This window comes from Anolis carolinensis, chromosome 6 (genome assembly GCF_035594765.1).
Source record: "Anolis carolinensis isolate JA03-04 chromosome 6, rAnoCar3.1.pri, whole genome shotgun sequence".
NCBI classification, from domain to species: domain Eukaryota; kingdom Metazoa; phylum Chordata; class Lepidosauria; order Squamata; family Dactyloidae; genus Anolis; species Anolis carolinensis.
The window spans coordinates 114,582,067-114,638,944 of NC_085846.1; the positions used below are offsets into that span (position 1 = coordinate 114,582,067).

Consider the following 56,878-nt stretch of genomic DNA (forward strand, 5'->3'; position numbering starts at 1 on the left):
ACCGCTCTGGCGGGAAGGTAACGCTGCTCCATGCAGTCATGCCAGTGGCCACATGACCTTGGAGGTGTCTACAGACAACGCCGGCTCTTCGGCTTAGAAATGGAGATGAGCACCAACCCCCAGAGTCAGATATGACTGGACTTAACGTCAGGGGAAACATTTACCTTTACCTAAAAGTTTATTCAGAAAAGAGTATATGAAAAAAATGAACCTAAAAAGGAGAATCAAAGTTCAAAAAGTTATTTCCAAGATAGACAAGATTCCAATTTTTTTTTTCAAATGCCATCTTAAGAGTCAATTCACAGATATATCCATTCACATGATAGCATGAATCCAAGGCAGGCAACCTATACCACACATGAATCTAGAAACGGGAACAAACTTAAAACCTGAATACATGAATCCCAAAATGTAGGATCAAGAACTGAGAGAAGTTCACCTGAATACAATGTTGCGCTCACAAAGGATTGTACCAGTAGAAAAGCCACTTAAAAGGCCTTAATCACTCCCATGACATCATTCCTCATACACCTGCTTTTCCTCTCCTTATCTCTAAGCCACTGGGAAAAGTGAGTCTGTCTCTGTTATATGCTCTGCCTCTGAAGTTCCAGTTGCCTTGATACAGACAAACATTCATCTCCCACATTTCTCTCAGCCGGCACTTCTGGTAGATTCTCATGAGAACTGATATCATACTTATGGGAACTGATAGATTTCCAAACAGTTCTCTCCAGACCACTTCTATCCTCCTCTGGGCTCTCCGAATATATCCCAGCATCCCCTTCCTCTTCTTCTGAGCACTCAGAGTATGACCAGGCTACAACATGAGCCCCCTGGGAAGGACACGATTCAGCCTCTCCTTTCCACTCTCTATATATTGAGTGCAATTTTGCATTTTATACTCAGTTTGCAGCATTTGAAGCAAGCAGAAGACAGCAGGTAATTGTGAGAAGGGAGAAAACTGAGACATTTGAAAGGCAGCTTAAAAAGTGAGATGGTCATGAGCGAGTCACACGCTCTCAACCCCAGAAATGATCCTGTTTTCTTAGGGTTGTCACAAGTCAGGAATGACTTGAAAGCACATAACTACTTAGTATGAGACAGACCAGAGAATACAGACACAATCATGGTGAACAGAACTGCAAATACAACACAAATGAGAGGCAAAAAGAAAGACAAAGAATTCTTTACAGCAGGCATGGACAAATTTCAAGAAAGATATTCTACTTCAAGCTACAAGCAGGAATGGACCAACTTGGGCCCTCCAGGTGTTTTGGACTTCAACTCCCACAATTCCTAACAGCCTACCGGCTGTTAGGAATTGTGAGAGTTGAAATCCAAAACACCTGGAGGGCCCAAGTTGGCCCAATCATGCTGTAAAGAATTATTTGTCTTTCTTTTTGTGTTGTATTTGCAAAATAACAGAAAAAGTCCCACCATAAATCTTATTGTCTGCACTACATCAATTGGCTCTCTCTTCAACTCTGATATTCAGTGACTAACATAGCTATCATATAGTAAGCAGTGCACTATGGAGTTTGTTAAGGCTTACTCTGAAATAAGTGGATAGACTAGGATGACACCAAAGTCTCCTTTCCTCCTTAACACAGCTTTGCTCCTTTTCTTCCCATTTCCATTGCCTTTCTTGCTAAGATCCTACAACCGTGTTGTCTCTGGACATGGAGCAGATTGCATCCATTGGCTGGCAGCCCAAATCTTAACATCAGTATTCTAGACCATGGCACAGAGGAAGAAGACATCTGGGTTTGTTTTGACACCCATCCTTCAGAAATACGCATGCATTTCTTAACTAGATTCGTTACTGAATGGGCAAATTGGCTGATCAGGCAATTTATAATTTGGGAGTTTTGTTATGATAGATGTCAAACCGATCATCCCTTGAATGTTTGCACGAAGGCGGGGGAGAAGAATTCTCAAAGGAAAACATTTGGCCAAATTGGGAAGATGACTGAAGAAGTCTAGGACGCATCTACACCAGGGGTCCTCAAAACTTTTTAAGCCAAGAGCCTGAATTTGGGGACCTCTCATCTACACTGCTGATACAATGAATGCGGTTTGATGCAGATTTAGAAAAGGCAGAGGAATGAGAGACCAAACTGCCAAACTGGATAATGGAGGAGGCTAGGGAGTTTCAGAAAAACATCTATTTCTGTTTCATTGACTATTCTAAAGCCTTGGACTGTGTGGATCATAATAAATTGTGGCAAGTTCTTGGTGGTATGGAGATACCAAGTCACCTTGTCTGTCTCCTGAGAAATCTGTATAAAGACCAAGTAGCAACAGTCAGAACAGACCACGGAACAGGAGACTGGTTCAAGATTGGGAAAGGAGTGCAGCAGGGCTGCATACTCTCGCCCTACCTATTCAACTTGTACGCAGAACACATCATGCAACGTGCGGGGCTTGATGAATCCAAGGCCAGAGTTTAAATTTCTGGAAGAAACATTAACAACCTTAGGTATGCAGATGATACCACTCTGATGGCTGAAAGTGAGGAAGAGCCGAGGAGCCTTATCACCAAAGTGAAAGAAGAAAGTGCAAAAGCTGGGTTGCAGTTAAACATCAAGAAAATGAAGATCATGGCAACCAGACGGATTGATGACTGGCAAATGGAGGGAGAAAACGTGGAGTCAGTGACAGACTTTATATTTCTAGGCGCAAAGATCACTGCAGATGCAGACTGCAACCAGGAAATCAGAAGACATTTACTTCTTGGGAGGAGAGCAATGGCCAACCTGGACAAAATACTGAAAAGCAGAGACATCACACTGGCAACAAAGGTCCGCATAGTCAAAGCAATGGTATTCCCCATAGTAACCTATAGACGCAAGAGCTGGACCATAAGGAAGGCTGAGCAAAGGAAGAGAGACGCTTTTGAACTTTGGTGCTGGAGGAAAATCCTGAGAGTGCCTTGGACCGCAAGAAGATCCAACCATAGAATCATAGTCCATCCTCCAGGAAATAATGCCCGGCTGCTCACTGGAGGGAAGGATATTGGAGGCAAAGATGAAGGACTTTGGCCATATAATGAGAAAACAAGAAAGCTTAGAAAAGATCATGATGCAGGGGGAAATGGAAGGAAAAAGGAAGAGAGGCCGACCAAGGGCAAGATGGATAGACGGTATCCTTGAAAGGACTGGCTTGACCTTGAAGGAACCGGGGGTGGTGACAGCCCACAGGGAGCTCTGGTGTGGGCTGGTCCAGGAGGTCACGAAGAGTCAGAAGCGACTGAACGAAAAACAACAACACAAGTTTGATACCACTATAAATGCCATGGTCATTACTATGGAATCAGGAGAGTTGTACTTTGGTTAGGTGCCAACACTGTGGAAAGGCAAAAAACTTTGGACCACTTAGTACAGTCGTTCCTCCATAGCATGTTGTGGTTTCCATGATTCCAAACATATCAACCAATAATTCAGAGCAAGAATTTGCCCCCTTCCTCTTGGTTTCCAATTATCACAGCAGGGACAAAGACATGGCCACATATGAGACCGAGAAGGTCAGAACAGTTCTGTTTGAATCAATAGCTTGACATTTTATCAGTCTGGCAGAGAACCAAATGGACCTTCTCTGGCAGGCAAGTAAATACCATATTTCTTCTATTCTAAGATGCCATTGATTGCAAGATGCACAGTAATTTCAGTACTTTTAAAGCACCTGCAGTTCTAAAACCCACCCATTTTAAAGTATGTTTTTACTGGAATTGAAGAAATACTGTCTCTCCCTTCTCAGTGCGCTGGGCAATCAGAGTTTGAATCAGAAGACGGTGCAAGGCATAATCACAAAATGGCATTCATGAAATGAGATGCTTGATTTCATTTTTTCAAACCCACATTAATACATGGGAGCAACTCCTGGGGAATGTCAATGTCTTCGGATGTCTTCAAATGTCTTTGTGCCTTAGATGAGAACAGGGCCAGAATAAATACTTGTAAATTGAATCCAGAATTTGGTATTCCAGACAATATTCCTGACAGGTGGCATCTCAAGCAAAGGAAGGGTCACTATCTTCTATTTCTCTATCAAATAGCTCTTTTGCGAATGATACTTGATATACAAGTTTGCTTTTTGACAACATTGGTAACTTACTTAAGTAATTACTTTCTTACAGTTATTGTTCTGAAGCCCAAACAAGAAGTTTATTATTGTTGTAGCATAGTAGATTCTCACTTATCCAACATAAACAGGCTGGCAGAACGCTGGATAAGTGAAAATGTTGGATAATAAGGACGGATTAAGGAAAAGCCTATTAAATGTCAAATCATGTTATGATTTTACAAATTAAACACCAAAACATGATGTTTTAAAACAAATCAACAGAAAAAGTAGTTCAATACACGGTAACATTATATAGTAATTACTGTATTTACAAATTTAACACCAAAACATCATAATGTACTAAAAAAATGACTAAAAAATTGGCTACTAACAAATTGACTAAAAATAAAGATAAAATTGCATAAAATGAACTTACAGTAACAACATTGTCAGATATTAAATCCATAAAATGTTCAATCCTTGCTGCCTAGAGAAACAGCTGTGGATCTGGGTGGGAGGCAGACTGTGTTGGATAATCCAGAACGTTGGATAAGCGAATGTTGGATAACTGAGACTCTACTGTAGTTGCATTGCTTAAAAATCCTGTTTTCCCATGACATAAAAATAAAAGTACAGTATGATCCCAATATTCAGAGATACATTCTTGAATTCACAGCAGGAAACAAAAAAACAAAAAACCATGGATAATAATGATGCTTTCCAGCAGAAGTTGCCATAGAATCGCCATGGAGGTCAAAGACAATTCTATGAAGTCTTGAGGAAAAATAGTGTGATTGTATGATTAAAAGGCAGTGTGATTCTAAAGTAACTTCCAACAGAAGCATACCATGGAATTACCATAGACTCTTGCTAGGAAGCTCTTAAATCCAGGGAAGATTTTGCTACTTCACTGAGATGGCACCCACCGTTTGCCACTGGATATTGAGAAAAAGCAAAGCAGGAATTGTATGAGTAAAATGTGACAGCCAAATGGGCAGAATGGGAGGGAAGATTGATGGTACCATCTGTCTAAACCAAATCTTGCCTATTGCTTACAGTTAAGCAGACGGAGTCTTCCATCGGGCCGTAATGCCAGCAGTGAGCAAAAGATCCATCCATCCCAAATTGGAAAGGTTGCCGGTCTATTTGTCACTTTTCTAGACACGCATATTTCCCCAGCAGGCACTTTTTCTTAATATAAGAAAGAACCTCCTTAGGAAGATCGGGTTTATTTCTTTCAGGCAGAAGCCCAGAGGATGCTCTTTCCCCAAATTGCATTGACTCCAAGTCACGTTTCTTCTTCCAAGCAACCTTTGTTATGGGCCAGATTTCATATCGCAAAAGCAGCTACTGTAACGGCTCCATAGTCTGGCCTCAACCATATTTCTTCGCTATTGATTTCTAATCACTGAAAATAACTGTCATGAGAGGCAAAACTCCAGCTCAGCTATTCTAGCAGCACTTTTCTAGGATTAGGAGGCTTCGCTGATTTCTTGCTGCAACTTGCAAAACTCTACAAAGAGGAACAATGTCTTTACAGGCATTCCTCACTTTTCAGCAACCCACTCTTTGGACTCTTTCCAATTGCAATCAGATCCCATAATTTGAAATGTAATCCACTCTTTTGAACTGTTTGTCACATTTCTATGACTTTCCACACACTTTTGCATCAATGTGCTATTTCGTCTTTCAACTTGCTGTGCTATTTAGTTTGTGCACGCATTTGAGAGTTATATATATATAGTGCCTTAATGTTTTTCAGCAGCTAAACTGCATCTCAACATTGGAAAAACTTTGCATTGGGCCAAGTTCTACTTGTCAACAGTACTAGTCCTTCATTGTGTATCAAATAAGCCTGTGTTTAAGCTTTTTCATTCCCTTCCAGGTGCCAGGACTCTCCCTCCACTCTGCTTTGCAACTGTTTTCTGCTTAGAAGCAAGCAGGCTAGATTGAATGTTCCTTATTCCAACTCCCTACATTCCTAATAATCCCCTCATTTTAACTTTAAGATTTCTCTTGTATTTTCTGACTAGGAAAATATATATCCACTCTTCTTGCATTGACGAATAGCAATTCTCCATTTGCAGCCCTGAATTCTCTCCCTTTGAGATTGACTCTGTCTCTATCTATCAAACCATAGCCTCCATTGCCAACAGATTTCCTTGATCTTCCCAAGATGAATGATAGAATGAGTTCCTTTTTCTTTCTCTCTCTGTACTTTTGTGCGCATGTGGTTTTATTTTATGCCATCTTATGTATACCAGCGCCGCCTGCTGCTTAAATGGAAAATACACACATTATGTTATATTATGTTGCACATTATTGTCAGGAAGTTCTTCCTAAGGTTCTGGAGGAGATTTGGGGAGGATTGGGTGTTTAAAAATATTTTAAATGACAATTATATTTTAACCTAACCTAACGGTATTATTTAACTGTTTTTCAATTCTCGTATTAGCATGGTTTTAAATGGTGACCTAAGTGTGTGCTCCTTGTGTCCCCACAAAAAGAAAGGTAGGGTATAAATAAAGTACATGAATATGTTTTGGTGGAATCTCTTTTCTCGCAGTCTGAATCCATTGCTCTGCCTTTGAATCTCTGGAACAGAAGAAATCAAGATTATGGCTTATACCTCACAACCTCTGCGGATGCCTGCCATAGATGTGGGCGAAACGTCAGGAGAGAATACTTCTGGAACATGGCCATACAACCCAGAAAACACACAACAACCCCAAGATTGTGGTCACTTCCAATGTTAAGATTACATGATTCTTCAAATTTCAGGAACTTGTAGGCCTTCTGAAGGCCAAATGCATTTGAGCTTTTCTAATAAACTAACCATTTTATTGTCTCATAGAAACATTTTCTCTCACTTGTAGCATCCAGTGATAACAGTTTTTGCTCCTCATTCAAAACCATGGGTTTTGCTCATGGTTAGAAAACGTCCACATATGAAATGAAGTTGATGTTGAACCCACAGACCTATGAGATTTCGGGTCCATCTACACTGTAGAATTAATGCAGTTCGACACCATTTAAACTGTCAATGCTGTGAAATTCTGGGAGTTGTAGTTTAGTGAGGGACCAGCATCTTTGGTAGAGAAGGCTATAAAAACTCTGTAAAACTACAACTCTAAGTATTATTTAGCATTGAGCCATGGCAGTTAAAGTCATGCCAAACTGCATTATATCTTCAGTGTAGATGAACCCTAAATAATTTTGGACCATGGTGTAAAGGTCTAGTTCAGGCATGGGCAAACTTTGGCCCTCCGGGTGTTTTGGAATTCAACTCCCACAATTCCTAACAGCCGGTAGGCTGTTAGGAATTGTGGGAGTTGAAGTCCAAAACACTCGGAGGGCCAAAGTTTGCCCGTTCTTTGTCTAACTGGAAATCTAACCATAAACCTATCATATTCCCATCTACAAATGCCATACTCTCTCATATACAAATTACAACGCACTAGTAAATACAAAAAAGTAATTTACTCATTTTACTCCAATCACCTGTTGAGTATATACATATTTACACTCATGCAAAAAATTATTTTTCCGGAAATCCAGACCTCCATTACAGTGCAAAAAAAAAAAAACTTTCCCCAAAATCAGCAGCTCTTTTCCTACTAAGCATTATTTTAAAAATCAAATGTCTTTGGTTTAAAAATAAAGGTTGGGAGTTTAGGATCTTAAGTCTCTGATCATCTCTTTTTAAAAAGATCCCACTTAGAATCTCAACATATTTTGTTTTTAAGCCAATTGCTAGATTTCACGGCTCTTTCCTTTCATCAAAACTGTATTGGTTTTGTGGGAAACAAAATAATCAAGTATTTAAAAATATATCTGTATCCAAACACGATAAATATTAGGGAAAGGTGTGAACAAAAAAAGGGGAATTGTCATTTTTTGGAAGATATAAAACATGATTATTCCAACCACAAATATTTTTAAGTATCAAAACCCCATTTATGGGGCTAGATGAAAAAGCAACCCTGAAAAATTCAAGCACAGTCCTTAGCAAACATAAAACACAGGTTTCAATATGTCAGAATGAATCTTTCCCCCCAACTTGAGTTAACCAGCTCCATAATATCAAGGTTTAAAAAGGGAACTTCTGTGAGACTTCTGAGTATATCAGATCAAAGCAAATGGTGAGTAATCCATGTAGACCACTTACACAAATGGGCATTTGTTCCATTTTGTTCTAATAAACATGGACTGAATAATTTCTTTTCTTTTATTAAGCAAACAGTTCTGCATTGCTGTGGACGAGAAGAGTGGAACAATGACAATAAACCAAAACAGAGATGAGTGTGTTAGTCCTCAAATTATATCATTTCCAATTTGTAGACCGACCTATCACAGGAGTTTCTTGGCAGGATTGGTTCAAATAGGATTAGCCATTGCTTTTGAGGCTGAGAGAATGTGACTTGACCATCATCCAATCGGTTTCTATTGCCAGGTGGGGACTCAAACTCTGGTCTCCAGAGTTATAATCTAATGGTCAAACCACTAGATCATACTAGGAGGCAGTCCCACAACATTAAACTCTTATTATCCTTGGTGTAAGAATAGGGGTGATACAGTGAGATCCCTAGAACCCAGTGAAGTCCAGCCTTTGGCCCGCTAGCTGTTTTGGACTCCAGCTCCCAGAATTCCTGACCACTGAGCAAGCTGCCAAAGGCTTCAGAGTCTCAATCACCTGCCATAACTAAACCCATATCCAAGGCACAGATGTTTACATCTTATATACAGGGATCCCTCCTGGGGAAATCATACTTTGCATTCAGTTTGCAGTGTTCCTTCTTTACTCATCAAACTCTGTATGTGTGATATATTAGCACAGAGTCAGCACAATAGACACCAAACACATTACTGGAGGCTCACTGCCAACACAGACACTGTTAAAACTTTCAGGGCCTTAGACAAGAGGAAAAAGGTTGAATTGTACAAGGAATTCCTGCCTGGTATGCTCTCCAAAACACTTATTGTGTTGTCTTTCCCACCAATCTTTTCAGATACGTACATGGGAATGTGTACATGGGGCCTCCAGTGGCACAGTGAGTTAAAGCACTGAGCTGCTGAACTTGTGAACCAAAAGGTCGCAGGTTCGAATCCGGGGAGCGGAATGAGCGCCCGCTGTTAGCTCCAGCTTCTGCTAACCTAGCAGTTTAAAAACATGCAAATGTGAGATCAATAGGTACTGCTCCAGCGGGAAGGTAACAGCACTCCATGCAGTCATGCCATTGGCCACATGACCTTGGAGGTGTCTACGGACAACACCGGCTCTTCGGCTTAGAATTGGAGATGGGCACCAACCCCCAGAGTCAGACATGACTGGACTTGATGTCAAGGGAAACTTTTAGCTTTACCTTACATGGGAATGGTCCTCAATTCACTTGTCTAATGCATGCAAACCTTGTTACTGTTGCTGTTGTGTACCTTCAAGTTGTTTCCGAGTCACAGCAACCCCTTGTGGTTTTACTCAGCAAGATCTGTTCCAGGGTTTGCCACAACTTTCCTGAGATTGATACTCCAGTGGTCTTCTGAATCATAGCCCAATGCTCAAACCACTACAGCACACTGAGTCTCTGATTTGAAACAGACAAATCATTCAAGAACCTATGCAATGCCCCTAACACAGACATAGGCAAACTTCTGCCCTCTATATAGTTTGGACTCCAACTCCCACAATTCCTAACAGCCGGCAGGCTGTTAGGAATTGTGAGAGTTGGAGTCCAAAACACCTGGAGAGTCAAAGTTTGCCCATGCCTGACCTAATGCTAACTGCTAATTTAAATGAATGATTATTTGAAGAAAAGTTGTGCTTCGTAGATGGCATCTGGCCCATACTATAATCTCCTACAGTCCTCAGCTTCATTTTAAAAACCTTGTGCAAGTCAGTGCTGAAACCTTTATAAGAGTGATTTCTCTTTTTTCCCACCTGAGAGGAAGGGGATTAAAGGAAAAGTGGAGAATGAGAAAAGCCACTTCCCTGTTCAACGCAGGCTTCAGCCTGTTGGCATGTGGATTCCAACCCACCCTTAAAATTATCCAAAAGAAAAGAGGAAAAAGGCTGCTGTCCCCTGCTTTTAAAGTCCTCCTCTGCCAGTGGGACAGGTCTTCACTTTTTGGCTTGTCCAGAGCTGATTGTATTTTACAATCTGGTCCATGTCTGCCAAACAGGACAGGCAAACTGATTGTTCCTGCTGCAGCTTTCCTACTATCTTCTCCAAAGTCCAGACCAGTATGGTGCTCATATTCATGAAATCTCCAGACTGATTTCCCTGCTTGAGCAGATATTCAGCTCCTTGTGTACGTTTTGTGCATTAAAACTGTAAAGGGCTGGTGTGTAGAACCTCTTGCCTTAAACTGAATACCATAGTCATTCTGGTCCATTCTGTTGATATGAGTGCTAAAACCCACTATCTAAACAGGAATGGGACTTCCATATAATGGAAGCTAACCGTGACCAACCTTAAATACCCCTCCCAAACCCAAAGTTCTGACTAAACACATTTCCAGATGCCTAATTTTCTTTTGTTCATACTCCGAAATCTGGCTGTTTCTCTGAAACCTGCCGTGTTAGTATCTGATGGGAGGAAAACGAAGCCACCCCGATGTGGAAGAGTATCTGCCAGATGTTCCTCAGTCCGTACAAATAAATGTTGCATATACAGATCGTGACAAAAAGTATGAAGACCTTTATCTTCCTGGCTGAGCTGTAGAACAGGTAGAGATAGCACTGCAGAAAAGAGAAAACCAAAAAGTAGTTTGCTATGTGGGATGGCAAAACAAAGTACCAACACTGTTTACCTCAAATGGAATTAAGAGCACATCAATTTCACATCATGGTCTAAAGGCTGCTAAAATTAAATAATATCCTAAGGATTAGCAAGGTATTGTTTTTATCGAGTGAGGCATTCTAAAAACAAAGTAGAGTTGTTGTGCACCTTCACATTGTTTCCAGCTTGTGGCAACCTTAAAGTGGATCTATCATGTGACTTTCTTAGCAATATTTACTCAGAGATGGGTTGCCTTTTGCCTTACTCTGTAGTCAAATGAGTGTGGCTTCTCCATGGTCACCAGCGGGCTTCTATGGCAAAGTGGGGATTCAAACCACCTTCTTTAGAGTCATTATGAAATGGTTAAACCATTATGGCATGCTGCCTTTAGTAACAATGACATGTTCTGTATTTACGACTATCTTCAAAACTAGCTGAAGAGAATTCAAGGTTAAATGTGTTGTCGAAGGCTTTCATGGTCGGGATCACAGGGTTGTTGTATGTTTTCCGGGCTGTATGGCCATGTTCTAGAAGTATTCTCATCCTCAGAGGATACCTGCCATAGATGTGGGCAAAACGTCAGAAGAGAATACCTCTAGAACATGGCCATACAGCCCGGAAAACATACAACAACCCCAATTCAAGGTTATCTGAGGATGTATCCTAGGCATGGCAAACTTCAGCCCTCAAGCTGTTGTGGGAGTTGCCCACAATTCCTAACAGCCTATTGGCTACAAAGAGGCCAGGAAAAGAGATTTAAGCACCACGCAAAATACAGAAAATATAAGTTACCTACCAACAGGAAACAGGATACAAAAGGCAGAAGGAATGCTATGACTTTCCCAATTCCTGTGCGATCTTCCTGTTGAAAAATGATATTTTTGTAGGTCAAATGAAGTTTAAAACACCACACAAAGTATATTTTAAAAATCAGAATTGCTTTGTTCCCATTTGGAACAATTACCTGAAAAGAATACTCTGCAAGATGAACTCCTCGAATGAGATTCAAGGCACCACACATGATGTTGAGAACCAGAGATAAAATTCCCAATGGAGACACTGGTTGCATTCGGTAAGTGGGGGCTTCAGGCCAATTCAAGAAGAGAAAAACAAACTATCAAGAAACAGACCACTGAGCATTGCTAAAACATTTATAGCACTTTGCTGTGCTTGTTGCATATTCTTTTCAGCAATCATTTTCCAGCTCAAGCAGTTCGCACATATTCTTTGTGTACCATTTATTTGTATACTCCCACCTGAAGAACAAGCGAGTGTATGGAAATAATTAGAATAATAATACTGATGACAACACACAATAACCCTCTCTGAAATATTGGTCACAGTGAATGTAAAGCACTTGATTTGTTCAAAGTGCTTTGCCTTACTACAGCAAAAAGAGCATTCGTTATCTAAAATGTTTGTCACTAGAAGGATTTGGGATTTTGGAATAATGAGATATAGTTGAATATCTTTTAAGTGAAATACCTAGAACCAGAAGCATTTCAGATTTTTTTTCAAATTTTGTAATATCAGTAGTTGCATATATGCACATAATAAGATCTCATGGAAATAGGATCCAAGTCTAAATATGAAAGTCTTTTATGTTTCTTATACACAAACATGACATTAATTTCTACAGTATTTTAAGTAATTTCTTCATGAAACACATTAAACCATCAGAAGGCAAAGGACAATTTGAAATTTTGGAGTATTTTGGATTTAGGATTCTGAGTACGGGACACTCAGCCTACAAAAACTAGCCAGCCATAACTCTCTTTGTTCTGATATCGTAAGAAATACTACGCAGGAAGAATCCACAATTATACTGGGTCCATGTTAACATTGTTATGTTTTACACATGCCATTCAGCTATTGGTTAAAGCTATTAGTAAATTATACAAAGATTGACTACCAGTTAGAATATCCAGCCAGGCCCTGGATTTTAGCAACAAGGAATCTGCCTTTGGACCTTGCATCTTACCAGATTCGGCATGGAGCTCCGTGTGGCCGTTCACCATCCCGTTCATCAATGCTGTGTCTTCCAACCTGATAAGCGCAGGAGGCTGCAAGCGAAGCTCTTCCTGGATTTTTTCCATGTTGAATGCTGTCTGCGCACAGTTTGTGTAATTGAAACGGCTTTTGACTTTCTGAATGACATTGTCTGCAGCAGAGAAACAAGAAAAGTTCTCACTGAAAATAAAAACATATGTTTAAATATGCTTCATTGAAAACTAAGGCAGTGGAATCAGGATTTCCTCAACACAGTATTTGTGCAGGGTTTTTATTTAGCACATAACAGGCAGGTACACATCTGTTTCTAGAGAACTAAAACATGTAAGGAAAGTTTTCTGGTCTAGAAAAAAAATATCTATTTTTGTCATTTCCCAGTGTCCATTAAAATATCTTATACAGGCAGCATATCAGGGCAATAGTTTTCTCCAGCAAATAGAAATTAAAGACCTAATCGCCCCTGAACTTTGGGGCAGTAAATGTATGTAGATATGTTTTAGAAAGCAAGAAAATGCCCTGAAATAGCGAGAAACAATGAATTCAGGAGATGGCAAACTCTCTTCTTTGGGAGCTTTTTAACCAAAGAAGTGCTTTAGTTGTATATTCCTGCATGGCAGGGGACAGGATTAGATGACCCTTGCAGTTCCAAATGCTGTTATTCTGTGGTTTTAGGTAAGCTACCTGAGCTAATAAGCATATTTATTAGAAGTTACTAAGGAACTTGTTTGCAGGAAAAAGGAATACACAGAGCATTAATGTAGAGCTAAGAATTACTGCATTCAAAAACTGTCATTTAGAATGTAAAATAACACCTCCACCTCTTCGTTTGGAGAGAAGATTAAGTAATATGACTAAGTTAAGCCATCTAATACCTCAACATCCAGGATAAAAACTCAACTAAAAATCCTTCTTATCACTAATAAACCACAATTTCAACAGATTATTTATCTAATTCCTTTTCTTCCAGCAGCTAAAGTCATCAAGACATGCCAGGAAACCTAAGGAGCAATATTATCTGTGCTGCTGAATTTATTTGAAACATGCTATTTGCTAAAGATTACAGAAGGGAAACAAAACAGAGCACTACCCACCAAATTCAAGAAAAGCATATGGCCTGGATGCCAGGCCCACACTTGAACCATCATAAGTAGTGGCAAATTCCCACTGGAGCTCTTCCAAGAAGCAGAAGGCCATGACTGTGGGATAGCTGTTTCTGCAGATGCCCATGCAGGCAATGTCTCCAGAGGAATGGAAGCTGAAAACAAAAAGATCCAGGATTTGTATCGAGCTAGACACGCAAAGAACAAATAGGGAAACACCCACAAACACTACTGGGGCGGCGGAGGGGGGTGGAAATGCTGCTTTTTGGATAACAAGTGATATAAAAGACATGGATAAGGGGAGTTATACTGCATTGGTCCACAGGAAAATATACACATTACTGAGTTACAGAAAGCAAAAATAAATAAATGATGGTACTTTGGCCCCATATACACTATTTAATGCAGTTTCAAAACTGTATTGCAGAAAATGGTTTCTCTGTGCAGATGATTACATAGTAAATCTTGGAACCGGTTTGAGGCCTGGATGGTGATGGCACAAGCACTGATGCACATTAAAGCCTGTTGTTGTGCACTTCTGTAGACATTTGTTACCTGGCTGTCAGTTTGAAGCTCACTTCGAGCTGCATTAAATGGCCAATGTACCCTTTAGCATCTGTAAAACCTTATAAAGGTCTGATCACATTTTCCTTAGACTTTCACTGACTTTTCTTTCAGGTCTTTTTCTTATTAAAAGGCAGAGTGCATTGCCCTCAAAGACATTCTCAAGAAATTGTGCATAAAAGCAACACCAAGCAGAAGCAAAAACCCATCTTACTGTATGCTGAGGTCACGTTCGGTGGCTGTACCCCGCTCTGGATACTGTGTCAGGATGGACGACAAGGCCTTGAGTTTCTTCCTGCATTCCAAGAAATCCTGGTCAAGGTGAAAGTCTGTGGAGGCCGAGAGTGGGAGTCCGTCCCTCACCCGCACCACGCAGGCAAAGAGGATCATGGACATCCTCCACCGGGGAACTCATGGGGACAGGCTGGGAAGAGATAGTTCGTTTAATGTATCTCCATGCTGTTCTCCAAGACCACAATACAGGAAAACAAGACGAATTGTAGAGCCATTCAGTTGGAAGAGACCACAAGGACCTTCCAGTTCAACCCTCTGCCATGCAGCAACACACAATTAAAGCTCTCCTCACAGATGGCCATCCAAGCCCCTGATTAAAAACCTCCAGGGAAGAAAATTCCTTTCGACTCCCAAACAGCAGCATATTCCACTGCCGAACAGGTCTTTCCATCAGGAAGTTCTTCCTAAATGTTTAGGTGGAATCTTTCTTCCTGCAGTTTGAATCCACTACTCCATGTACTAGTCTCCAAAGTAGCAGGAAACAAAACTGGAAAGTTAGATGAAAGCCCAAGAAAGTAGCAAGCTTACAAGTGGAGATCAAGCATTGACTGTGCACACCAAGAGCTCTCTTCTCTTCACTTCACAAAGGGTGCACCTACACTGTACTATTAATGCTGTTTGACACCACTTTAATTGCCATGGCTCGATGCTATGGAATCATGGGAGATGGTTATACAGGGTCTTAGTTTGGGCTTCACCAAACTAAAAATCCTAAGATTACATAGCAATGAGTCATGGTAATGAATATTCTTTTACGATCAACATATCAGACAATAAAATGAAAAGTGGTGTCAAACTCCATTACTTCTACAGTACAGATATATCCTAAGTCAAAGATATCCCTCTCGCAACCAAAGACACACACAAGACTTTTCCAGATCTGATTATTCGCTGATTTCATTAATCAGAAATCCCTAGGGATCCAATGGAGGTTGACAACTAATGATTTTAGTCAGGGAACCATAACTAGAAAGACTTTATCATTCAGACATCCTTTGTACAATAATTAAGATTCCAGAGATGGATTTGTAATAACTATGAAATTGAGAAAGCATGCCTTCTCCTAAAGTACAGACAGAATGAAGCACTTATTTTAAAATTCTAGTAGGCTCTGCAAATGACAATTAATTATTCTAACCTAAAATTTTAAGAACACAAGCAGTGTTTCTCATCTCTTAGAAAGAGAAAAACATCAGTATTTAAAAGCAAATTACGAACAAAGAGAACAGAAAAGAACATAAATGTCATTTTATAATACCTACAAAGCATGTGCATAATGACAACCCAATCTCAAGATAAAAAGTGAACCACGTCACGCAAGACTTCAGCCACATTCCAAAGTATCATTCCAGCTCTGAACTTTCCTCGGTGAACCTTATATCAGACTTATGTCAAATATGAATGAGTTTTTCATGCCCTCTAGCGCTGCTAGATCTAGAAATGCTCCTCAATCTTAAAGCTTCTTAAACATGTACTGCTCTATGAGGATACAAAAAACACTATTAGGAACACCTGAGCATACACTAGAACCCTTGCCGATGTTTTCGCCTCAGCAGGTTTTTGTAGGTCTGCTTCTGAAACCTCTCTACAGCACAGGGGTTTAAAGCCAAAGGACTTAAAGATCTTTTTCACATATACTGCTGTCGAGCCAGGCATTGTCCCCTATTCCGTATCTTTGCATTTCATTTTTCTGCCTAAGTGGAGTATCTTGTTGAACTTCATTTTATTAGTTTCAGTCAATCATCTCTCTAATCTGTTAAGATCATTTTGAATTCTGTTCCTGTCTTCTGGAGTATTGGCTGTCCCTCCCAATTTGTTGTCATCTACAAACCTGATGAGCATTCCTTCTAATCCTTCTATAAATCAGGGGTCCTCAAACTTTTAAAACAGAGGGCCGGTCAGTCTTTCAGACTGTTGAGGGGCTGAATTATCTTTAAAAAAAAAAAAAAAAAAAAAAAAAACAAACAAATTCCTATGCACACTGCACATGTTTTATTTATAGTGCAAAAACAACAACAATAATGAGAGAACAATAAAATATTTAAAAATACAGTAGAGTCTCACTTATCCAAGCTAAACAGGCCGGCAGAAGATTGGATAAGCGAATATCTTAGTTAATAAGGAGGGATTAAGGAAAAGCCTATTAAACATCAAATTAGGTTATGATTTTACAAATTAAGCACCAAAACATCATGTAATAGAACAAATTTGATGGAAAAAGTAGTTCAATACGCAGTAATGTTATGTTGTCATTATTGTATTTACGAATTTAGCACCAAAATATTGTGATATATTGAAAAAATTGACTACAACAATGCCTTGGATAATCCAGAAGCTTGAATAAGTGAGACTCTTCTGCTGCCCTGCAGACGAGGACGCGGAACAATGGCTTCAAACTACAGGAAAGGAGATTCCACCACAACATCAGGAAGAGCTTCCTCACTGTGAGAGCTGTTCGACAGTGGAACTCTCTCCCCCGGGCTGTGGTGGAAGCTCCTTCTTTGGAGGCTTTTAAGCAGAGGCTGGATGGCCATATGTCGGGGGTACTTTGAATGCAATTTCCTTCTTCTTAGCAGGGGGTTGGACTGGATGGCCCATGAGGTCTCTTCCAACTCTACTATTCTATGATTCTAAGACTCTACTGTAGGAACAATTTTTACCAACTATCAGGATTTCAATGGGAAGTGGGGCCTGCTTCTGGCCACTGAGATAGTCAAGTTAATTAGGATTGTTATTGTTGTGTGCCTTCAAGTCTCTCTCCCCCGGACTGTGGTGGAGGCACCTTCTTTGGAGGTTTTTAAGCAGAGGCTGGATGGCCATCTGTCGGGGGTGCTTTGAATGTCATCTTCCTGCTTCTTGGCAGGGGTTTTGACTGGATGGCCCATGAGGTCTCTTCCAAGTCTATTATTCAATGATTCTAAGTCATTTCAGACTTTGGGTAAGCCTAAGTCTAAAACTTGGTGGGGGGGGGGGGGGGGGGCTGGGCTGTGGTGCAGGCTGTTGAGCAACCAGCTGCAACAAATCACTCTGACCAAGAGGTCATGAGTTCGAGGCCACCTCGGAGCCTGCGTTTGTCTCTGTCTTTGTTCTATGTTAAGGCATTGAATGTTTGCCTCATATGTGTAATGTGATCCGCCCTGAGTCCCCTTCGGGGTGAGAAGGGCGGAATATAAATACTGTAAATAAATAAATAATAAATAAATGACTTTGTTGGGCCACATGGGGGCCCCTGATCTAAGTCATTAAGAACTATGTTGAAAAGAACCGGGCCCAGGACAAAACCCTGCTTATGGCACTCTACTCGTCACTTCTTCCCAGGATAAAGCATTGGTAATCCATGGGCCAACATGGTTCTCTAGTAGTCTCTAGGCCAGGCCTGGGCCAACTTAGGCCCTCCAGGTGTTTTGGGCTTCGACTCCCACAGTTCCTAACAGCCTCAGGCCCCTTTCTTTTCCCCCTCAGCCGCTTAAGCGGCTGAGGGGGAAAAGAAAAGGGCCTGAGGCTGTTAGGAACTGTGGGAGTCGAAGCCCAAAACACCTGGAGAGAGGGCCCAAGTTGGCCCAGGCCTGCTATCAACGCTTTACGGCTAAGAAACGACCAACTCCCGGCAACCGCGGCTTTCGCTTTGCCTCACCTGGCCTCCCGGAGCCTCAGGCCTGCGCCGGAAATGGCCTCAAGCACAACAAACGCGTCGGCCCCGCCCACTTCCGGCGACAGCTTTGAGACGCGTCCCGCAGCGACCAATCGGAGCAGAGGATGGAGGAGGAGCGTCGCGCGCAGAAAGCCGCCCACTCCCTAGAGTTTAGGACTCGCACGCTTACTATCTCCACTTCCGGCTCTGTATCGATAGAAATTTGGGTTGCTGTGTAAATCATCTGTCCTTTACAGCCATGTTCCAGAAGCATTCTCTCCTGACGTTTCGCCCACATTTGTGGCAGTCATCCTCAGAGGTTGTGAGGTCTGTGGGAAACTTGTGGTTTATATACCTATGGAATGATGTCCAGGGTGGGAGAAAGAACTCTTGTCTGTTTGAGGCATGTGTGAATGTTGCAATTGGCCATCTTGATTATTAGCATTGAATGGCCTTGCCGCTTCAAAGTCTGTCTGCTTCCTTACTGGGGGAATCCTTTATTGGAAGATGTTAACTAGCCCTGATTGTTTCATGTCTGGAATTTCCCTTTTCTGAGAGTTGTTCTTTATTTACTGTCCTGATTTTAGATGTTTTTTTTAAAAAAAAAAACCTCAAAAAAAACAAACATTCACACTTGCCTCCAGCAGACAAGGGTTCGTTCTCCCCACCTGGACATTATTCCACAGATATATAAACCCCACTTGCCTAGTTTCCAACAGGCCTCACAACCTCTGAGGATGCCTGCCATAGATGTGAGCAAAAGGTCAGGAGGGAATGCTTCTGGAACATGGCCAGACAGCCCAGAAAACTCACAGCAACCCAGTGGTTCATGCCATGAAAGCCTTTGACAACACAAATGATATAGTCTCCAAAAAAGAACATTTCAAGGTTTTAGATTAAATCACCTACTTCCTTATAATAATTATAATAATTTATTTTTATATCCCGCCTCCATCTCCCCGAAGGGACTCGGGGCAGCTTACATGGGGACGAGCCCAATATCAACATAGATTGAAACACAATCCATGAATTAAAACTAAACATCCCAGAAAACTCACAGCAACTCAATGATTCCAGCCATGAAATACAACACAAAAGTAAGATTTTTTTAAAAGCCCAAACTGTTTGTTTTTTTGGTCCTCTGCTTCAAACCTATGACAAGAAAATAGGTCCTGTGCTCCTAACTACAGCAAATGTAAGGGGATAACTCTATCTGCCCCTCTCTTCTTGAGCAACTGCAAAGTGGGAATGCCAGAGTCACAGAAATGCCACATCTCCTTGCACACTTCCCCGTTTGCTTGGAACAATAGCATCATTCAAAGTGGCTACCTCGGTTCCTAAAGGTCATTTGAAGCCCTGTTAGATAACATATAGGAAAGCAAAGCATTCATGGGGAACAGCTCCCAATTATCTCTTTTCTTGGCAGTCTGGGACATTCCTCTTGGTATCTCTGATGTGGCGTTAACCCTTCTCCATCTGTATTTTGGATAGCCATCAACCAACAATAATAATGTTGGCTAATGATCTGATCAACACAAAACATTTACGTGGTTGATCTCACTACTCACCCACTGTCTCTAAAATTCTAGCTGCAAAGCACAAGGCTTTGTTTGGCAAACTGGAGTCTTCCCTTGCAATGGGATTGTAGCAAGTCATCATTTTCATATATGTGTGTGTGTTTATAGAAAGGTGTTTCAGAGCTGGGGGGCAATCACCGAGAAGGCCCTCTCCCTCGTCCCCACCAACCGTACTTGCCTTAAAAAGGCAAGAGTTCTTTCTCACACCCTGGACATTATTCCAGAGATATATAATCACCACTTGCCTGGTTTCCAACAGACCTCCCAACCGCTGAGGATGCCTGCTATAGATGTGGATGAAACGTCAGGAGAGAATGGTTCTGGAATATGGACATAATGTTGGGAATCATCCTGGACTACTCAAGTCTAGATGTTGTTAAATAGATGATAGAGTTAGATTGAGGGAATCCTTTCCCTGTTTCCAAAGCATGCCTAGACAGGCTTTATTGTGTTTCACTCTACCCTGTTCACGTCACATCCCTTACTTTGAAGTTAGTAGAAATGTGAATCTCTAGGGACACTAACTTCTCATTGGTCAGAATGTCTTTTATGGCCCCAATAAACTGGACCATGAGGTTGGAACCATTTTGGTTCTCTCTTCTCCCTTTGTTCTTCAAGCTAACAACACGTCCTGCCATCTCTCCTGGCAAGATGTAACTATTTAGATGTTTGTTATTTTTCCTTTGTTATTTTTCCTTAGAAACCAATCTAGAGTAGACTAGACAGCTCCCAAGCCTTTCTATCTACAATGGAGTTCTTTTTACTTGAATAAATACCTTTTTGAACTTTTATTGAGACTTTGCAATCCATTGCAATCCTAAATGGTCAAAGGCTTCTCTTTGCTCGCCCCATGTAAGTAACTGTTGCATTTGAAAGCTTTTGCTTTTGCTACTCTGCTGATTTTTGGTGGAATCTCCCCCAGAGAGGGTTAAATTGAGTCTAACCACTCAGAGATTACCACAACACATACAGCCCAGAAAACTCACAACAAGCCAGTGATTCCAGCCATTTTTTTTTTTTCGTGTAAGGAGCAACCGGGGTTGCTCCTGGAGTGAGAGAATTGGCCGTCTGCAAGGACGTTGCCCAGGGGACGCCCGGATATTTTGATGTTTTTACCATCCTTGTGATGACGGTCGCCCCCGCTTTCAAATTGATTAAAAAAAACGCAGCAGAGAGTTCCATAGATTACTCTCCAAAAGAACGGAGCGGGACCGCAACAGACTATTATTAAAAGACCTTTTTTCCTTCATTTTCCTCTTCCCTGAACTATGTAACAAATCACCCCAATAAAAGTAGCATTTATTTTAACAGTAACCCTCTCTATCTGGTTATTTTGTATCTTTTCTCTGACTCCTTTCCTTTGCATGCAATCTCTCTCTCCCTCCCGTCCCTTTAAACTCCGGTTGAGGTTTCCCTGCCATAGATTAACATGGCGGTCGATATAAATTGGCTCATATCTCTATCAAAATTACCCCTAGAACGCTCCTCTTTTAGTCCTAACCCTTTCTAAGGCTCCTGACTCGAAGACAACCAGCAGAACCAGAATCGGTCCAGTTTTCGGCACCTCATCAGCTGACTGTCAAAACGGGATCGACAGCTCCTTTCAAGCCAAGCTGCTGCCTTATCCCGGGTTTTCCTCTCCCCGCGACTCGCGGAATGGCTTTCCCTAGCCCCTTTCTGTGAATTGGGGATGGGGGGGATCGCTCTCTCGCGGGGGAGACATAGTTCTCCAAGGACCCTCACCCTCTACAGCTGCCAGGGGGTGACGGACGGGTGCACTCCACGTTCCATGCATACTTTTGTGATTTTATGAAGAAGAAGAACACTCTTCCCCAGACCTACCCTTGGACTTATGAAATCTTATACCTCCAAAGACTTACTAACCCATATGTGCCCCTTCCCCATGCCATCTCTATGAATTCCCTATGAACTCTTTCTCCTCATGCATTTGTGAATATTCATATTCTATGTACTTGGACACACTCATGACTCGCTGTGTATGAATTTCAAATCGTTGGGCTAACTTCATGAATTGTGAAATCATGCTGCTTGAACCCCACTTCTATATTGGATTCCCCAGATGTTGTGAACTTCGTCCTTATCAAATGTTTTCTATTGCTTATTTCTATTGTTTATATCATTCATGATTCCCCTTTATGCAATGTCACCCATCTTTATGGATTCTCCTTTATCTCCTTTATCTACCTATCTGCCTATATGTATTTATACTCTTTGGGATCCCCGGAAAATATGTGTTTTTCCCAGCTGGGTTTATATTCCAACTTTATTTTTAATTTTCATTTTATCCCATATAATTGGCAGATCATGAAATCAAATGGGAAATATTATGACCCCAACCTGAACTCTAGCCCCATGACTCAGACCTCCCCTTCCCAAAAACAAAAGGATAATCTGCCACAGTTTAATCCCATCTCATTCCGATCGCATGGACAATATAGGGCGAGTCACCAAACTAAAGGTGACTCGCCCCCAAGGCAAACATTGTCACATCTCAGGCCAGGACGCCGCAGGAAGGCACCCTGTGGGGCCGTCAATGATGGCTCATCAAATCACCACTTCCCGTCTGACACCCCAAAGACATATCTAAAATCTGTGAACGTGACAGGACCCCGGACATCCTTGATGGGTGTCATTAATTCCTTTAGAAATTGGCTGGGCCAGAATTAATCAGATGTTTCCTGTCCGGTCACCTCTTTGTCTCAATAGCTCCCGCCTCCTCCTCTCTGATTGGCCCGAGAGGGGACAAAAAGCGGCTCCCCATTGGGCCAGCAGAGCAAGGCGGGAAACGAAAGCCCGCCTCGTTCAACCTCTCAGCCTATCCGCGATCAGATGGGCAGGGAAGCGGGGCGGGAAATTCAAAGGGCTGTCAGACCAAAACATTGTATAAATATGGCTTTATTTGAAACATATGTTACGCTAGTAGATTGAATGATCACTATTAGCGTCCTTTTCAGCTGAATTGCTCAATAAAAACTCCTTGGCGGATTTTCCTTCAACTTGGCGGACCTTCTTCATTTCAGGCTTCAGGTTGTATTGCGGCTTATATTCTCCAATTTGGCTTCGCCAAGGTCCGTTCCCTCAGGACCGGGTCGGGTCTCTCTTAAAGGGCCCGATCCCCTAAAGTGCGGTCGACAACACTTGTGGGAGGCTTCTCTCATGTCCCCGCATGGAGCTGGAGCTGATAGAGGGAGCTCATCCACACTCTCCCCAGGTGGGATTCGAACCTGGCAGCTTTCAGGTCAGCAACCCAACCTTCAAGTCACTTAGTCCACTACGCCATCTGGGGGCTCCTAAAGCCTTCAACAATACAGTATATATGCTTAGCTCCTAAGAAAATCTATACACATAATAAAAGTGAAAATATGTTCACACAGACAGCCTCCGGCCTCCACAAACAGGCTATAGTTCCCACTGCTGTGGAGCCACCAAGTCACTCTCTCCCTGGACATTGCAGGTTACAGGGAGAACATCCCAGTGTTCCTTTCTCTCTCCATTTGCATGACCCCACCCACTGCCGCTCCCTTAAAACTTTCCTACCCTTTCCCATTGCACACAGCAAACAGAGGAATTGATCAGCAACTGAACATACTGGAGAGGTTTGGGGAGAATTCACCATGATTTATAGAAGTTGTAGGGACTGGGATTTATAGTACACCTGCAATCTAAAAGCACTCTGAACCTCACTAATGATGGACCTGGAACTAATTTGGCACACAGACCCAACATGGCCAACTGTGAATACCGGCGGAGTTTTGGGAGGCTTGACCCAAGGTTTTTGGGAATTGTAGTTCACTCACATCTTTATGCATTTTTAATGGGAGCATTCATTAAAAAAAAGCAAAGACTTGAGTGTTTTTCTAACGCATAGTGTAACATGTGACCAAATTGATATGACCTCGCATCCAAAAACAAACAAGGCCCTTTTCAATGAACCCGGGTATACATTAAAGCATAATGTCTCTATTAATATTGGAAAAGGTGAAGTGGACTTAATTAAAGCTTTCTTTGCCAGCTCTTGAATGCTTGGCTTCTCCAAAAGGCCATGAATCGCCTGGGGAAATAATAATAAAAAGAAACAACAGACTTATTCATTGCATTTATTCATCTGTTCCATTAATATTGACATTAAATGACTCTTACTCATGCCTGGCCTTGATGCAGTGACACCCACATGGCAGGCCTTCTTAAATCAAAGGACTTCAAATTGGACCAATAGGAGTACAGAAACAAAGAGAATGTAAATGAGGAGGCGGGGAAATTGGTGCTTAGGTATCGGTCATTAGCAAGATTGGGCCCTCCCGGTGTTTTGGACTGCAACTCCCAGAATTCCTAACAGCCTACCGGCTGTTAGGAATTCTGGGAGTTGCAGTCCAAAACACCGGGAGGGAGGACTCAAGTTGACTCATGCCTGCTATAGGGTGGGGAAAGGGGGCGTGGTTTTGCGCTCGACCAATCGGAGCGCGAAAAGGAAAGGGGAGGATTTGAGAAATGGCCGTTGGCGGCTGGCGTTATGCGCGTGCGCTCGCACATTACGTCAAGAGCACGGAGGTGGGCGTGGCTTCCGCGTCGCCTCAAAAGAGAGAAGGAGCCCGTTAATGGCGGCGGAGTTGGGTTTTCTTCAGTGAGAGGAGAAAGGGCCGGGAAGAGGCCGGGTAAGCAGCCATGCATATAGACACACACATAGATGTACGTATATATATATATATACACATTCATACAAACATATTTCATTTGAATATATATGTGTATAATTGTGCAGGCAGGTGAAGACACATAAATACATATATATGTACATGCACACGCACATATACACAGACACACACATATGTCCATGTATATATATACACATAAATACACACACATTTGAACATATGTGTGTATTAATGTGCAGGGGGTGAAGACATACACACACACACAAATATACACACACACAAATATACACACATATGTCCAGGTATATAAACACATAAATACACACACATTTGAACATATGTGTGTATTAATGTGCAGGGGGTGAAGACATACACACACACACAAATATACACACACACAAATATACACACTTATGTCCAGGTATATAAACACATAAATACACACACATTTGAACATATGTGTGTATTAATGTGCAGGGGGTGAAGACATACACACACACACAAATATACACACTTATGTCCAGGTATATAAACACATAAATACACACACATTTGAACATTTATGTGTTTTAATGTGCAGGGGGGTGAAGACATACACACACACACATATATACACATACATATATATACACACAAATATACACACATGTCCATGTATATATACACACATAAATACACACACATTTGAACATATGTGTGTATAAATGTGCAGGGGGGTGAAGACACACACACACACACACATATATATATGCACATACATATATATATACACACACAAATACACACACATATGTCCATGTATATATACACATAAATACACACATATTTGAATATCTGTGTGTATAAATGTGCAGGCGAATGAAGGCATATACAATTGTACACACACACATATAAATATACACATGTTTTATATGAATATAATGTACAAATGTGCAGGCAAGTGAATATTATTATTATTATTAGTTTATTTATATCCCGCCTCCATCTCCCCCAAAGGGTGCTCGGAGCGGCTCACAGAAATATCAAATAAAAATAATAACAGTATACAGTACATCAATGGACAAAAACATGCACCAGTTATAAAATCTGAACATTAGCCTATGATATAAAAACACGCTTAATAAAACATAGAATTAAAACCAGCGAGGTTACAGTAATAGATAAGCTAAAGTGCACCTTATAAGTCAGGGGTCCCCAAACTAAGGCCCGGGGGCCGGATGCGGCCCATCAAGCCATTAATCCGGCCCCCATGGCACAAGGGCAGAAGGGGGTTTGGCTAAATGACCCAAGGGGTCTCTTCTTCTCTTACAATCCTTATTATTATTATTATTATTATTATTAATATTGAGGCTGGGAGGCCATCTGTCAGGGGTGCTTTGCTTGTGCTTTTGGTGCACAGAGGCAGAAGGGGGTTGGACTCAATGGCCCAAGGGTATTATTATTATTATTATTATTATTATTATTATTATTATTGACATTGAGGCTGGGAGGCCATCCGTCAGGGGTGCTTTGTTTGTTCTTTCAGTGCACAAAGGCAGAAGGGGGTTGGACTCAATGGCCCAAGGGTATTATTATTATTATTATTATTATTATTATTATTATTATTATTATTAACATTGAGGCTGGGAGGCCATCTGCCTGGGGTGCTTTGCTTGTTCTTTCGGTGCACAGAGGCAGAAAGGGGTTGGACTCAATGGCCTAAGGGTCTATTATTAATAATTGAGGCTGGGAGGCCATCTGTCAGGGGTGCTTTGCTTGTGCTTTTGGTGCACAGAGGAAGAAGGGAATTGGACTCAATGGCCCAAGGGGTCTCTTCCAATCCTCATTATTATTATTTGTATTATTATTATTTATTATTATTATTGCTCGGTGGCCCTCCAATGGTCCACAGGATCGTGAACTGGCCCCCTGTTTAAAAAGTTTGGGGACCCCTGTTATAAGTTATGAATTCAAGATAATGTGCAACAAATTCATCTCAATACACAAATATATCCACACACACATATATATCCACACACACGTGATAATGTGTATACACATAAATACATAATATAACAAGAATGAGATCTAGAGAATAGGATTTGAAAAAGAAGTAAACGGTTGTATTTTAATTGTGCACCAGATACTTTGATGTAACTTGGGGACCGCCTGTGTGCAAATGTGCATGTCTATTGGATGTCTATGTGTGTATATGTATGTATATATTTGTGTATACATAAAAACATATATAAATACATATGCACATATACACATGTGAGATACATATGTGTGTGTGTAAATGTGTGGGTAAGTGAATATACATAAATATACACACATAAAATTATATATATGTTACACACACAAAAACACATATATGCCTGTGTATATACACACAATTATATATACACACAGAGAGAAGTTTATAATAATAATAATAATAATAAACTTTATTTGTAGACTGCCCTATCTCTCTGAAGGGACTCCAACACTTACAGGAAAGGAGATTCCACCTGAACATCAGGAGGAACTTTCTCACTGTGAGAGCTGTTCGGCAGTGGAACTCTCTGCCCCGGACTGTGGTGGAGGCTCCTTCTTTGGAGGCTTTTAAGCAGAGGCTGGATGGCCATCTGTCGGGCGTGCTTTGAATGAGATTTTCCTGTTTTTTGCAGGGGGTTGGACTGGATGGCCCGTGAGGTCTCTTCCAACTCTACGATTCTATGATTATGGCAAACATTCAATGCCAACCAAGAAATATATGAACATATTACATCAAAACAAAATAAGTAAAAAAATTAAACAACCATTACTAGAACTTAATGAATATAAACCTAGAAATAGAAGGCATTTTGACTCTCAGTGAGAAAACACATATTTAAACATGAATATTTCGATAGCATGTGATATGCATATAGGCAGTTCTCAAGTTGTGTCAAAGTATCTGATGCACAATTATAATTTACCGGTTTGTTTCTTTTTCAAATCCTATTCTCCAGATCTTATTCTTGTTACAGATAAATCAATTTCAATATATATATTTGTCAAATATGCACAACTTGGTATAGCAGTAGTTTGTTTAGATTGACATATTTGCATCCAACAAACCAGAGATTCTCCAAGAAGCCATAATTTTTGGATGTGCTAAGGAGCATGGGGGAGGACCAAAACAAACCACTGTTTCCTATTGGGTTCTTATGCTCCAATAAACAAACTATTGACTAGAGGCCCATTATTTGTTTGTCTGATCCCAGCATCAGAAGCATGTGCATTTGTTATGTATGAAAGAGGCCCTTGTTGACCTGAAACTGGGCATATCATGACATGTCAACTAGGTCAATGTCTCTAGCGCTTCTTCCCAGAAAAGTCAGTGGCTTGGCTTAATGTTTACTGTTCCTCCCTGAGCAAATAAAGTTAGCCAGAGTTAAGATGTATTATATCCTTCTCTGTTTAAGGCAAGGGTGGAGATCATACTGATTCTCCGGATTTTTGAGGACTGCTACTCACAGCATCCCTTGTGGTGGTTAAGGCTGCGGAAATGTGAATCCAATTCCAACAACAGCTGCAGAGCTTTGTAATTCCCATCCCAGTGTTCTGGTGCCTGTGGATTTGGGTCTCTGATACTCTTTCACAGTTTTAATGGAAGTGGGTCAAGGAAACATATTGTTCCTTAGTTCTGAACCCTGTGATGTTGGCATTAGTACTGTGCTCCTTTTCCTATTCATGACAGAGATGTGTTAAAACCTTATCTATTCATTAAAAAATACAGGGGAAAGCAAGGATTCCCTCCTCTTCCTTCAGTTTTTTGCTTAAGAAATGATGTTTGGAATGCCTGCAGTTCTAAAGTTCTCTTTCTTTGCATTCGTTATTCGCCTTCATCTGACAAAAGCTCTTCACTTCATTAGAAATGTTAGCTTCCACTTGGTTTACTTGGGGGTCCATGTGACCAGTTATCATGGGTTGCTTTGTAATATAGGCTTGTTTCCAGCCTTGGCATTCTTCCCTTTCTTTGTGATTGCAGGAATTCTGTGCGTGAACTGGCACCCAAGCCATAATAAATAGTCTTTGCTTCTGTGCAAGGTAGGGTCAGTGTTCAGCTGGTTGAATTCTGATGTGCTTCTGTCTTTCCAGGGTGGTGGCGGTAAGAAGCACTAGGGCTTCTTGCTGCTGCCATGGGGGCACAGGACCGGCCTCAGTGCTTCTTTGACATAGAAATCAATCGAGAACCAGGTGAGACTTTGAGATTTTGTATCTTTATTCTTTTCTGGGAGAGATATTTAATTCAGTTCTTGTATTAAGTCAAGATGTGAAATGGAAATAAGAGCAGGCAGAATGTTCCTCTCAAATAAATATAAAGGATATATAGCTGCAATATTTTAAGGTCTTATGGAATTACAATTTCTCTCTAATAGGGAACTATGCAGATATTATTGATTTTATTGTGTGAATATTTGTGAATAATTATTTGCTTTCTGAAGTCTTATGGAACGTAAATGTCAATAAATCCATGGAAATTTGTGGTATGAGGCAAATATGAAGTTAATCTCTAATTAAATGAGATAGCCTTGCACAAAATGTGTGGGATAGGATTGAAAGTGTATATCCAGAAAGGAGTCTGTGTTGAATAATTATATGCTTAGAGTTTCTTATTTCATGCCCAATATACAGAAGCCAGAGGGAAAGGAGTAACTGGAATTTCCTTTGAACCAAATATATAATTTGTATGAAACGTGATGATTGTTTTAAGAATGTATGCTTACTATGGTAGTTAGGAAGCATGACAGTCATACGGAACATTGACAAGTGACATGTTTGTCACATTATATCCTGTTCGCCAGATCAAACTCATGAAAATATTACACTACATTAGAGATAAAAAGAGATATCCAGCATTCTTTTTTTTAGCCCCAAATTTGATATCATTGTCATGGTTTTAGAATATTCTAGGATAATATATACCCCCACACATACGTATATAGATATGTGTGTATTACATATAGAGAGATAGAGACAATTTCCTAATATCATGGTTGATCCCATAAACATCACAAGAAGACAGCATCACATGAATTTATATTTATCTTGTTTGTACATTTTCTTCTTGCTAGAAAGAATGTAAACTCATAAAGTCCTCTGTATTTTTAGCCTTTTATTTGGCTTAAATGCCAAAGATTTCACCAGAACACCTGGTTTTAATTTCACCAGAACACCTGGCTAAGTAGGGTCAGCTGTAGTTAGTATGGGAGGCTAGCAATAAAGACCAGGTACTGTAGGGTCCATTTGAGAAGAAGAAAATGGCAAAGCACCTTTTGAGTGTTCCTTGCCAAATAAAACACTGAAATTCATAGGGTAGCTGTAAGTCAACAAGCAACCTAAAGGAGCACACACATAGTCATATGTGAAAAGGTGATAAAACATGTGCTTGCAAAGATTTATAAAGTTTACATTTCTAAAGCAAATATATAAGCTTGTGCTATTTTTATTTATTGTCAAAAAGTATAGAAAGTATTTTTGTAAAAGAAAAAAAATGCTTTGAGATCTGGAACTAGAAAGTATCATATTTTAATTCTCATTCCAGTTGGTCGTATTGTTTTTCAACTATTCTCCGATGTATGTCCACGGACTTGCAAAAACTTCCTCTGCCTATGTTCAGGTAATTTAGTTTCTCATAATGGTGAATAGATTTAGTATCCCTTATCCAAAATGCTTGGTACCAGAAGTGTTTTGGATTTGGGATTGTGGAATACCTTTGAATAATCCAGCTCCCATCACCAAAACCCCACTGAATGAATTCCATTATATTCTACCCTTTATTCTACTCTCTCCTGGAAGAAACTTGAAGGCCGATCTCACTCCAATTCTCGCTGGGAATGTTGGCCACTTTGTTCCTTTATGACCCCAAATGGCACTATATTACATATCTTTGCACTTTCGGCCAGACCGCCTTCCCATTTTTTTCCAATTTTTCTAAATGGTGGGTCTTTTGTGTTATTATTCTATGTTTAAACTGGTTTCTATTGTTATTATATTGTATTACTTTTAATACAATTTAATGTGTATTATCTGGCTGAATTGCTGTTTTTTACTTTGCCTTTTATTTGTTTTTGGGCTTGGCCCTATGTAAGCCACCCTGAGTCCCTGTGGGGAAATGGCTGTGGGATAGAAAAATAAAGTTATTATTATATTATACCTGTATTCGCATATATGTACACAATGCAATAGCTTGAAGTTGTGACCCAAGTCAAAACAGAAAATTAATTTGTGTTGCTTACACAACTTATACACATAGACTGAAGGTGATTTCATGCAATGTTATCAATATTTGTCTGCATGTTTCTTCTCTGCAGGTGAAAAAGGAATTGGGAAAACAACTGAGAAAAAACTCTGCTACAAAGGCTCAACATTCCATCGTGTGGTTAAAAACTTCATGATTCAAGGGGGAGACTTCAGTGAAGGTAAACTTGAGAGAAATTAAATTCCCCACTCTGGTGCCATAAAGTGGCAGGGAATATGTCACTAAAGCATTTTACAAAATCATCAGCTACTTTCATTTTGAAAAGTAACCTTATGATGAGGTAAAGTTCCTCAATTTTTTGCAGGTCCTTAAAACTGAAATGTCTAACTATACACAAAACAGAGAGTAATTAAGGCTTTGTATAAAACAAAAAAATGTATAAGTTGCCCAAGTAGCTCTCTTTTTTTAAAAGTCACCTTTAAGACCTCTTTCTGATGCATTGCCTTATGAATTGCCTCAACCTATGGAGCATCTGTGCTTGGTATCATTTCAGACAAGGATTATTGGTAGATGAGGAGACTTTAAATAAGACATTACTTCTGTGTCTTAAGAACTTTTGTGTGCATGTTCATCTACTGTTTATTCATGTGCCCCTGATTCCTGTTGCTTTATTCGTCTCTGCTACAAAAAGTCTGCTTTTGTGCTGTACTGAAGGCTTACTTGGAATGTAAGTTGAGCAACTATAACTAATAGTTTGCTTCCTAAAAGAAGTCATCTAGGGAGCAGCTGCAAGTGGTTTTGAGAAAACAAACATTGTTTTTCCTTGTTCGTTAAACAATCACAATTTTTCTTTTAACGCAAACCAGCCACTTCATGCATGTGCACCTTTCTTTTGGTGCCACCCGACTTCTTCCTCACCCCTTTAAAGAACAGGAACAAGAGATTGGTAGGCAGTAAAAGGGCAACATAACCTTTAATGAGTTCCCTATACTTCTGCCAATAATAACATTGTTTTGGTGCATGGTTCATTTGTGGCTGTGAGCATTGTAAAATGTAGATATCACTAATTAGACAGTTCCATAGCTGTGCCAAAGTTTAATTCATATTTTTTTAACACTAGGTAATGGAAAAGGAGGTGAATCTATTTATGGAGGATATTTTAAAGGTAAGGTCTAATAATTCTTGACCCATTGGCTTCATTTTTGGGGATGTGTCTAATGAAAAGGTCTACAATAGATGACTTCTGCATGAAAGTAACATTGCATGGATATTATCTATCTGCATGTGTTTTAAATACATACATTGTAATAGTAATGTTAATGTTCGAATTTTACTGCGGCTAATGTAGTGGTTAAACATGACTGCAGCATGGAGGCTAGGCAACTTGATTCATGACAACTCCTATCTTCCTGCCTAAAACTGTCAACATATTCTTTTGTTTATAGAGAATGTGGTCTTTTGCAAAATGAAAAGGTAAGAGACAAAAACTCAACACAAATTCAAATTGTTCCCTTGCACCCTTCCTAATATATGGACCACCGATAACGAATTTGTGGCTGGGTAAATGTAGCTTTGGAGAGAAACCTAAAGATTGTTTGAGAAGATTTAAGGCAATTTTCTCTTTCAATAACAAAATAATTGGATTCCAAATAATTATTGCTAAAAAGTCTTTAAGTGTTTCCTTTCCCTAAATCCTACTCTTTCAAGGTTTGTATGGGTACTGAATTCTCAAAATATTTTTCAGCATGTACTTTCCATAGAATGGGATAAATTAAGGTATGTTCTATACAGTATTTGTGAATTAAGCTCGTTCACAAGTTTCATACTTTCAGTCATTGATTTGTAGAGCACATTGGTTGCACACTTATACGGAAAATCCTTGGTTGGAATTACAGTGTTTGATATTCATTTTTCTTCAGTTTAATGCATGGTCTGAGAGTTATGTTCTAAACTCTTTGTACAGTTAGGTGTCAGCAGATATTGGTAGCCTGTTGACAAACCCATATTCTAAAGGTTTTTGGTTATTTTTTTTCTAAGATGTTATTATGGGTAAGTACAAATATTCTAGTGCTGTAGCGTTGCTATCAAACTGTTCAACCATAATAGCTATGACTATATATATATATATATGAAATCTATTTTCCTGACTTAAACTTAGTATTGTATAGTATCTCTAGACTCACTATCAACCTAACATTTTCTTCAGAAAATTTAACCTGTTCATACTGTGCCTTTTTCTTGTATTTTTAATATTGTTCCCTGTTAGTTAAAATGTCCATAGGCCTAACAGATTGATCACTATTAGAGTGGTTTCTAAAGAAAGTGAGAGGGTAGAGGGATGCGAGAATTAGAATGTGTACATAGAAAATATACTAGAATAGGTCTCAATTAATTTATATCAGTAGCAGACCTGCATATCAGCAAGATTTTAATTGGTCATAACATATAAGTATTATGTTTATCATTAAGCCTGCTCTATGTATGACTATATCTGGATCTTTCCCAATGTTTGAAACAGGTTTTATAAAGAGATGGTTTCCAGTCCCATTGTGTCAGTTCACTTCAGCCTGTTAGTATGGTGAATAGTAATTGTAGGTCAATGAGGAAATTATTGCATAGTCTTTTCTCCTTCTCTGCTGACATTTGATCCCAAAAATGTCTAAGTCTTAGAATGCAGAAAACTTAATTCTGGACTGGCCAGGAATAAAGTGAGTCCTGGTTACTCATATATATGCTATCTTGTGATGGGCATTTTGACAGTGTCTGCTTTATTATTTCCCATTCTGTTCCATGGCACTGTGTAGTATGTTTATAAAGTTGGTCCTCAACTTATGAATGGTGCAGGATCCCAAGTGAAAGTGGAAAACCCACCAATATCTTTAAACCCTCAAACATGCATGTGGCAGACCTGCTGCTGCTACCATCACAAGGATCTGGCAAGAACAGCACCTACTTTTACTAAAGTGGTCCTTCAGTGGGTCTGGGCTGGACTTGTAGGCTCTGTTGCCATATATACCAGACACAGTCAAACTTTGGCCTCCAGGTCTTTTGGGACTTCCACAATTCCTAACTGTCCCTAAGCTGTTAGGAATTGTGGGAGTTGAAGTCCAAAACACCTGGAGGATCAAGCTTGCTCATACCTGGTATATACTATTACTGAAGGCTATGCCTGGATGGACCACTTTCAGAGCACCTATGTAGAAGTCAACCCAGGTTTTTAGGGTTAATATTTTGGTATCTTTTTTGTTTTTTTGTTTATACATGAATATACACAGTAAGTTCTGACTTTCCAAGTCTTCCACTATAAAAGCAGATGCCACAGCTCTTTTCCACTGCGCTTGCCTTTTCCTGCCCCCAGGCTCTCTGTTATCCACCCTCTTCCTTTGTCTTCCCTGAGTGAGTAAGTGAAGGAACACGCATGGCCTCCCTCTTCCTGCTCCCCCCACCCATCCCCTTTCCCCCACCAACCCAGTCGAGGTCATCTCATCCCTCCTCTAATTTGTGATTAATCAAATCTGCCAGAAGAAAATCCCCTCAAATGTGGAAGAATGACTGTAATCAGTATTGAAGCCAGTTGTAGACTGGAAACCCTCTGCTTGAAATCATGGGAGGCATAGAAGTGTCTCAGAGCAGATGAAACTGGACTTTGTCAGCGATTCCCAAACTCTAGTTTTCCAGGTGTTTCATATCTCAACTCTCAGAAACTTCAGCTGTTTTGGCCAAAAATAAGGGAGTCTGGGAGCTGAAGTGCAAAATACCCAGAAGACCAAAATTTGGGATACACTGGTTTAAATGGACCTCTCCTGACTCAGTAAAGGATGCTTGATAAAATTATAAAGTCTTTTCTTTTTTTCTTTTTAGCACTGTCGTATTAATTTAATAGATGTTGATTTGTTTGTTCAAACCTGTTCTCATTTTAATTGCGTACATTACTTTTGAAAGTTTCAATTTCTCTGGTGAAAAGTCGGGTAATCCCTGCTTCTTAGTTACTAATATTGTTGACACATGTAAGCAATCAGAAACTAACACACGTCTCTTTTCTTCTGTTTTTTTTAAACAGACGAGAACTTTATTCTGAAACATGATCGGGCATTTCTTTTGTCCATGGCAAACAGAGGGAAACATACCAATGGTTCCCAGTTCTTCATGTAAGTTGATGTAAATTGAGATTTGAGTGTTTTCCAGTGGAGAAGCGCTGTTCATGAGAAAGATGGTATTGCTAAAATCAAGTTTAAAGTGAAGAATTTCTTCTTATTTACTCTTCTGTTTAGTAAGAGAAAAAATGTAATTTTGTAGGTAAAATGTTTGTGATGGAACAATTGGCTTTATATCAAATCTTTAAAGGGCATAAAATAATATGTCAAAAGAATTTCAGTACATAATTAAGATCTTATTTTCTAAAATGAGACAAGAATATTATCCTAGACTATTCAGCTACGAATTCAGTGAACACATCTCAGCATTGTTTCTCCTTTGGCTTTTCTACCCCCTGATTTTTATGCCCTTGGTGAAGGTTTGAAAGATGGAGTTTATGTATTGATAGCTATATGCATAGTATCATCTTCAAGACCTCTGAATGTGTAAGTGTTGAGAGGGAGCTGACGAGTGTTCACACTCCACATGGTCACTTAGTATTTATAGAGAAACTTCTGAAAAGATCTAGTCAATACAAATTATGTGGACTTTACACTATGTCACAGTGTATTAGATCATGTTGACCACAAGTGATGTGCAAACATTAGGGAACAGTATTTTTGATCAAAGAGTTTTTATTTAAGATGTTGTATCCAGGGTTTATCATTAAACTTCCATTTAATAATAAAGTACATGCATACTAAAACTTTTTTGTGCAGTTTGAATATCTTGACAAGTTTTCAAGCTAGGCTGAAGATGACAAATTGTCTTCTCGGTCATTCTGCTTGATTTTATTAGTGTGTTTCAATATCACCTGTTTTGTATTAAATAAATACCTTCCAGAATTAGCATTTTACAAAAATATAAGCCTTGTTCACTGTGATTTTGTGTTTAAGAGAAGTGAGAAGTTTGATTATTTTAAGCTGAGTTGCTTCAGTCAAATATTTGTAAACTTTGCCATCTTTCTTAGTGGATGGGAATGAATGGCGCTTCATTGCCTTGTTAAAGGAATATCTTGTCCAGAAGGACTAGACTTTCTATCTGAAGAGAAATCTGTACTGTGATCAGATAAGTTCAGATAAGAGGCATATTTGGGTTTTTTTTCCCTAAAGAATGTCCCAAAAATGGAAATTAAATATAAACATGAGGGGAAGAATCAGTAATTTGTTTTCCTTCCTATTTCATTAGGAAATGAAATGCAAGCATGTAGTATACTCTTGTATAGTGTAATAGAAAAGTAGCTTCTTTCGAAACTTCAGTCTGGCAGTCATAATATCTTCAATAATAAACAAAAACTGTTTGTTCATGCTACCTTCTTTGCTCACACGTTTCCATTTTTAAGCTTATCTGAACAAGCAAAATAACAGTTGCAACTGAGAAAGTAAATTGTTCATAAAGCAACCAATGGGCTCTAAAGTTTCTTTGACATTACATTGCAATATAAGAGTTGGAACTGGATCAATGGGAGTGACATAGTGGGCTATATCTTTATGGCCTAACTTTTAATTTTAAAGGTAATGCAGGAAAGCTTAAATAGTTGGCTCAATATTGTAAAAAGTGTTGAAATTGTTAGTTTGTCCAGTTGCCACTGCTCAGGGGAAAGTATTTTTGAATAGACATGTTGGCTATAGGAAGTACTGTACATTGAATATATAAACTAATCTCTGTGCCTTTCTTATTTCCAAAATTATAACCTGAAAAATAAAATGAAAAAAGTGCAGTTTATGTAGAGTGCAGGTTCTATACTCATACAATTGAAGGGCTAATACTTCTGATTTGTCTTTGAAAGGGTTGAGTGCTAGTAAGCAGTGAGTGAAATTGGTTGCACAAGTGACAAATTGCAGAGTTTTTCCTGGTGTCATACATCTCTATTTTGGGAATTATTGCAACCTTAATACTAGACAAGCTGGCCTCTGAAGCAGTAGTCAGATGTTCAGGAGCTAAGTGCACCAGAACCTTTGGGATCCCAGGAAATAATGGGTGCCAACGGTTGTAGAAGAGGTGGCTGCTTTATCATGTTCCCAGTAGCTTGGCAAAATCACATATCAGAAGCATTACTGATGCCTTGGCTATAGAGTAATGTAGTCATTTAGAGCCACCTCGGCTATTATGCATTCCATAGTATACACAGGATTGTTGCCTTTTAAGCCCAGGTGATAAACCCTATTTTTCTTTTTGTTCTGTTGTTCTTTGGCAACAGTTGGTGCTTAGAAACATTGAAGTAGCTTCTTCATCTGTTTGCATTTCTACTTGATGTCCATAACCTTAACTTTGAACCCAAGCCAAGATAACAAATAAAAAATTGTGAGAAAGAGAAACACCCACATATCCATGTGGGAAGACAGATTTTGTCTTAATGTTAGTCAAGCAGGAATTTCATAACATAATGCACCACCGCCCCCATAAGATTCAGAAACGTTCACTCTGATCTCTAGCATTAAAAGAAAAAGTACAAACAGGAAGATTATCTGTGGTCCTTTAGCTCATGATCCATTGTCAATTCTGTTATTGTTAGCTGTTCATCAAGTTGACCCCCCAACTTATGGTGACCTTATGATTTAAGTTGTGATTTAAGTTTTATCTCTGCCATAGGTTATTTTATTTGTGAGAAAGCAATTCATGGAATGGTTCTACTGCAAGTAAAAACTTAAGCATAACTTACACTACATAGTTTGGTATAATGAGGAAGAGCGTTGGCATGTCTTGGTTTCAGGTGCATCCCACTTGTCTCTTTCCTGTGAAGACACAATAAATATTTCTTCAACACAGCTATGTCTGAACCATAAATTGATTGCTGTGAATGGTAGTTAGGGAAAATAAACCAGCATCATAACCCATGTTTTGAAGTGGCTTGTTTCCACTAACCAGTGGTAAGACTAGCCATGATTTGGATTTGTTTACACTGAAACCGTGGCTTAACTAAATTTTAACTGAAAACTTCCACCCTGCTTTTTCACACAAGAAAATGTGGAAAGCACCCAATGTGAAGATTTGTTTTCCACTCATTCTGACAAAATCAGATTGCAGTATAGTATTTCATTTAGACCAGAATCAATGCTCTACAAAAGGAATTGCCTGTGTAGCTCAGTAGTGAATAGGTTTGAACCTCCCAGCTCTTTTTGTCCTCCGGCCCTATCCACTAACGAGAGCCAATGGGAATTGCAGTGCAAAAACATCAGGGAGGCTTCTGTTTCCTAGCCATGGAACTTTAAACACACAGACAGCAGTCTGTAGACTAATAACACAGTTCTTAATTACATCATGAGTCCAAAACAAATCAAGATTGAAAGTGAAGCTCACAAAAATAGGGTGGTAGTTAGGAAGGGTTAGAAGCAGATGGGCTAAACATCAGGTGACTGCATCCATAATAAAATTTTCATAGTCCTTTGCCCACTCACTTCTCAGGATAGTTTCAGGGAACTTGAGATAGTGGTGTTCAACAAAACAAAGGTGGCAATATTAAAATGAAAAATCATCCCCCTGTGAGTGGTGGCATTGCCTGTTAATTTGCTTGGCTGTTAACAATCCTGGGAAATGTCCCATACAAAAGTGTGTGCGTTAACCCCATAAGGATGTTTATATCTCTTGGGACTGGGCTTCAGTATTTGTGATTATGCCAGAAGAACATTAAGCAGCCAGTCAGAAGACAGCTAATGGAGAAGACTTCCAAAAATATTTTTTTGTTGCAACTTGAATGGAAGTGTGCTTTTGTAAGGGAAGGGATCAGAAAATCCATCTGGGTTCATACAAGCCTCTGTGATGCCTGAAATTGTCTAAATTGACCAGCCAAGTAGTGTTTAATGTTAACTATAGTTAAATGGGAGTTAAAAGCCATAAACATCATTTGATGTTGCTTATTTTGTGTTAGTAGAATTTTAGGTAGTGTACCTCTTCCCTTTCCTTCATGTGTATAGCACTGGATTAAGAATCTCCTTGGAGCCAATGTGGTGTAGGGATTTGAGTGTTGGACTATGACTTTGGAGACAAGAGTTTAAATCTTCTTCAGCCATGGAAATCCAGTAGGTGACTTTGGACAAGCCATATATATCAGTCTCAATGGAAGACAATGGCAAAGATCATCTGAAGTAATCTGAGCAAGAAAGTTTTATGATAGGAATACTATAATGACTTGAAAACATAATAAGAATCTTATTTTCTACAAACAAGCAGGTAGCTTTCTTTTAAAAGGAGCACGGGTCTTGTTTTTGAGCCGTTCTAAAATCTACATATTTTTCTAAAACTCACTTTGTAGAGTAGGAGGATGCAGATTTTAGGACCAAGCAAGTATTGCTGCGGGAATGAGGATTTAACTTTTTACCTATTTCAAACTATGGGAAATACACACGATCCCCATGTAATAGGAGATGGTTTGTATATGGTTCTTTGTATATGGTTCATTGCTTTTCCAGAGTTTAACTTAAGGGTATAAAAATTTCCCATGGGGATCTTTGCACAACATTGGTAAATTATTTCTTAATATATAAAACATGTCCAGAGTCTATGCATTGGCATAACATAAGAAGGAATACCCTCAATTCTCAATAAGGCTTTAGGAGCTGTGACATCGCACTACATAAGTAGTAATGGTTGGTTGTTTTCACAGGCTTAGTTGGTGAAGTTTGGTAAAAAGAATGGAAAATATAACTGTTTTGTACATGTATTTTTTATATTGCCAGAGGTACAGAAATTGGGGTTAAGACCATCAGTTACTTGTTTTCTGGCCTGTTAAAATCCTAGTGTATATTAAGGTTAGGGAAAATAACATTACTTTCTTATCCTTGACATAGCTTTGGATAAAAAGTAAGGAAAGATAGTATTTTTGACTGTTCTTTCCCCTGAGGGAATAAAATATTCCCAAACGAATGTGCTTAGCTAACCATAGAAGTAAGGCATTTGTGCTTTCAGCATTCTTTAAAGTCTCTCACAATGAGATTTAGTGGCATAAGGTCCTGTACAGTCCACATCACATTAATTGAACTCTCTGCAGATGTGCAAGTGCATCCCTTTAGGGGTGAAAAAGTTGGAAAGCATGTGTTGTTTTTAGACAGAAGTCCTAGCAAGGTGCCTTTGTGTAAGGGAGAGGGTGTCTCTTTACTTGTACAGTCTCTTGCATTTGCTATTTTCCAAATAATAAACATAAAGAAAATTTAGAGCCCTGATTTTAAAAATGTCCTTGATATTAAATACATTTTGAAAGCTGCCTCCACTTGAAAAAAAGTTTAAATTATTGTATTAAACATAGTCTCAGTTTTGTTTGGAAATGTACTACAATTTATTTCTTGCCGTTTTTGTGTAAAATTTACAGAAACAGTGTTACATCGTGCGCTCCAAAGGTAATGTCTCATTCCTCTAAGGCTGTGTTCTTTCTCTTCTTTCTTTCTTTCTCTCTCTCTCTTCCTTTCTGTCTCTCTTGTCCTTTTCTGCTCATATATGCATTAAATCTTGTGGTGGTGAAATTCTTCCAGCTCTTAAGAGAGAGGGAGCCTTTATGACAATGCTATTTTAAAACTATCACTGCAGCCTAGCCTCATTCTCTCAACTTGGAAAATGTAAGGTGTTATTTCATGAAACAGTATTGAATTTATTTGTGAAATTGTAGAAATGGGAGAACCCTTTCAAGGGCTCCAGAAGCAACATTTTCTAAGCAACTCTACCTTAGGAAATTGTGAAACTTTTGAAAAATGGTGGGATGGGTCGTCATTGTCTTGTGTACTTATTCCATTAATACGATAGACTTCCTGTTAGTGGAAAAAACATTGATTGTTCAAAATACCTACCACTTGCTTTGAACATTGCTCAAATGAAAAGTTTCAAGCTTATTGAATCCCTAAAGCAGGGGTTCCCAAACTAAGGCCTGTGGGCCGGATGTGGCCCTCCAAGGTCATTGACCTGGCCCCCGCCCTCAGTTTTAGACTTAGCCTTGCCCAAAGTCTGAAATGACTTGAAGGCACACAACAACAACAATCCTAATTAACTTGACTATCTCATTGGCCAGAAGCAGGTCCATACTTCCCATTGAAATCCTGATAGGTTTATGTTGGTTAAAATTGTTTTTATTTTTAAATATTGTATTGTTCTTTCATTGTTGTTGGGGTTTTTCTTGCACTACAAATAAGACACGTGCAGTGTGCATAGGAATGTGTTTGTATTTTTTCCCCAAATGATAATTTGACCCCTCAACAGTCTGAAGGATTGTGGACCGGCCCTCTGCTTAAAAAGTTTGAGGACCCCTGCCCTAAAGTATGAATATTTTAGGGAAGCAAGTCACAATTTACAATGTTTATTGCTCCAGCTGCTCAGGTGTACTGCACATTTTTGTCTCCCTCAATGTCTGTTGATTTTTTTTACGTATTTTTGATTGTGTAATGAAAGTACATTAACTATGCAAGTAAGTGGACATTTTTTTAAATGGTGATATTCTCAGAACTATAATGGAATGGTTAGCATTTGGTATTTCAGTTACTATTTGGAGTTGTTTTTTACTGTACTGCTGGTAATGTCTTGGAACTTCTAATGAAGCTTTTCTCTTCTGTAGCATCTGCTGTAGTTTAAAATATGCCAATTCCATCACAATATGCTTTTCATTGATCTTCACACCTGTTTCTATTTTATAATTATGAGAACTAAGGGGAGGGACATGCTACTAGTTTTACAGTGCATTCACAGCTGGAATAATGCTTGAATTTGTGAGCTGGAGTCCCCAAACCCCTACCTATGGAAGTGCATTAGTGGAATGTTTATCCGCTTTACCAAAAGTGTATTTATAGATTATTTGGGCTTCCTGTTGCACATGTAGTTAGACTCAACTGTAAGCCTTGCAGCATAGTGAATTAACTATACAGGAAACAACTCTTGGTGAGTTACTGTTTGGTTACCATTCTGGTCCTTGTTTGAATGTTCTTTGGTGTTTGGGATACTTAAGCATGTGTTTAATGTCCATTGTATAGTATGTTTATTTTTGTGAAAGATATGCCCATGCCTCAAATGTGATACTGCCTAGGTTTTCAAGACACCTAATGAAATGGACCACTTTTGTTCCCCAATCCTAAGTTTGAGCAGTACAAAGTCCTGTTTCACTGAGATATTCATAAACATATTTCCAATCCCCATATAAAGAGTGTCACTGCCACCTAGAGCTTCCACATCCCCAAAATACTCCGTAATGCCCCCCATGTGCTTTAGGGGGTCTGGAAGGCAGCTATCATTGTTGTTGTTGTTACTTTCCAAGATGGACAAACCCAACATGTTCCAATCTTGTATAAGTTAAAGCAGGTGAAAATAAAACAGGTAATCTCTGCCAAGGCTGCCACATCAGCTTTGGATTTTAATGAGGCTGCCAAGAAACGTGCATCCAAGAGCTGTGGTTCCCTAATAATAAACTTCCGGAGTGATGGAGGTAAAACTTATAGGACTATTTTATTTATATACACAAATGCCAAATAGGCTTAGAAGGATCTTTTGTTCTTTGTTTTTGGTTTACATTTTAAATTTGTGTTTTTTGTTTTTTATTGTATGTAATCTAATCTAACAAAATGGTAACAGATAGGTCTTCTCCCTCCCCCAAGTCACAAATATTTGCAGATTACTTCCCTGTCAGTCCTGTTACTGATAAATCATCCTCTACTCTTTTGTCTAATTTTTAAAATAATGGACATTATTTTGATTTCCATCTGTACCTTTTTAATAAAAAAGTCAGTTTTGCTGAAAAATTCTCATACAAAGTAAGTTTGGAGAGATGAGAAATAGGAGGGGATCTTTAATAACTATTTTATATTCTTGTTTTTTTGCTAAAACAGTACTCTGAGTGGTATAAGGAAGAGCCACATGTGTTATATTTGGTTTGTAATTTTCCCTGCATAACCTGTACCTTAAGATTTCTAAAGTAGCATTTACATCTAGTTAGTCAAGGGGAATTTTCTTGAACAGATTTAAACCGATTGGACACATAAACTCTGAGTGTAATTAATTCACCTGTGATTTCAGTAGAGCCTTCCTGCAAATGAGTTCGGAAGTAATTGTGATGTTTATAATCTTCTCCCCCCTCCCAAAATGTTTTTGGAATGTTTGAAAGACAGTCTGGTTCTATGATATTTTTTCCAGCATTGACCTAACTACTAAATGTCTGCAGCAGTGTCTATGCATCATTCTTTGATGAAATATTTCGTAATTCATCTGCAAACCCAGAACGCTAGTGAGAGATGAACTGGTTTGAAGAGATGGATTTTATACATTTCTTTGGCTGATATGCTTGACTGTGAAAAACGTATTATGTATAGAGATAATAATTTTATCTGTTCGTATTTTATTATGATTGAGTTAGTTTAAAGAACCAGATTGCAGTTACATGCGATGTGCAATAAATGAAATATGTCCAGTTCCTGCCATGATGAAACTGAGATGTCGGTTTATTTGTCCTGCATGCATTTCATCTAAATTAAAGGAAAGAAAAACTTAAAATGTGGTTTTGTGTTGTAATGTTTATTATTTGCTTTAAAATGTAATCTAGTCCCTGCATTTAGTATGGACACAAGGTTTCTGCGTAAATCTAACTGTTACATTTTTTTCTCCCTTTATTTTTTTGTTTGTATCATTCTGCCTTTTTACCTCCTCATCTGAACACCTGATTTCCCCCCCAAATAAACATCTCTTCATGCATGTTGGTGTTAAGCAGAACCACAAAGCCTGCTCCTCATCTTGATGGGTAAGACCCACATCTTTACTTGTATTCATGCATGCTGGAAAGATTTGGGCTTACTCGAGCAGAAACCCTCTCCCGGACACATCTACTTCCAAGTAGATCCAAGTAGATGTGAAAGGAGATGCATGTTCAAACCCCTGCTCTGCCATGAAACTTATTGAGAACCATAATGTCTAAAATATGGGCTGCAGTGATGGAAGAGTGAGATGGGATGGATAAGTGAAAAGACTGTATACATATTGACTTTGAGTTCCCTGTAATAAAGGGATAGGATAAGAAAATGACTGGGACGGGTATTCTTCTCCTGTTAATTTCAGAGTTATTTTTGCAGTTTCCCCCCTCCCCCCTGGAAAACAGGTAAATCACCTTGACTCCTAGCTTTGGTGAAAAAGTATGCATGAGATACTAGAATCAGAGAACTGTTTTCTAATACTAAAAAGTGGGGATCCTTGTAAGAGCAGAGAAAGCTTGATATTCATGATGTTTAAGGGTTTCTATATACCAAGTGAAAATATTTTTAAATAGGCCTAGGGGTCTTGTGTGTGCAGTAGTAACCTGTGTATGCCATTGCATAACATGTAATTATACATCTTAGGTTAAACATGATCTCCTTTTTCCAGTGTGTGACATTTTGATCCTACATTTTATACCTGAGTATGTAAATAATCTTAGTCCATCTTTCTTGTTAAAAAAATATGAATGTTTGTCTTAAAAAAGGACATTCGTTGGAACTCCTCAATACTCTCTGTATCTTTTATTTCTGCAGCGTTCATGTTGTTTTTGGATTGGTGATTTCTGGCTTTGAAGCGATAGAACAAATAGAAAATCTGAAAACTGATACTGCCAGTAGGCCGTACGCTGATGTGCGAGTCATTGACTGTGGAGTGCTGGTGACAAAACCAGCCAAGGATGGTAAGTCGTTGCATTTTTTCTTTTGGCATGGGCTCATAAGTTTCCTTAGCCTTAGTAATTTCATGCCACTTAATTTGAATAAGTATATATGTTCGTGTAATAAAAATATATACTTCTGGTTAAAAGACTACCCTTGACTTGCATTTAAGGTCAAGACCTTACGTGTGTAAGTCAAGCGCAGTCTTTTAAACCCAAATTATGCATTTTAATAAGTTGAGGCTCATTTGTCGTTAACGTACAGTAATTATATTGATTCATGGATAAGTCAGCTCATGTTTTTGGGGTCAATTCTTAGACTACAATTTCTACACTTAGAATTTATACAAAAGTCTTCTAAAACAGCTGTTTAATTACTCTTGACGTTGTTTGCATTTTATAGTGGCATCATGCTAAGTTTGGCCATGTTTTTATGCTATATAGGAATGATATACAATCTGATGCAAAGTATTGGAATAAACTAAACTTGTGGTGACAGAGTGACATAGAGTGACAGAGGAATATTAACCACCAGTCATACTGGGAAAATAATTTGAAATGTTTCAATGAAAAAGTGGATCAAAAGGTTACTATCCATTTCACAAAGCAGAAATTGGTACTTGAAATGTCAGTCTCCTTGAAGCAGCTGCAAGCAGGGCCGTAGCCAGAAAAAAATTTCGGGGGGGGGGGGGGGTTAACCCCTAGCATACACCCCTCCCCGCTACAAACCTGTCAATATCTGCTTGAGATAGTGCCTGGAGGGGTTCTTAATGTTTTGTGTCTCATAGACTTAGCATGGGGATTTGGTTAACCAGTTAAAATTCATGAGTAAACCAGGGTTTTTTTATAACCTGAAAAATTTGGGGGGGGGGGGGTTGAACCCCTAAAACCGCCCCCTCGCTACAGGCCTGGCTGCAAGTATAGAGTCTGCTTGGCTTTATAAAGTCATCCCCATTCTAGTGTCTTCCAAATGTTTGTGACTATAACATCTATATTTCCATGTCAGTTCAAGTCAGCCTTCCAGGGAGAAAGGACATTGTAGATTTAGAGTGAAATATGTTAAAATGTTACTATTGTTGTGGGGTTATTTAGTGCCAAATTACACTATGTAACCAAATTTGAAAAAAAATGTTCCTGGTTTGAAAGTGTTATTTCTTGTTTAATTATGCAGTATATTCTTTGAAAGTAATTGTCATACTCCAGAAACTTTGTTTTTGTGACTGCTGTTGAATTGGGTGAGATTCGATGAGATAGTCATTGAAAAGCTGTAGCAAAATGTGCTGTAGGATATCCTGCAAAAACAAAAGTTTTTGCAGTTTAATATACTTTTTTCATGTTTTTATGATAGAACCAATTAGGAAATGACATTTATATCCCAGGAACAAAAATTGTGTTGCATAGTGCCATCGGTCCTATTGTGTAGGTGATTTCTGTATAAGGCCAAAACCGCCACATTTTATAAAATAGCAATAAAAAGGTGTTTGTAATAGTAAATAATCATGATATCCAGGTAACTGAAATACAGTTCTGGTTGTATCCATGTTGAATACCAATCCATATCTTTTGTAGAGGTAACTAGCTGTGCCCGGCCACGCGTTGCTGTGGCAAAGTGGTAGTGGTATGGGTTAAAAATTGTTGTGTAATTTTTATTTGACATTATTTATATTTTTAATTAATTTTATTGTAAGTTATCTTTATTATATTTTATTGTTTTATTGTATAATTTTTAGTTATTTTTTGTTATTATGGTATTTTATTGTATTAATTTTTTAGTGTTTTTTTATTATTTTTTAGTGTTTTTTATTATTTTTTATTGGGTTGCTAGGAGACCAAGTTGGAGGAGCTTAGCCTTCTAACTGGCAGCAATTGGATAAAAGCAATTATTCCTCTCTCTCTAATTAGGACTTTATTTTTCTTTTCTTTTTGTTGTATCAACCTAGAGCCGTGGATGATGGGTTGTGTCGTCAAATTTCGAGGTTGGGGGGCCTGTAGTTTTGTTGTTTTGTGGGTCGCTGTGATGCCATCACTCTTTTATATATAGATAACAAATGGTATACCTTTGTCATTCCAAGTGCTAGAGAAGAAGAGGAAGGTCTCTCCCAACTCGGAAGTATCAGACTCCTCCTCCAGCAGTTCCTCTACTTCATCGGACTCCTCATCTGACAGTGAATCGGAAAATGAGAGAAGTAGAAAAAGGAAACGGAAGAGAAGAACCAAAGCAAAACAATCACGGAAGCGAAGAAAGGAAGAGAAGAAGAAAGAGGAACCCAAGAACAAACAGATATCAAGACAAAAAAGGTACTCGATACATTAGATGGGATAAAGAAGGCTTAAAAAAATCATAGCCTTTAAAATCTTTTAACCAGTTAAAACAAATCCCACTATAGTAAAACGAGCTCCACTGATTCAGTAGAACCTTTAAGCATGGATTTCGAACACTGTAGAAGTTGTATATGGGCCTCCATATCGCTGTTAAAGTTCTTGAAAGTATGTTCTCTGCCTCTTGGAAAATAGATGTGACAGCTCTGGGCACAAAGGAGGAGGCCAGGCTTAGTATCTAGGAAAGTAAAATGGTTAGACTTGGAAAAAATAGGAAGCAAATTTACTAGATTTACTGGATATGTTTTAGTCTCCAGACATTGTGATTTGGATGAGTAAAACATTACAAAGTACCACTTTCAAGGTAGTGTGAAAAATTGTTTTCTTTCCATCCAGCCATTCTGACAGAAGTGAAGCAAATGAAAAATCAGTGGACTCAAATGCAAAAAGGGACAAACCGGTTGTCCGTCCTGAAGAAATTCCTCCAGTGCCTGAAAACAGGTTTTTGCTTAGGAGAGATGCACCAACTACAAGTGCAGAGCCTGAGCCGTATGTAGTCAACTCTTTTTTTCCATTTGTGTGTGTTCCTTCTTTCTGGGAGTTTCCCTATTCAGTGATCCCTGAGTAGATGGCATATTTCCAGTCTTTGTGCCAGTTGTAGACTTCTGTGGCTTGTGGTATATAAAGAACAAAGACTTGATGCACAGAGTACAGGCAGTCCCCAAGTTAGAAACATCCAATTTACAAACAACTCCTGGTTAAGAACAGGATGAGACAACAGGAAGTGAGAGAAATCTGCCCCTCGGAAGAGAAATTCACTTCTGAAAGAGTTATTAATATGCGGGAGAGGGGTCTCCAGTGAAGCTTTATCTCCAATCCCTGTTTCTACCACAAGCCAAATTTTTTGAAATCAAATTATCACAGGGACAGAATGTGATAAGAAATCTTCTGAACGGGGGCACAGACAGCAAAACCACAGGGGTGTTAACCTTTCCAGAACCTATCTTATTTGTAATTTGGGTATACTGCTGGTCTTACCCTATGGCTGAGGGAGAGTGTCCTAATTAATAAGGACTCCAGCATCCATATTTCTTACTATCAGTGGAGTACTGTAGCTAAACCTCCACAGTTACTGAGGATCCAATATAATGACAAAAGCACAAAATTAAGAAGACATACATCTTTTAGAAGCATCAGTTCATTTCACAGGAAATTCTAGAAGACATATTAGAAAACTCCACCTTGGTCCTTAAGGGATTCTCTCCAGTGTAATGTCAGTAGCTGCCTTTCAGGAGAAGCTCCTTTGCTATCCAGGAATAGGTGTTTTTCTTACAAAAAAATTAATGCTAACTCAGTTCCATTTGAGACATACACCTGTTCAATCTCTACTGTTGACCTGAAGCCAAAGGAAGTAAGAGCGAACTGAAGAGGCTTTGTGTCTCAGGGGAAAGTGAGTGTCTGTCAGAAGTTCAAAGGTTATAAGATGTGCCCTGTACCCACCCCATCTTTGGGACTCAAGATAAGATCACTCATATCATCATTTGGTCTCCAAGTAATTGTGATTGTGCATGTGGTTGTTCAAGTCCTGTGCTCCGTCTGGAATCTATTTATCTCTTTGTCTGGAAAAAGGATTGATTTCTTTTCCAATGCTTTTTTCTTTATGCTTGCATCATTCTTAACGTTTAAGGAAGCCCCCTGATGTAGCACCAGTTTTGACTGACCAGAAGCCCTCAGTGTCTAAATCTGGAAGAAAAATCAGAGGGAGAGGCACAATAGTATGTTTTTTTTCATTCTTTTCTTTTAAAACTTTCTAACTTACGAGAGAATGAAAAGTTGTGTGGCACTTGCTTAGGTCTGTTAAAAATTTTCAGTGTGTGGTTAGCAATGTAGTCTGTTTAAAAGGTGGGCATCATTGTTTTTGTTGATGAGGTTGAGATGTTTCATGAGGAAAGAAAGAAAATACCCATCCCCTATGAACCCAACCAGCTGGAAAAAGCACTGACAAGATGAATGAAAATGGAAAAAAACCATTGGTTGCTGGGAGGGAGCTAAATATGTTGCAGTTCGTTTTACTTTCTGGTATCACTGTGTTCACAAGACAGAGTGCATCGATGGACACATATCTTGCCTTGAACTATTATTATAGGTGGGACCTGGTTGGTAATTGCCTGCTTGCACAGTTGACGCATGCTGTGTAATACTGTGCTGTGCCTTTTCTTTTCTAAAAAAGCGATACCACACGCCGCCTCGTTCTCGCTCCTGTTCGGAGTCTGGCAATGATGGGAGCAGCGAAACGCCTCCCCACTGGAAAGAAGAGATGCAGAGATTGAGAGCCTACAGGCCGCCTAGCGGGGAAAAGTGGAGCAAAGGGGACAAGTAAGGCTTTGCAAAGTGTATGGGACTTTCTGAAGTGACACCTTTCCTGTAGAAAAGTTACTTTAGATGTGAGAGTGTAATAAATCTTGCCTATGCAGCAGGCATGGGCAAACCTCGGCCCTCCAGGTGTTGTGGACTTCAACTCCCACAATTTCTAACAGATTATAGCCTGTTAGGAATTGTGGAAGTTGAAGTCCAAAATACTTGGAGGGCCAAGGTTTGCCTATGCCTGCTATAAAACTTGCCGTCCTCATTCGCACAGTGTACCTTACAGATCTGATTATTTGCCAATTGGATTGAAGTGTTCTCTAGAAATCTTTGCATTCCCCAGTGCAGCTATTCCACTGAAGTTGGCCATAGATTCGTATTGAAGGACCCAAAGATTTTTAGGGAGGTGTTTTTTTGAAAAAAAGCTCATTCCAAGGCTGACGGCTTGCTTTGTTGGAGAAATATAGAAATACATTTATTTAGTAAATTCAAAAGCACATCCTTTCCTAATTGTTTTACATGTTTCTTAGGTTGACTGACCCAGGGAAGTGGGATGAAAGAAGTCTGTCGCAGAGGTCAAGGTCTTGGTCCCATAATGGCTATTCAGACCCAAGCAGTGCAAAATATAGCAGCCAGCACAGAAAACACCGGAAAGAGAAAAAGGCAAAGCACAAAAAGAAGGCGAAGAAGCAAAAACATTTAAAGAAGCGCAAGCAGGTTAAAAAGAAGAGATTATCACCTTCATCAGATATGGACTCTTCTCATTCCTCTACGAGAAGGACAAAATCCTCTTACGATCAGGAGCAAGGGTCTCACTCCTCTTCATTGACTTCAAGGGGCGACTCCTCTAGAAGACGCTGGTCTAAATCCGAGAGAGATAAGCAAAGCTCTCCATCTCTGTCAAGCAGAGATTCCCAGTCATACTGTAGATCCAGATCCAAGTCTGGATCTCGGTCCAGGTCTTATTCCAGAAGAAGTTCTAGATCAAGATCTAAGTCTTCTCCGTCTAGGAGCGGGTCCAGGACCGGGTCTAGTTCTGCCTCTAAGCATCCGAAGACCGCATCCACTCCACCCAAAAATGTCTCTCATTTCAATGAGTGTAAGCCAGCCAAGGTAGAGCCTGCAAGGACAGCGCTGCCCCAAAACGATAAAGTTGTGATTCCGCCTGTTGTTGCCGAAAGCGTTCCAGTTATACCCCTCAGCGACAGCCCTCCTCCTTCCAGGTGGAAACCTGGGCAAAAGCCATGGAAACCGTCCTATGAGCGAATCCAGGAAATCAAAGCAAAGACCACTCACATCATACCCGCTCCAGCAACTTACAGTTTAATAGGTACCAACGATCCTGGCACCTCCTCTTCATATCATAAGCGAGAAAAGAGTTCAGATAGTGAGCAGAGCAGTTACTCCAAAAACCGGAGTAACAGAAGCTCAGGCAGTTGGCAGAGATCAAGGAGCAGGACAACTCGAAGTAGAAGCTACTCCAAGTCTTCCTCCAGGTCGAGAAGTCCGTCCAGTTCGAGATCCCGGTCGACAACCAGATCCCATTCAGTGAATAAATCCCCCAGTGACCAGTCTTGCTACAGTGGTTCGTCGTCTTACTTTTCTTTAAGTGAAGATGACAGACAGAAAAGCAAACTAAAGTCTGAATATAGGGAGAAACATTTACAGCTGGAAAAGAAAAGGCAAAGTAGTTCTGAAAGCACACTTCCCTATGCAAAAGACATGGCTTCTCAGAAGCATGAGAGCAGATCTTCATCAGTTTTCTCCACAGACAGTGAGCCATTGGTTAAGCCACAGTCATCAACTCAAGAAAAGGGACAATTGGATTCAGAAAAATCTAATCGGAAGCGAAAAAGAAGCAGCTCAGCTTATGATGGAGATGAAAAGAAGACTAGGACTGAGTGGAGCAGTAATCACTCCAAAGGGAGAGCTTTGAAAGAGAAATCTGAATCTCCAAGAAGCGCTAAAAAGGCAAAAAGGAAAACACATGCTGGCGGTAAGTGGGACTCTGAATCAAATTCAGAAGGAGGTGGGATCAGAAGCAGTAAAGAAGAGTCAAGATTGTCTTCCAGCAAGGAGGAAGGTGAAGCCTCCTCAGATTCAGACACAGACCTCAGCCTGGCCAAAGGCAAGGCAAAGCTAGCATCTAATTCTGAGGCACCAAAGGCAAGCAAGCAGTCCTCCCTATCGGGGACAGAGAGCTCCCATTCCCCTTCAGGCATCCGGGGGAAATCGAGAAAGCAAAAGCACAGCTCCAAGAAGAATCCGAAGAAAGCGCATTCCAAAAAGGCCAAAGAGAAGTCCAAGGGTAAAAAAGAGAAGAAGCATAAGGCTCAAAAGCAAAAGGAAACGTTTCATTGGCAGCCTCCCTTGGAGTTTGGTGAGGAGGAAGAGGAGGAGGAGGACGTTATTGCCAAGCCAAGCACTAAGGAAGGGAGAGAGAAGCAGGTCTCAATGGATCTTAGAGATAAAAATCAAGAGCAGGATTCAGAAAATGACAAAATGGTCAAAGACCAAGCAAAGGGTGACGAAAAGCTCCATGAAGAGAATATACCATTGGATAAAGCTGGAGGGCATATGTCACCTGCCAGTCAGCCTAGTAAAAGTAACGAGGAGCCGTCTACGTCGGCTCAGGCTCTAAAGGCAGACCGAAACATGGCTGGATCGAAAACTCCCGACGGCACAGCGGCAAAGAGAGAGAATGAGGTAGATGTGACCCAAATAGACGACATGGAGATCTGTACTCCAGAACATAATTCCCCTTTAAAGGTTGATGTGGACCTTTCCCCAGTTACTCTCAAGATAAACCTCCAGGAGGTAAAAGCGAGTAAGAATGTAGATGTCCACAATCATTCTGAAGCAAGAAGTGCAAAGCAAAGAGTCAATGGTAAAGACTCCACTGACACCAAAGAAGACAACAGAGAAAAAGACAAGCACAAATCTAAACCAAGCACATCGATTGCGAGTACGGTCAGTGCACCGAAGCCCGAAATGTCTGACGGCGCCCAAAGTAGCTCAGCGGATAATAAGTGGAAGCCATTGCAGGGTGCAGGGAATCTCCAGCTGCCTGCTGCCGTTGCCTCTACCAGTTCTTCGGAAGTCAAAAATCTACCCTCATCATCTGAATCAAAACCGCAAGGGTTAAGGATAGAAATCAAGAGCAAAAACAAAATTAGACCAGGCTCTCTGTTTGATGAAGTAAGGAAGACGGCCCGGCTTAATCGGAGACCAAGAAACCACGAAAGTTCCAGTGAGGAGGATTCAGCCGAGCGAGAGAACAGCCAGTCCAGAAGCCGCAGCCGGTCGCGGAGCAAGTCAGAACCCAAATCCCGGCACCGAACCAGATCCCTTTCCTACAGTCACTCAAGAAGTCGGTCAAGGAGCTCTACGGACTCATATAGGTGGGTAAAGGTTACAAATAGGTGGAGCCATTTCAGAAAAAGTATTGCACTAAGAATGTGCTTCTGAGTTCCTCTTAATGCATGGCAGCTGTTTTGTCACTAGGTGGCCCTCAAAATCTGTCTTGAAACCTAGAGCCTGTGAGTGCTTTTCTGTTTTTTCAAATACATATACATGTGAAAGGGATTTAGGAGCCTTAGTGGACCACAAGTTGAACATGAGTTATCAGTGTGATGTAGTAGATTTTAAAAGCCAGTGCAATTCTAGGTTGCATCAGTAGAATTATAGTGTCTAGAAGTAATACTACCACCCTATTCTGCTTTAGTAAGATCTCACCTGGAAATAACCCTGTGTCCAGTTCTGAGCAAATTCAAGAAAGATATGGACAAGCTGGAAGGTGTCAAAAGGAGGGTGATTAAAATGGTGAAACGTCTGGGAACCATGAATCCCTATGAGGAGTGGCTTAGAGGGTTGGGTATATTTAGCTTGAAGAGAGGTATAAAAGGGACATGATAACCCTGTTCAAATATTTTAAGGGTGAAGCAGTATATTGGGTTACTGTGAGTTTTTCAGTCTGTATGGCCATGTATGTATACACTCGCTTCACTGCCAACAGAATCTCTGAAGATGCCAGCCCCAGATGCAAGAAAAACATTAGGAGATAATGCTGCTGGAACATGGCCATGCAGCCCAAAAACACACACAGCAACCCAGTGATTCTAGCCATGAAAGCCTTTCAACAAAGCTATATATTATTTTCTGCTACTCCAGAGATTAAGACATAGAGCAGTGGATTCAAACTATGGGAAAAGAGATTCCAAGTAAACATTAGGAAGAACCTACTTCTGTTCAATAGTGGAAAACGCTGCATGAGAATCCAGTGGAGTGTCCTCTGGAGGTTTTAAAGCAGAGGTTGAATGGCCATCTGTTGGGACTGCTTTGATTGTTTATTCCTGCATGGCAGAAGAGGGTTGGATTGGACGGCATTTGGTGTCTCTTCCAAATCTATGATTCTGTGTGCTTGAAATTCATAGGTCACGGAGCTACACACGAAGCCGGAGCAGAGGTTGGTACAGCCGAGGTCGCACAAGAAGCCGTAGCAGTTCCTATAACAGTTGCAGAAGTAATAGGCAAGTACTTATATAAAAGGGAAGTGGTGAAGGATGATCTTGGAGGGCGGGGTGGGCATCATGGTGAAATATCATCTTGAAACCTAGGTTGATTTCATAACCAAGATGGTTTGCAGGCTCAGTGACTGCGTTCTGTTTTAAAACAGTTTGCCAATACTGTAACTCAAGAGAATAATTTGAGCTATCTGTAATCTAAAATAAATGAAATATTGGAAATCTCTTTTTTGGGCAGGTTTTACATTTAAAAATACTTGCATCTTGAATGTGTCATTCTCTTCCTTCTTATTAGTCGAACCTACAGCAGAAGTCGGTCCAGAAGCAGTTCCTATGATCACCGTAGTCGATCAAGGTATACTGAGAAAGTAATCACTTTTGAACATGACTCTGGGATACACAATGTATTAGCAACAGTAGCATGTATGCAGTGCACTGAGACATGGCTTTGTGACTGTTAAGTGTCCAGCTCATCTGGTTAATTTCATTCGACTCAAAAGTGCAAAAATCAACGTATGTACTAGCAACATTAATTAAATGGCTCGAGGTTTCATGAAACCCAAATATATTTTCAGATAAGTTAAACTCCGATGTCTCTTGTCATTAATAGTAATGTGCTGTTTTTGTAGGATTATTTTTCCCAATTAAGGTTTCTTAGCCTTAAGATTTGACAAAGATTGTTTCTGCGAAACTCTAGATTTTTAAAAGTTGATGTGGCGTTAATGGCTCTGCAATAGTGATTAGAATGTTGAAGGATGGGTTTTTTTCTTTTGCAATTCTACATATATAATGTGTATTGGGGATGGCATTTATTTTGTTGTATGATATACCATGACAGCAAAGCTATTCTATAATCAGTTACTTTTTCCCCTCCCTAAAAGCAGGTCTTATACCTATGACAGTTATTACAGCAGGAGTCGCAGTCGAAGCCGAAGCAAAAGGAGTGACAGTTATCATAGATCTCGCAGTTATGACCGACGATCCAGGTAGTCCCTTTTCCAGTGTGAAACCTGTGGTGTTGTGTTTATACCTCAGATGTATTTATTACTTTAAAGCAGGCATGAGCAAACTTTGGTCCTCCTCTAGGTGTTTTGGACTTCAACTCCCACAACTCCCTACTGTTAGGAATTATGGGAGTTGAAGTCCTAAACACCTGGAGGACCAAAGTTTGCCCATGTCTGCTTTAAATAACTCTGTCTGTGGAAAGTAACACCCAAGAAGTTTACATTATATTGTGTCCATATAACAATATAATAATATATAATATATTATACTATACTAATAATATAATATATTGTATATGCATATACTATTAATAATATTATAATGTAATACAATATAATAATAATACACTATTATAATGGTATATTTATATTACATGTAATATTACTAATAATATTACAATATAGTGCTATAGTACAATATAGTAATATATAATGCTTACATTCTGCTATACGAATAATATAATATATTGTATGTACATATGACTTATAAGCCGCCCTGAGTCCCCTTCAGGGTGAGAAGGACAGGATATAAATGTCACTAATAAATTCAAATAAATAAATAAATAAATGTCAATGTGCGTCTCTCCTTTTCTTGCAGATCCTACGGTTCCGACAGTGAAAGCGACCGCAGTTACTCTAACAACCGAAGCCCCAGCGAAAGCAGTAGATATAGCTGAAAAGCCTCCAGAGGGTTTTCTTTTTTGTATAACTCAAGAAACTGCCCCTTCTGAGTAAAATTAAGAGGTGTCATGATGGGAAGCCTCATGTAAAGCACAGCTTTTCTTGGTACTGTTTTCCTGGGCCACGAGGTTGTATTTATATGAATTGAATAAGCAGGTAAACCTTGTGTTTTGAGAGATAGGCACGTCTCCTATACCAAAGTAATATCTCGGCCTCTTCTGAATATAAATATCAACCATGAAGCTGTGAAGGAGAGTCCAATTAGAAGCCTGCCTGCTGCAGAGTTACATGAAACAATGCTGTATCTTGTACATAAGTAATAAAATCCTGTGCCCTAAACGAATACAGGGAATCAGGTGCGACAATTGCGGTTTCTCATCTGTACCTTACAGCTATAGGTGAGACATGTATATAAAGTACTTAGGTTCAGGTGCTAGCCCTGTAGCTCTTACTTGAACAAATTGAAACATGCATATGCAAGACTCCAAAAACGACATCAGACTGTTCCATGTCAATTCTGTTTCCATGTTGATAACAGCCTAGTTGCCTCCTGAGTTGGTAAAAAGTTGGTCTAAAAGTCCTTTGGATGCATTTAATCGTATCTTCCCGTCTTTCAGCACCGGATATACTTTTACCGGTGACCTGTCCATCTTCCAATGTATTTTTGTCCTGATTTTGCCAGATTTTATACTGAAGCTATGGATTCAGAGTAAGACCATTTCTGTGTGTGTTACCAAAAAGAGTCTGCAAATTGTCTATATTTCGTGTCTGTTTTTCAAGATTCCCTTTTCAGTCCATAAGTACTGAGTTTTCTTTGGGATTGCGATCCAGCAGATAAAAATCCATTTGTAAAGTTCAGTGTATGCGAACAAACCTGTTACAGTATATGAAAAATGACCTTTTTTTTAAACAGCAGAAACAGTGCATCAGGAATGAAATACTGCCTGTAAATCTATTGCTGATATTGAATTTTGTTAACTTTCTATGATTTGGGGAGGCTGTACATTTCATAAATGTTTTAAAAAAAGGTATGTTTTTGTCCCAGTCCAAAAGCTGTACATTTAAAAGGCATTTTTTTTCCTTCGATGCAATTAAAATATGAAGCATTTAAATATTATATATTGGTTGTTTGTGATGTGCATCCTTGTTTGATTTAAGGGAAAACTTGGGGTGATAGAAGTAACATATATCAAAACGATGTGACCAGTTTCCACAGGAAAACCATAACAAGCACTTAGTTGAGTTCACTCTGTAAGGAGGAGAAATAATCCTGATTTTCAATGGAATCTCTATTTCAACTGCAATTTGAAAAACAGAAGTCATGTTGTTCATTATTTTGTAAGTTGCCCAGTGTGTTGCTGCCATAAACCCT

General features: G+C 39.6%; 2 protein-coding genes across 8 annotated transcripts; one reads left to right on the forward strand and one right to left on the reverse strand.

Moving 5' to 3' along the window:
• Positions 1–7,527: 7,527 nt before the first annotated feature.
• On the reverse strand, positions 7,528–18,562 carry sec22c (SEC22 homolog C, vesicle trafficking protein). Of its 2 annotated transcripts, none has more exons than XM_003221897.4 (7): positions 18,441–18,562; positions 14,727–14,936; positions 13,940–14,103; positions 12,820–12,999; positions 11,803–11,921; positions 11,635–11,700; positions 7,528–10,798 (listed from the first exon to the last, which is right to left on the reverse strand). In XM_003221897.4, the coding sequence occupies exons 2-7, from the start codon at positions 14,906–14,908 to the stop codon at positions 10,598–10,600; spliced, it is 912 nt and encodes a 303-aa protein (XP_003221945.2). In that variant the 5' UTR covers positions 14,909–14,936; positions 18,441–18,562; the 3' UTR covers positions 7,528–10,597. The 2 variants fall into 2 exon arrangements, with proteins under 2 accessions (XP_003221945.2, XP_062813813.1); XM_062957743.1 differs by having other exon boundaries at positions 10,661–10,798; positions 11,635–11,696.
• Positions 18,563–24,562: 6,000 nt separating this feature from the next.
• nktr (natural killer cell triggering receptor) lies at positions 24,563–56,623 on the forward strand. 6 transcript variants are annotated; one of them, XM_008112229.3, is made up of 17 exons: positions 24,563–24,687; positions 28,792–28,890; positions 30,239–30,313; positions 31,008–31,115; positions 32,016–32,060; positions 34,956–35,043; positions 43,701–43,730; positions 44,494–44,639; positions 46,688–46,913; positions 47,331–47,483; positions 48,622–48,709; positions 49,165–49,310; positions 49,829–52,699; positions 53,732–53,827; positions 54,117–54,176; positions 54,703–54,807; positions 55,424–56,623. In XM_008112229.3, the coding sequence occupies exons 2-17, from the start codon at positions 28,833–28,835 to the stop codon at positions 55,500–55,502; spliced, it is 4,374 nt and encodes a 1,457-aa protein (XP_008110436.1). In that variant the 5' UTR covers positions 24,563–24,687; positions 28,792–28,832; the 3' UTR covers positions 55,503–56,623. The 6 variants fall into 6 exon arrangements, with proteins under 6 accessions (XP_008110436.1, XP_008110438.1, XP_008110437.1 ...); XM_008112231.3 differs by having other exon boundaries at positions 54,706–54,807; XM_008112230.3 differs by having other exon boundaries at positions 24,599–24,721.
• The last annotated feature ends 255 nt before the right edge of the window (positions 56,624–56,878 follow it).

Coding starts and splice junctions, on each gene's coding strand:
- sec22c (XM_003221897.4), bottom strand. CDS start 14,908: ATGTCCATGATCCTCTTTGCCTGCGTGGTGCGGGTGAGGGACGGACTC. Junction 14,104..14,726: donor GAACGTGACCTCAGCATACA/GTAAGATGGGTT, acceptor TTTTGTTTTCAG/CTTCCATTCCTCTGGAGACA. Junction 11,701..11,802: donor TTGCAGAGTATTCTTTTCAG/GTAATTGTTCCA, acceptor ATTTTTCAACAG/GAAGATCGCACAGGAATTGG.
- nktr (XM_008112229.3), top strand. CDS start 28,833: ATGGGGGCACAGGACCGGCCTCAGTGCTTCTTTGACATAGAAATCAAT. Junction 49,311..49,828: donor AAGTGGAGCAAAGGGGACAA/GTAAGGCTTTGC, acceptor CATGTTTCTTAG/GTTGACTGACCCAGGGAAGT. Junction 54,808..55,423: donor AGTTATGACCGACGATCCAG/GTAGTCCCTTTT, acceptor CTTTTCTTGCAG/ATCCTACGGTTCCGACAGTG.